The following is a 71881-nucleotide window of genomic DNA, read 5'->3' as shown; positions in this document are numbered from 1 at the left end:
GCACGTTTGGTTAAATATTAAAAAAAAAAAAATCATGAGATTTGTGCAATCTGTTTTAGAGAGACTATCAAAAATGATTTTGGAAAGTTGTTTGTTGAAATATTTACCCTGGCAATCAGCAAGTGCTGGGTTATTCTCAGCTCAATAGGATTTTTTTTAGTGCACTTGAAGTTAATTATTTTAAATCTATTACAAATATTGAATGAATTGACAATGACACCTTATTATTTTGGATTTTATTCAAATATGAGGTCTTTTGTGGCATCCCACTTTTCAGTTGGTTGCAATCCTTTTAATTAATTGAAGTTTGCACTTTTTGTTGTACTATGCAAAAATGTGGATTTGTCAGCCTGAGCGTTGGTTTATGTAATGTTCTGCATTCATCTGTGAGAATGACTGTCCCTTTGTGTACCATATGTGCCTTCGAATCACAAACAATGTCCTGATATGGGTACTAATAAAAGTTTACATTGAAAACAAAGGAAAAAAAAATCTGTCTTTTGAAATTTTATTTGAATAAAAACAAGAGGTAGAAAAAGGGTATTTAAAATTTACTGGAAACTTTCAGCACACAGCGTGGTTTTCCTCCATTATACTACAATACATCATTAGTATTGAATTTATAGTCCCTAAAAGATTGCTATTGTTAATTTACAATGCACTTTTTTTAAACATACGTATTCAAATGTTGTGGTGAAAAATGTCTGAAACCTGCATCACGTATATGCTTTATTCTTTGTAGTTGCACTGAGGGCAATCATTCATTCAGTAACCCTATCATTTTATTTTTTCTAAAGCTGAAAAAAAGGAGGTTATACTGAGCCTCCCTGTAAAGTAGAAATATTCAAATTTGTTTGCGCATTACATGAAAATCATATGTTACATAATCTTGAACAGCTATTTGGCACAACAGATGTCTGTACACTGGCATATATTGTCTGATGTGACAGATTAAAATAATGTACTTACTGTCAGCGTATTCAACAGGAGAAATAAAATCTTTATAATTTCACAGCTCAAAAAGAGAAGTCTTTTTTTTTTTTTTTTTTTTTACCCAGAAATCATTACATCCTACCTCTTTTCATTACCTCCTCGACTGCATTTATTTCTTCTTAATGCTGCTTTAAGTCAGCTCTGTGATAATAATAAAAATAGTGTTCCCTAGTGAGCCATATACTGGTCCAATTACATAATAATTAAGTATAATGGAAGGTATATATAAGTAAGCACAAGTAAGAACGTTCGTACTTGTGCAATAATCAACAGTCAAGCACCCTGTGTGACCCAAGCACTTTTAAGTATTGAGAAGCTAAACCTATTTGCTTTGGTGTTACATATTTCATTTTTGAACATACACTGGTGCCAGAATGGGAAATGAGGGAATAAAAAAAAAAGAGAAGAAATTTCATTTGGAAAGCTGAGTCTGATCTGTCTCACGGGTCAGGAACTGAATATTGAGTGAAAGCAAATGAAAAAAAAAAAGAAAGAAAGAAAAAAAGAGAAAAGAAAAAAGAAAGAAAAAAGGAGAAAAAGATCGTCTGTCTAATATTTGACTTTCAGAAAAATACTAGCGTAGCTGGACCACTCTTCAACACTCACCATTGATGGCTAAGCTTTTGATGAACTTCTACTTTTTTTGTGAAATATAGGTCCACATAAATGACTTAGTGAAAGCTTCCTAAGCTTCTAAAAGTTTTAAGAAGTCCAATGTTAACAGGAATAAATTCTAAATAAATAAATAAATAAATAAATAAATAAATAAAGCAAAAAAAAAAAAATCTGAAAAGGAAACAGAACTTGCCCCTGAGTTAGTATTGTATGCAGTTGGAGACAATACTGCTGCACCAGCAAACTCAATCATAGAATCATTAATTGAAAACAGATACAATTATTACTTTACAGTAGGGAGTTGTACATAATTACACTTCACTGATTTTTTTTTTTTCTCTCTTGAAACAGAAAATGAACTGTTCACTTACAACAGGGGTGTTTTGTAATCAGCGACAAACCAGGCAAGGTAACCGGTACACTCCCCTGTACACTTCATCTGACATTTCACTCTGGAAAAATTTTGTTGAACTAGTTCAACCCTCATTTGCGAGAATCGTACAATGCAACAAGAAAAAAAAAAAAAAGAGAGAGACAGAAGACAGAAAAGAAACAAAAAGAAGATGTGAAGCGTTTGCTATCGCTCATTGTTGACGGCCCTTCCCTCTCTAACCGTGGACACGGTGCCAATTTTTTTTTACAATGCGGCGTCGTTGTTCGTGCGGCCTCGTATATAAAAAGAAACGACTTGCCGTCTTAATTAACGTCCTCAGAGCTAATATTACAGCGATCTTGTAACCTGGAGCCAGTCAGCAGTTCCACTCCATCCCCTCCGTTAATGTGCTGTGTTTGAGCAGCTCTTTTGTGACATCGGCCCATCTCCTTGTGTTTCTTGGCTGTCTCTTGCATCCCTGTAATCTAATTCACTGTGCTGTCAACCTGCCAAGAGACAAGGTGCATTAGCTTACTGTAGGGCCTAATGAAGCTGATGTGAGGTGTATTTTGGACGACACCCGGGTCCGCTGGACCACCCATAGGGAGGAGTGGAATTAAATGCAGTGGGCTGTTCGACTCGGCGCCAGGTCACAGCCGGGTCACGGCCAATGAGTTCCAGGGTCCTCGGTTTTGCTCCATAATCATTTCTAATAAGATCGTTTTTTTAAAAGAAGGACCCAATTACAATGGAAAAAAAATATATATATATGAAGCGCATTAAAATAGAACAGCGTGACAGAACGGTTCGTTGAAGTCTTCTGATCTCCTCAGGTTTCTTTAGCTAAGGAGGACACACAATGTATGAACAAAAGAGTCACTACTGAAGACTGGCTTTCACTTATTGTGCAGGCAAACACTATGGATTCTTAAACATAATACATTACATGTTATTATATTTGCTGTTTTTAATAGAATGGTGGTTATTATGAATTGGTCACAGTTGTGTAACATGTCTCTGATTTCAATGTTAATTGTTTGTCTGAAAATGTAAATGAACGGAGATACACAGATGTATAGAAACCCTCAAAAAGTGTTCGCAGTCCAAGGCCTAAGGAGGCAGGTGCTGCAGTTTCTCCAGTCCTTTAGGATCATTGGCATTCCGTGTGTGTGTGTGTGTGTGTGTGTGTGTGTACGCATGGTACGCGTGCATGTGTGTATGGGTGTGTAGTTGGTGTGTGTGTGTGTGTGTGTGTGTGTGCGAGCGTGCACGCATGCGTGTGTGTGTGTGTGTGTGTGTATGTGTGTGTGTGTGTGGGAGAGTCCATTATGCAGAGTTCTGGAGGGAAGCACACTCTCCCCCTTGTTTACCAGTTGCCAGGACACTGGAAGAGCATCTACAGATCCAGCAGTGCCCACTGCCAAGAGAGAGCAATAGGGTTTTCTCCTCTTTTTTTTTGTCCTTCTTAAATCTATTTGAGAATCCAGTGGGTATCTCCCGTCATGGTGTGCCAGGCAGAAATGTATTGTTCCCTGTTAAAACAAATGAACATCGTGAATGATGCCGCCAAATCATTATGTAATGCGAAACATAGAGTCTACTGTAATCTTTCCTGTTGCATCTGATACCAGCGCGTGATTGGTTTATAACCTTTCAGTGGGTGTTGACAAATGGTGTTTATCAGATTTGTGTGATGCAAACATTCTGGAGATTGACTGAGTATTGCATTATCAGGGATGCAGTTCTTTTATTTGAATTTATTGCTTTTTCATGATGACAGAAACCTGAAATACTGTAACAGTATTATAATATCCCAATATATAAACAATACATTTTTCTTGGAAATGAAATATTGTTGCGTATTACTACATTTTAGCACTGAAGCATGTAGCTCAGGATCATCTATAGCCGGTAAGGATCTGCAAACAGAGCTCTCTCTCTCTCTCTTTTTTTTTTTTTTTTTTACCAAAGAACAAGAAGCCTTTCTTTCTAAATTTCTTTTCTCCATCTTTCTCCACACATTTTCAAAAGTGAGTCACTCCACGTAGTATCAATTTACCGTGTCATTTTACAATACGCAATCCCCTTTTTTGGCACATAGACTAAAACCATGAGGTATAAAAACCAACAGCAACCAACAAAACATGGTCAAGAGATTACACCACAGTTATCACACAAATACCCAGACGCAGAACATTGCACTAGGAGGCCTACGACTAGGACGTGTTGCAAAGCTGTACTTTTAACCCCATGCCTTGAGCATTCTGCTGGTGTTGCATCAATAGTACTGGCCCCAGTAAAGGAACAACAGAGTTGGGCAGAGCTGTGAGTTATGGATACCCCCAAACTGGCCACAGGTTCCCCCCCAAATCTAATGGAGATTCCATTCATATGTAAAATGGCCAAATGAATGAATGAGTGAGTGTATGTGTGAGAGAGAGTGAGAGAGAGGGAGAGAGAGAGAGAGAGAGAGAGAGAGAGAGAGAGAGAGAGAGAGAGAGTGTGTGTGTGTATGTGTGTGTGTGCATGCATACGTTACTCGAGTGGTTGATTCCATTACTTGAAGGACCATCACATTTGCCAGTCACCAGTCAAGAGACATGAGAAACATAGCCAGACAGAGCCCCTTCAAACCGACAGCTTCCATCCATCAACTCCCTCCATCCTCTCCTCCAACAACTCTTTGCTTTTCTACTTCACTCTGTGCTTCACCGTTAAGACTGATGGGACTTGAAAACCCCTACAAAAGAGATGTAGCACCAGTTCACTAGATACAAATGAATTTCACGATAGTAAAAAAAACACACACACACACACACACACACACACACACACACATACACACACACACACATACATATACATTTAACTAGCCAGAGAAATTATCTTTGAGAGGAGAATATAAACAGAGCAGTTTAATATGCGCAAAGTACAACAAAGCACTCCAATTAAAATATATCGCGTGAACTCTTCAAACTGTAAAGGCGATTTTCAGTGCCAAGGACACTGCTATACTGCAGCATTTAATTTGTTGTTAAGGACAAATTAATACATAATAACTCTCATTAAAATGTTAGCATGCATTTCAAACGATAACTGAAGTGCGGTTCAAAGAGGATACTGAGATTGTGTCCTTGCCGTTGTTACGGAGCAAAAAGCAAGAGAGCTGATTTTACGCTTTTATCGTGGCTGAAACAACGATAGTCATTCTGGCACCACATGCTAAGAGATCCATGATCTGGACTTCAATATTTCCCCACATTTCCGTTCCTTGCATTTCCGTTCGCATAAAGCTAGAACAATATCGCTTGGAATCGTACGTGTTTGGGTAACATTTATCACTAGGCCTATTCTGTCTTAACGAATCACGTTATCATTGTCTTACTGGGGGCTCCCATGGACTCGTGAGAAGCGTCTGAGCCTACGTCTGCTCACAGTGCTAATCTTATGACGACGACAGCAAAAGTCACTCAGGTAAAAAAGGAGGGGGGGGGGGGGGGGGCGCCTAAACTAAACAAAGGAATAAATCTGAGATTTCATGTGTGGGAATGGAATTCTCCTCTCCGTATTAGCATTCTGGGAAAACAGAATGTCCCACAGGGCGTTCACAGTCGCTAGACGGGCACCCCCTGGCCTGCCGCAGAGCCATGAAAGAGGAAGGCCCCGCTGGTAGGAGGGGAACAGGCGCGAAGAGTTAACGCCGACGGCTCAACAAAAGAATGCGCGGGCGACAGGGGGGAGGAGACGAGGCAGGCTGGAGGGCAGAGGTCAAGGAGGACCTGAGGGGGTTCAAGTTCAAGGCCATTGTCACGTCGTCTGGCCTCTTTAACACGGAATCATCCCCACGTCCGACTCTTCCCAACATTAAAAACGTACGAAACAAAACGAAACCAGACTTAACACATACAAACTCGCTTTTGTCTCACGCTCAATAAAATATAGCGGGGACAATGGCATTGTCTGGTCATTATCGACTCTCTTCTCAGAGTGATATGTGAGCCTGTCGTGACTTGTTGCTGGTGCTGTGAAAAAACCGTGGGATGTTTGAACCCTTTTTCTTTCAGTTGATTGGATGGAGCATTTGATTGGCATCATTGTGAGAGGTTCTTCTCATATACAATAATACCTCGTAGACATTTTTGTTACAGAGATTACACATACACAGACATTTATCCCACTGAAGTACTTATTGACTTCTGAAGTCAAGTCTGGCTGAACATGTCCCAGAGTAAATGTGCTGGGTGGTCTGTGTGTGTGTGTGTGTGTGTGTGTGTGTGTGTGTGTGTGTGTCTGTGTCTGTGTGTGTGTCAGAACTAAATTTCTTCTTTATAGCATTGTCTTATCCTGCTATTGTGATGTTCTAGCAGCCATGCTACCTTTCTGTGCCGTTTCTTTCCAAACCTTAAAAAACAACACATTGATGCACTGATGAGCATAAATTGATTGACTTTTTTAATCATATTGCAGAAATTATTTTGAAGCTGAAGATTTTTCTCAGCAACTATTTTCATTACAGCCTCCTATAAAAATGCTCAAAGCAGAACAAGTACATAAATGTAACTTCAACAGGAAAGAAGATAGCGTCTTGATGTTGTCTTGACACAGACCAGCTCAGTACAGAATGTGATCCATCTTCAACTTTGATCCAAAGCTCAGTGTGATTGTGTGTGTGTGCATGTGTTTATCTCTGTGTGTGTGTGTGTGCGTGTGCGCACTATAGCTATGTTAATCATACGATAGCATTCATCTCAAATATGTCTGTCATTACTGTGTTGACACCCTCTTTACTTATCGTTAATGGTGAGCACGACCTCGGTTTGCAAACACCGATTGGCCCAAGAGGACAGAGGAGCCAGTAATGAGCATTTTAATTGGCTCTTAGCTTGCTGCGACGATGAATTCCCTTAGAGATATGAGGATGTTAAATGCAACTATTGAGTAAATGCACCCCGCTAGATGACTGAGATAGCATACACTGAGAGAAGGCTTGTACCTTAATACACAGGATCTGTAGGCAGTATGTCTGATATTGGTGTTCTGATGTGCTAGCAGCCATGTTTATACACACATACACACATACACTTGTACACACGTACCCACACACAGACACAAACACAAAGTATACATCAGATGTGTGGGGAGGGAGAGAGAGAGAGAGAAAGAGAGAGAGAGAGAGAGAGAGAGAGAGGGAGGAAGGGGGAGATAAACAGGAACACAGTGGCCCAGTGGTGCTCTACAGCTGCTGCGTGTCGGACGAGTGCCATGCTCCACCTCTCTCTTCAGCTTTCCTGCTAGCTCCTGGTTGCCGTGGCAACTGGCTCTGTGTGTGTGTGTGTGTGTGTGTGTGTGTGTGCGTGTGTGTTTCTGTGCATGTGTGTGATGGCACTGAGTCGGTGGAGAGAGGGCTGCAGCACAGAGCAACACATACATGCACACGCACACACACACACACATCGAACACACACACACACATACACACACACACACGCACAGACAGCCTAGCACAGAAGCAGAGGCAATGCCACAGTTTAGTCATACAAAATAAATTGTCAGAAATACACAGACCTTTGCTGAACAGAGTAAATCAATTCTGAGCTCCATGCACAGGTTCAGTACCTATCAGACCAAAAAATATAGCAACATGCCAACATATATATATATATATATATAGGATGAAATTAGTTGAACGGTAGACGGTCAGTAATGAAATTAACAAGAACCGTTTTCTTTTTCCTGCAGTTCACACCTAAGTGACTAGGACTGTGTAGAAAATTGTAACATCATATGTACACGTGTGTGTTTGATTGTGGTGGTTCAGGTAACCTTTCACCCTAATAATTTTCCTCAGCACCCGCTGATTCTGTCAGAGCATCCCGTGAAGTATTCAGTCAAATCATGTTTCTATGCATTTCCCTGAGTTACAGAGAACTTTTAGACAACTACAAAAGCACATGTAGTGCCAAATACATTGTGTGTATGTGTATGTGTGTGTGTGTGTGTGTGTGTGTGTGTGTGTGTGTGTGTGTGTGTGTGTGTGTGTAACATAAAAGGCATTTTCTTTATGTTGGAACCCTTTGAGAGGACCAGAGGTCCCTGTCTACCTGATGTTAAGCAGAAGGATATCTCAGGGACCAGTGCTGTCACTTACCATTGCTCTGAGCCCCACAGCCGCAGTGTGAATGGAAGAGGGTCAAGGCCAAAACAAGCAGTACTTGACCTCTGTGTCAGGGGAGTGATTTGGCGATTGGTATGGGGTGGGGGTAGGGGTTTGAAGCGAGGAGGGTTGGTCAAACCCTTAAAATTAGAGCCACGCTCTAGGACGGGAGGATGGGGGTCGGTCACTTGACCTCTGCGTGTGACCGTCCTCCTGAGGTCGGAATAAAAGGGGGGGGGGGCAGTGGTCTGAATGGAGCCTTTTGCAGGACAATGCCTAATCAGAGGAAGTACCCATCATTAACAAGACCCTCAGTGGCCCTCTCTCCGCCACTGTCTGGCATCCTCCAACACCTTGGGCTGATGGAACACAGCTGGTCCACAGCTTGCAGGGCAATGGCCCAATCTTTAGGCCTTTCCCCTTGAGTTTGTACTGCTCGTATAAAGTGGAAGACACTCATTTTTCCCCAGTCAGGAAAATAAGACAGGGGGAATGGCACAGAGAGGCAGTGGAACAATAAGAACTGTTTTTTTGCTGTTTGTGGTGGTTTTGACTGAGAAGATTTTGGTGTGACTTGATTGTGTGATTAGTGATTTTTGGGGAAAAAAATAAAAAATCTTTTTGATGTAATTTAATTACACTTGCACATAGTGAGTCACTGAAAAACAAAGTGAATGACTTAGCAATTAAACAACAGACATGAAGATGGTACAGGTGAGAAAGAAAAAAAGGTACAATAAATTGTTACATCTCACCAACGCATGGACAGTACGCAAAACAAGGCATTAATTTATGAGTTGAGGAATAAATAATAAGGGTTTACTTAGATGAACTCAAATTTGAAATTACAAATTTACTCAAAGCAAGGTACAAAAAAGCAAAGTATGAAAATCGCAACATTTTACATTCTCTGAATTCATCTATAAATAAGCCACTGTCATGAAGTCAGTAACAAAGCATGTGTGGGCCATATTCCTTCTGTCAAACTGTTTAACAAGGGCAGGAATACAAAGTGAAACCCTCTAGAATAACACTGATTAGTGTTGTCAGCCCGGTTTCCAGAAAATATGACACTCTTGGTGTAAACTAGTTCTACACAACAAATTTGCCAAGGCTAGATTGACTGTAAACGTATTTACGCAATCCACGTAAACACCAGTTCAAAATTAGTATGAATCAACACTCGTCAGAGTCAATGCAATGACGAAAGCACTGTGAAACGGTGCCCTCTTGCTAGTAACTCTAACACTGCGGGAATATAAAATAACTCCGACACGAACTCCGTTCAACTCCGGGAGGTTTTACTCTGGTAAACAACATTTGTAAACGTACTGTACGTCAGAAGACCAATCTGAAAAACTTAAAAGGATATAGGTCTGCTTAGCATCGTCGCATTCCTCTCAGTAGTAATACGTCTCACTTTTCATCTGTTTGTTTGCAATGTCTCACATCAGCATTAACCAAGCAACAGTTAATGAAGGATTCTTGGATCAATTACCTAAAGAAACTTTGGCTTGAGGAACCGATGAAAGACAGTCCAGCTTCAGAGCACGGTAATTAACATCTATGAAATGGATGACAAAAATGAAAAGGCTGCATTCATCTCTTCAAAACTATCAGAAAACAATACTGAAAATGGTCCTTACTGATTTAATCTTAGTAGCAGACACACTCATTACCATATGTCAACATGTGACACTTTTTTTTTCTTTTTTTTTCAGTGTTTGCGATGAAACACTGAATTCCATCAAAGTAAAAAGAGAATATGACTGAAACTAGCCGGTAATAGCTGCTGTAATATATCACACATGGTTTTAGGATTAGCCCTATGAGAACGGCGGAAAAAAAACCCAGACACCAACACACATAAAACCAGGGGTACCCGAGAGTGAGGTCGGTCTCCACAATGACACTTTTAGTGGATTGAGCTCTTAATTAAAACACAGACAAGAGAAGAGGGTGCAGACAGAGAGAGTATAGCCAAAGAAAGGCAAATGAGATGGAGGTTCTCCAGACTGTCTAGGGAAGAGTGTGGGAGTGTGTCTCTCTATGTATGTGTATGTGTTTGATTGTCAGGCACTGGGGGTGGGGGGGGGGGGGGGGGGTCTGGGAATAGACTTTAGTATTAAAGATCATGATTGAGAGTCCACACACACACATGCACTCACACACACACACACACACACACACAGTAAATTCTGATGGGAAGACTGGGAAAGAGACTGGGAGAATGATGGTGGTAACGGGACCTGTCATGGCCTCCACAGCAATTTTCTGTCTGAGAGGCACAAAGAGCAGGGGTCAGGGGTCAAATAAGTGCCTAAAGATGGGCGGCTTTCTGATGCTAATGGCCGTGCTCATACACCCTAGAATTGCACTGAAAAGGAGCCTGGGGGACCCTCTGTCCAGAACCTGGGGTAGTGGATGATGGTATGTGAACATAACACTGTTTTCAGTACCAGCTTGAAGAGTGTTGGATACTTATCAGTCCCTAGGCATCATGTCATAATATGAGGGAAATTCATTCATAAAGTTCATTTGGGCTTATGGAATATCTGTCCTACCTTTGATACCATAAAGCATTAACTACCATGGTAACTGTGATGAATTTCTACACTAAAACTTGTTATGCAACCATGTAATCCACAGACACTGCTGTTCCATTACAAACACAAAAGAAGTTTCTGGAGGAAGAGCATGTATACACTGATTTACATATTAGATGCTGATTATTTTTTTTGACCATTCTTCTTCTTTTTTTTTTTTTTTTTTTTTTTACAGGTATTCACTCTTTAAGTCAGTTTTGAAGCAAGGGTTAAAAGTGAGTTTAAGAATGATCCTTGAAATGGTACTTAGTTTATTTAGCAACTGCTTTACTTGTGCTCTTCAACACAGTTCATTAAAAATAGAGTATGTGCCAAACATGTCTAGAGCCAAACGCTGAAGAGTTCATGGCATCCTCAAAGGCCTGGCTGCTGTAGATTACCAAGGCTAATCCAAGCATTTCTAGTCAGCTGCACTTCAGACTGGGAACTGCCTTCACCCCACCTGCCCCAGACTGCAGACACATAAAGACCACCACCACTACCCCCCTTCCCAACATACACACGCACACACACACACACACACACACACACGCACACTATTGTGGCTTGGCTGCATTAACACTCTTTTGAGTGTGTGTGAGTGTGTGTGTGTGTGTGTGTGTGTGTGTGTGTGTGTGTGTGTGTGTGTGTGTGTGTGTGTGAGTCCCTGGGGCAGGGCCACAGCCTCCAGCCCCTTGGCGTTCAATGAGAGCGTGTGTGAACGTCTCCTCACACAGACATGAAGAGTGGCATGATATGCATGAAGTCTAGTCTGCCATCAGCATGGGCTCTGCCCTGTTTGCTAAAGGCCCTTTCACAGGACGGGAAGCAGAAAACACACAGGTCCTTACCGTCCTTAATGGCATTCCCACCGAGAAAGTCAGGGCTAGTGACTTCAGTGGGGGCTTGTTTTGAGGAGTGTGTGCGTGTGTGTGTGTGTCTGTGTGTGTGTGTGTATGTGTGTGTGTGTTTCTGTGTACATACTGACTATCTATTGCTCAATACTCTTGAACTGCTATCATCAACATTAGGGTTTATTATTGTGAAAGCAATGAATTCTGTTGGCCAAAGAGGTCTGGATTACTGCGTAATATAATCTGGATTGCTGTAGCACATGGTGCTATAGCTAGAGGACATTAACAGAGCTCTGAAACTTTTCCTGATTTGCAATAAGAAGAGGAACAACAAAAAAACACAAATTTCACCTGATGGTAAAATCAGATAAAGCAATGTAGCCCAGCAGCAGGTGTATCCGCTGAAAAAAGGGTCAAAAAATCACATCTAAACCACGGTTCTTTTTTGATAAAGACCTGGGGCGTGACAGTCCGTGAAATTGACATGAATCGAAACCAAGCACAGCCGTAGGGCATGTCTGAGAGGCCACAATACCACGTTTATTTAAACCAAAGATTTGCGGCTTAGGTGTTCATAACCACACGCGGTTGCCTGTCGAAAGAATTCGCCCAGTACAAACCTTACTTGATGAGGATTACTGCCTCTCGCAGACAAGTTTCATAAGCATTATTTCTATATTACTGAAGTTAACAAAGATGTCATTAACTTTTTTGTGTGCTAGTTTAGCCTACACACCACTGGTTGTTAAGCACGCAAGCAAATGTTTAAGTTGTTTCTGTTTTGCAATGCCGTTGAATGTTGCAAAAAAAAAAAAAAAAAATCGCACATGTGATCAAGTAACTATATATAGCTGCATGAAAATGTTGTGCTAAAATGGTACAAAAAAGCTCACACGTTTCCCTCGTCTTTTTCGTTTTCCAATATTGCTGCCGTTATTTCCATACGCAAGTTCTCCTCAAGATGTTTCCATAATGATTAATAGTGATTTGTAATTGACAGAAGTGGGAGACATTCATTTTGGATTATTAATTTGCTGTTTATCAATACAAGTATGCCTTGAGAACAAACAATCAAAATAAATTATAGCGCAATTAAAAACACCGAGCGATTTAAGACTTTTAGACAGACTATCTCAAATACAGCAACTATAGTAATAACGCAGTAGCCTAAATACATAGCAATTAAGTTCTTCAAGAGGATTCGCCAGTGTAAAAATGCAAATGTTATAGCCAATAAAATCGAAGCGCTTTAACATATAGAAAGTAGTCCAGAGATATAATTTATTTCGTTTGAAGAAAAAGCTCCTCTTTATCCTGATTTGAAGAATTCAACGAAAATGAGGAGTATGCATTTTCCATTAGCTTGCACATCACCCGTTTCACTGAATAAGAGATGGTTTTCATATCAAAAAAGCTATTCAGGGTATTTTGGGGAAGAACAGTGGACATTTTCCCACATTTGATGTATTTTCTTTTTTAAGAAAAGAAGTTTCAACACCACTCATTTGCAATAATCAGAGCTGTTTCATTAATGAGCACCCATTGTCGGACATCTTTCCTGTTCACTGCAGTTCCTCAGTTAAACTAAATTATATGACGTCAGTTCCCATTAGCGACGCGCGGGGTTCACAGGGGTAAAATATGAGAGTGGTTCTCACATTTTTCCCCTTTCATCAAAGTAAAGTTCCTTTGTTTTAAGCCTTTCTATAGATGTGCATTTTAGAGGCCTTTCGGTCACCGTCCTGCACTGAGGCCCAATTAAAGCAGAGAAAAATGTAAAAGAACAGAGTGTGTTCATGTGCCGCATGCGCTCATTCAAGTCTGTGCCAACCTATCACGAGCCTAGAAAGGCATTTCTATTATAGCTGGAGCAATTAAGGATGACGATTACGTAGAGGGAGAAAATATGTGCCATTCGAGAACAGACAAGCACGATGACACGAATGGCGAGCGAAATTTGTTGCCAAAACATTTTAAGAATACGTTGTGTTCTGTTACAAGACAGGGCCCTGTTTCCATGATGTGCAGAACTATTAATTTGTTTGTTTGTTTGTTTGTATATTTGTTGTTTGAAACACTTGACAGACTTACTTAGGGTGTTAAATTTGAAACCGGTCACAACTTAAATGCTGTCATTAGGTAAGCATTGTCACCATCACATATAATCCGTTTTCGTTTTTATTTTACTTTGTTTCTTATTAAGTATTTTGATTCTGTCCTCCAATAACTGCCATTCACCATTACAGGTTGGTAAATAAAATAAACAAGCTGCGGAAACTAACAAATACTCCGCTCATGTTATGTCATTAAGCCACATAGCAAACAATATAAAAATATGACATGGTGTTTAAATAGTCTAAATTATTTTATGGATTTGCCATATTTAGATGTGAGGAAAAATAACAATAAATACTATACATTGCTGCTTACAATGTATAGTATTGATACGTGCATATCTGTAAAATGCCATCAGTTAGTAAACAGAGATGGGAAGTAGCTGCCCCTCCAAATAACCGGATAGATGTTGATGTTAATGACATAAACCAACGTGTATTCATAGGAGTGTGTTGTGTGTAGAACAATTGTTTGAAATATGCATATGTTGTGTCATACCTGAGCCTGTTCGTGCATTTCTTGCAGAAACCTCCCAGAAGTTTTCACTTACAAAATTTTATTTTGGGGGGAGCAAGAGTCCTTACATCAGAGGACAACTCAGGTGCAAATGCTCAAGCTATAACCTCTAATTTTCAACAATTCAACAATCAACAATTTCTAGATGAAACATCAAAAGAAGTAGTCATCAGATTCCATATGGAAAAATAGTATAATTTCATATATAATTTAAGTATATATTTTGCCTGTGTAACTATGAATCTGAATTTCTGTAAAAAAAAAAAATTCAGCATAGGGAAGCAACAATGGTTAGCATGCGTCACAGCCCTCGAGAGTACTGAAGTATTATCGCCAATATATTGAGCAGCGCTTTCGCGCCAAAGTGCCTCTGGAGTCAATCTTGAGCATAGTGTAGAGGTGGCGGCTGGATGCTCGAAGAAGGCTTCCAATGCGTGGGCTCGCCCATAGGCCCACTTTCCGGCGCTTGTCTGCTGAGGGGTGGCTAATGAGAGAAGACAAGCGGCCGACGGAGTGACGATAGGTAATTGGCATAGAGTCGTGGGAAACCGTAAACAAACAGCTGCCATTGGCATGTCGTTGTTTCTCATCCTTTTCTCATGAATAGACGAAGAAGTGGAGCAGCAAACTGGCAGCTGGTAGCGGGAAAATGTATAAGAGGCCCGCAGATTAGTGCTGCCATTAAGCTGTTTTTGAAGAGAAAAAAAAAACATATTCTTATTTTCAAAAGTGATGAGCCATAGGCAACGATTTTATACAGGAAATCACTTAGTTTTTGAGAAGTGGAGCTCGAGCGCATCGGCCATGTTTATGTTTATGTCAGAAATGTTGCCTGAAGCTTAGAAGTTAAAGAGTGAAATACGTATTTAAAACCGTTTAAATACTAAAACGAGACCACGGATCTGTGAATTATTTTAAGATATAGTCCAAAAGTTTGCATTCAATCCACGAATTTTTTAGCTGGTTGGGGAAAAAGTCAATTACATAGCCTCTGATGACTTAATGAATTTACTAGTCTAACCATTTTTTTCTGTCTCAAAAACTGACATCATTTTGGTTAATGTTTTCTCATGTTACAAGACTGATGATTGATATCTTCGGTTTGATGTAAAGTATTGCTCTGAAACGTCGCGATAATTCCCAAATAATTGAAAGACTTTTTTTTTTTTGAATGATGCTCACGGGCTAAATAACGAGTGAATGAACTGTTCAGTAGATCTTAGTTTAACCTTATGACAGCACGAGCTTGGCCGTAATTGGTCATAAGGTGGATGTCAACAAGGGGAGGGGTCCCACAGGGACACCCTCAGGGCAGTTCCCCCCCTGTCCTGCCTCCAGATTCGTATGACCTGCTTGTCCCTGTCTAACAAGGTCAAGCCCTTCAATTATTCAAAGACGAGGAGTCATGGCTTTTCTGTGAGCTCTGTTTTTTTTTTTTAAACAACAGGTCCCTATCGTTGAGTGTGAATATCATAATGCTCTTCATGCTTGTCCATTAACTTGATCTTATTCTGTTATCAATGAAATAACAAATTAAAATGTTGAAATGGGAATGGCAGAACAATGAAAAATGTTAGTTGTTAGGGATTGATTGACATGGTCACACAGGGATATATTTAAAGATTAGGGGATTTGTTGTTGAAGTTATGTACCAGGACCATGATCAGAAAAATGTATCAGCCAATGGCATTTGAGTTTCTTAAGCTGATGAAACACTACTGTGTGAATGAACACCTCAGATATTCAGTTGGCTTTGGTGTAGGCACAATCTCTGCATTTACTGTGTCTACGCCATAGAGAAATGAGACTTGCTGTAATGAGAGCTCACAGAAATTTGTCATTTAAACACACTGAGACAAAACAAACACTAATCGACACCGTCCATCTCAGCCTTCAGCATCCACATAGCTATATTTCACTCTTCCAACAGGAGAGTCTTTTTACCTCCTCCCCATGTCATTCCCTATTTTTTTTTTCCTTCTCTCAGATGTACATGAATGTATGACCAAGCCTTTATTTTGTTCTACATGGTCACAAAATTACATCATTTGGGGTGTATTTTAGCAATTTGAGGAAGGAGAAGAAAGCAAAAAAAAGGGGACACAATTGACCCAATGAAGCATATTACGCGCATTCACTTTGCGCTGGCGTCCTCCTTCAAGACTCTCCTCCTTTGATTTCTTTCAGGCGCCGCGGTGTTTCTCAGATGCTAATAATGGACGTGTCCATCAACTGTCCCCACCCCTGGAGTTAATTGGTGCCGTGCAAAGGGAGCGGCTCCTTGGGCCTTGGCTCAGAAGTTGGGTCGTCATTAGATCAGTGCATGTCGACACCCCCCCGACCCACCTCCTCCACCTGCTCTCAGAGAGCCCCCCCGCCATGCTGGGGCCTGCCCCACTCCGCCCTGCCGGACCCCCTTCGGGCTCTTGAGAAGGCCGGCCCGCACCTTTTCACACTGTCACGTCCCCTCAGTGCCAATCTGATTAGGGGAGCTGCCTCCAGCTCTGGGAGCTAACTATGGTTTATTTTCTTCTTCTTTGTTAGTGCAGTTGTTGTCACAGAGTTGGGCGAGCCAGCGTAACCTATGTGGATAACGGACCCAGTCATGTGCACAGCTGTGCCCGCGGTTGGGTCTGATTGTGAAAATATTCTATTTCTGTTCGTTGTGTCAGTCTAGAATTTTTTTGCTCTGAAAAAGTCAAGGGAAAAATGGATGGAGTGAGTGAATAGAGTGATATTAGAGCGAGGATTTTATGAGAAGAGAGGGTATTATTGAACTGGGATGATGAGTTTTTAAATAGTCATAGTTTTAATGAGAGCACTTAAGTCTCACTCACTGGAGAGATGTAGCGTCAGTTATAGGTTACAGTTAGCATCACGGAAACAGTCGACGGTATAAAGGATGTGGCATTGAATACGGTGCTGTGGGTTACTAATTATGTTGTGAGGAATGAGCTGAGCATTGCTAAATTCACATCAAGTTAGTGTCTATTGAGAACACCCTTCTAAATTATCCTCACAGTCAGCAATTTCATTCTCCTCTTTTTGTATTCTGTTGTTCTTCTGAATCTTTTATCACTCTGTAATGGGCTGTATCGACACGGGGCATGTTCAAACATTTGTTCTTTTGATTTTCAAAGACACATAAAATCACACTGAGATATTCATTTAGGTTTTACCTCAGAATTCAATTTATACACCATTTAGCCAATAAGCTAAACGATTCGTTCAACCAAACATGCTTTTTTACTTCACGGAAGACTTTCTTTATAAAGCTGTATTTTAAACCAGAGCCGTGTTAATGAAACACCGATTAGCATTCGTATCATAGCACCAAGTTATGTCATTTAAGAAAAGTAATAATAAGTATTTGTAGTTTAGTCTGGGTTTCTATGGAAAACTCAGATCAGAACCAGGAGCAGTTGCTAAATAGCGTAGGTACCAAAGACTAATACATGCATCCCCTCTTCCATCACCATACAGACCGATCTCAGCTAATAGGGTGAATGATTCTCTTTTCACGGAAGATGAATCGGACACTTCAACACATAAGAGTAAAAGACGGAAAAGGGACCACAAAGGACCAGGGCTAATGGGGCTTCGGTGGCATTGGCACAACGGTCGTTCCTGGCCAAACCTCCCCCTCCCATTCCCTCCTCTCCTCTCCTCCTCTCTCCTCTTGCCCCTTCCTTCAGCCCCCGGCTTCCTGGCTCTAATGGCCGTCTCTGCGTGCCACCTCGGGAAGACTCACATCCCCTCCAGAGTCAAAGGCCCCGCCGTTAATGGAGCCATTGACTGGGAAGAATGGGGTCTTTGTGGGGCCCAGGCTGGAGTGGGCGCCCGTTTGCTCACTCACAGGCCCTCACACGCAGAGCCTCCGAACCCCGGTGCCAACGGCGGACATCCAGCCTCACGCTGCCTCCAATGCCCCTCTGAGGAAACAACAGTGTGTGTGTGTGTGTGCATGTGTGTGTGTGTGTGTCTTTGTGTGTTCGTGAGAGAAAAGGGAGTGAGCATCTACTGCATGGCATCGTTGGGGGTTTTCATTACCTCGTAAAGAGATCAGTGATTTTTTTTTGGTGGTAGGTCGGAATAAAGGCCGCTGTACTGGCAAGTTGGACCGGAGTCTGACCAGTGTTCAGCTTTTAGTCTGTTGAATTTTTAAGGGTACCTGACTTGCTTTCAGTCAAAAATTTCGTTATTGTTGTGGGGTAAATGGCAATAGTGCTGATACAATAAAACAAATCCTAACTGTATTATTAATGGCGCTTTAAACAGTTTCTTAACAAAAAAAAAAACAAGAGCTTCTTAAACAGAACAATCTGAGCTCAGGCATACATCTTTTTCTTTAAGCATTTATATTCTCAGTGGCTTTATTCCAGTCTTAATGGGTAGACAGAGCTATCAATTAAGCCCAGTGAAGCACTGCTCTGAGGAGACAGTCCAGTCAAGATCCACTTCCAGCTCTATAATGCCACCTAATGGTTGATGACGGAAACTCTCCCTGCTTCTCTGTATGTGTTCACTGCGCAGTGACATTCACACACACTCACACGCATGGATGTGTCTATGCCACTTATCTATTCTAAGAATGCCTAGTGCTAATTTCCTACTGCTGGCAAACCCTACTGTGGCCGGAAGTCTCTTTGAACATGTGGTATCCTTACGCCAGCGTGGGAGAGGCGATAGAAAATAGTCCCATGTTTTTTCCACTGCTATGTCATCTGTTAAAACACCCCATTCATGGGCAGAAATCCTAATTAATATGCAGCGGCCCCTTCCTGATCTCTCTCTGCAGTGCCCTAAGACAAAAGAGTATTGTGAAGGGACCTCCTGTTTTAATTACGGTGAGAAGGTGTGTGTGTGTGTGGGTGTGGGTGGCTGCGTGTTCATCTGAGGGAGGGGGGCATAGTGGGAATGGTGTGTGTGTGAGCGAGTGAGAGATTGAGAGAGAGATAGATGTGTTTAAGAGGTCTAAACAGAAGGGCAATGGCCGTGTCTATGGTGAGGAGTTTGGAGGCTGGGATGGTGGTGTGTGTGTGTGTGTGTGTGTCGGTGTGGTGGTGGTGTGGGGGGGGGGGGGGTTGTGTGGAAGGGGTAAACGGTGCAGCTGCGGTTCCTTTTTTTGCAAATGTGTTGTTGCTTGTTGCCTTCATGCAAATTGGCATCCGATAAAGGTTTCCCGGCCACAAAGGCTGTTTGTGGTGCAGGGGTGGAGGAGAATAGGCAAGGTTGGGGAGGGGTTATGGGTAAAGGACAGGGACAGAATTCCCATCGGGACCGCGGGTGCCATCACACCACATTCTTGTCCATCTCTCTCTCTCGCTCTCTCTCTCTCTCTCGCTTTCTCTCCCTCTCTCTCTTCATCTTTTCATTTGTCTGTTTTTCACCCACCATTTCCTCACACCTCTGACCCTATTAGAAAACTGTGTTGGATTAGTTACTTGTTAATTGAGGCATTCCTTGACTCATTTATGCCCTTCGTTATATCTGCTTTGTTTTTTTTTTGTGGGTTTTTTTTTTCTCTTTTTCTTTAATCGTCCCTTTTTTTTTTTTGATGAAAATGATCCGAGTTTTGCATAGTCAATGGGGAGAAAAGGAGATTTGCTGAATTCTTTCTCATCACCCAGCAGAGTGTCCACGCAGGCGGTTATACTGTCTGTTAAAAACAGAAACAGTGCCTCACAATCAGTGCACAGGGCAAACCGAGAGCTAATATTGAAACCATGGAAACCACGTTAATCTCTGTGTTAAGCGCTTGTGAGACGATCTCCCCTTTCCCCTTTCCATCTACTTTTTTTATGAACTGTATGATTTTGGAGCTGACCTTTGGTTCGTTTAGGGGAGGGTGGGTGAGTGGCGAACCCAGTCTGGCCAACTGCAGATCAGATGCGTGTCACCTGACTGAGATACGCTTGGTACAGTAGCTTGCACAATGAACTCATGACCTGATGGGTGGATTGAATCCCTCTGTACAGTTGCTGCTGCTGTAATCCTAAAGTAAGCTCTAAAGTAAGAGTAGATTTTGGAAGTTTTTTTTTTTAGAACATGTAGGTGGCTTTTGAAACCTCTCGTGGCATCTGGCTGATGTAGTTACTTTTATTGAGCTGAAGAAAAAAAAAAAAAAAAAAAAAAAAAAGGAAATAATTTTAAACCTGTGAACCGGCGCACATACGTGAAAGAAAATAATTCACCAACAGTCAGGGATCAAGTTAGTGTCAGTAATCCAATAAAAGTTCTTACGTAGCCAGTAACGACGTTAACTAAATCGGGCGCTATTTTTTCAGGAATGTCTAAGTAAAGATAATGAGAACGGAGAGGAAAGAAGCAAAGCTTTGTCTTTAGTGTTAGATGGTGACCTTCATCTTTAACATTGCTTAATTTGTCTTCACGCTTCACACAGGAGCCAGAGGGGGCTCATCTCCCTCTTCTGATGTGTGTGTGATAAGACAACTGTGGGACTGGCACACACAAACGTACACACGCATAGACGCACACACTCTCACACGCTCACACACCCTCTCTCACATACTCCTGGCGTGACTTTTTAATGGTCCTTTCTATTAGCAGCCATATTTCCAGCTTTTCAGAGTCTGGATAGTCACAGCTTTTTTTTTCAATGGAGTGACTCAATTAAGAGTCCATAAGGGGCTCACCTCACTTGACCTCTTCTGACCCTAGGGTCACACGTCCCACAATGCCACCAGTCCCGCAGGGCGTGTGTGTAGATGTGTGGAGACCAGGCGGAGGGGGGCGGGGGGAGGGGGGGGGGTGGGCTTAGGTCAGTCTCTTTTGTTCCCCCCTCATGTCCAGCCTGCCTCTCTCTCATAAGGGGAGCGATAAATGCTTTTGTTGGTCTTCCTGTGTGATGGTCCCTGCGGGACTCCTTGTTAAGGACTGGTTTAAGCCAGAAGACCTTTCCAGACCCTAACCATATTAATATAATATTCCCTAGCCTGTCCTAGTATAGGTTTACCCATTTTTTTTTCAAGGCCTAATTTCATTAATATTTACAAACTTGTAAGATTCAGATTTTTTCAGTATTTTTTTTTTTGTTGTTGTTGCTGTTGTTGTCGTTTCCAAAATAATTCCAAATAATATTTCGTGGAATGTGACTCTCACATTGCTGTTTTCCATTGAGCACGTTTTTCTTTCCAAATGAGCCACTTGAACTTCATGTCTGAGGGACTTGGCGGAAGCAGGTGTAAGCCCACTTGTCAAGTGCGTGCGCACACACACACACACACAGACACACACATATATAAAAGCTGCTTTTCCATTGTGTAAAGTGACATTCACATTGCCAGGTCTTGGTTTTAGCTTGGCAAAAACCAACATGAAGAATTCCCAGCACCATTTACACAGTCTGACCAATTTCCTCATGTCAAGTACTTTGACCTCTCAACCCAAATGGGAGTATTCAGCATGTCAGCCAAACCTCCATATGCACAGGTTAGGCTGTACAAGTAACACCAGAGGTCTGCCAGAAAATAATGATATCATTTACATAATTAATTGTAAAAAAAATTTTCTTGCAGAAATATGCCTTAAACTGAAGTTTCTGTGTGTGTATCGAGCAGGATCACAGAGTGAATCCCCAGTTTCCCGCTCTTGTCGAAGCGTCGCCTTCCTCACCTCCTGCATCCCATGGTTCCTCTTCTTCTCCTCTGGATCCAGAGCAGAGATGGGCGTGTGAACGTAGCCCCGAGGTGAGCCGAAACCTGAATGGGTTTGCAGGCCCCTGAGCCCAGACCAGCCTCTAATCCTATTACTATGAGCTAAAGAGGGGGCGACTGTCTACGCAGGGAGCCATTGTGGTGCCACAGAGAGCAGCAGAAGGCGACCGCAACAGAAAACGTTCATCCTGTGCACGCTTCCACAGCCTCATTCATGCCATCCCCATGGCCTGGGGCACAGGCTACCTTAGACTGGCATTCACACAAAGGAGCAAGCTGGAGAGGGAGACAGAGAGAGAGAGAGAGAGAGAGAGAGAGAGAGAAAGAGAGGGAGAGAGAGAGAGAGAGAGAGAGAGAGAGAAAGAGAGAGAGAGAGAGAGAGAGAGAGAGAGAGAGAGAGAGGGAGAGGGAGAGCAAGAGCATCAGAGGCATCAGAGTTGATCAGACTGCCATGGTTCACTGGGGCTGACTTGGATCCTATAAACTAATAAAGGAATGTTACATTTTTATGTAAAAAAAAAAAAAGCATGCCGTCACAAAAAAAAAAAAAAAATTCTGTGTTGCTTAGACCAGAGTCTGACAACGAGCTTTTGTGGACGTATCTCGTTTCATTTTACATCTTAATTTGTGCCGTTATATATGCGTAAATGTGGAAAAAATGTTTGTCTTAAAACATTTTAATATCTTTGCAGAGGAACATGTGCTCCTAAGGGCATCTAATTACTGCTCTCCAATATTAACAGTTAAATATGTGATGTAGTATAATTTTATCAAGAACATTTTTTTTTAATTCAGACAGACAATGCTGAAACCTCACTTAATATGATACCCCCAAAAAACAGACAAAAAAGAAATACACACACACACACATACAATTTATTCAATCAGCTATCACATTGTTACACTTTTTTTTTCTTTTTTTTTTAATTGAGAACATAAAGCACTATTAAGTACTTCATCATTAGCGCCTATTCAAAAAACAGCTGTCCACCTGTCTTCATCATGGGAAAAGCCCAAAGTGCTGGTTCACGCCACGTTTGCCGTCACCAACTAAGATGCACAGACAGAATTAAAAGAGCCGCAAAGCTTTCTCACTAACATGTATGTGCTCCAGACGTCCTTAATAACGCCGTATCAAAATAAGGACCCCGCGTTCTCTCGCTCGTTTGATCCCAGAAAGTGAAACTGTGCTAATTACGCGGTGGAAACCATCTGGGCTCACGCATTAACCCCTTCCGCAGTGATTGTAGGCGTCATTAAGTATTCATGGAGGGATTAGAGAAGTCGCTTTCATCAAGAATCGATGCAATTTCATGTCATTGTCTATTGCCGAACACAGTGCTATATTAATGCGGGTGTTTCAGAAAGCTGCCAATCCCACATAACCATAATTTAAATGTTGAGTTTGTCATATTTTGAACACATGCACACACACACACACACACACACACACATTTGTGATTTAAGAGACTGGCTTGATGATTTACAGAAGACCAGAATGAGCAAAATTACATTTCCCTCAAAATGATTTCCTAAGAATAAGAACATAGCAATAAATGACCAAATACTACTTGTTAAAAATATACACATTCTTTACTGAATTTAAGCTAAATCATGTAGTATCCAATTTATTTTGTAATTTCAGTGTGTGGTGAAACAAAAGACAGCAGATAAGTACATTTGATAATTCATTTGCAAAATAATTGTAAAGTAATGGATCAGATTTATTTACGAAGACATCAAATAACATATTCCAGTTTTAAAAAAAGGAAAAAAAAAGGTTCAATTACTCTTACTCAAGATGCCAAATGCTGTTTGCCATCTGTGAATTCATTCGCTTTTATATGTACATATGCTGTCATAAACATATACATGAAGGAAACCAATGAGGCCACACACGATGAAAAACTACAGTTTCAAACCACTACGACATACGAACAAAATATAAAACACCAAAACATCACTTTTTTTGCATCACATGAGGTGACTCTCCTGATAAATCATAATGATACATTTGTATGCTATATAATTGTAGAAATATAGATTTTTTTTTCTTTTTTATCCCTCTCTATACGAATGAATGAATGTTGAGAATGTTCTTTTCCAAAAGCGGAGAATCTTCATTACATCGGTTTGAGCTTTTAATGTAACATAACAGACGAGAAGAGTAGACAGTAAAACTGTGACACATAATTTGTCTTCATTAAATTAAACACTATCGGCTGCTGAACCTTTACTAAGCTAATAATCAAACAGGTAGTGTCCTATTGTTAATCATGGCATAATGAAATAATTTGTTACTTAGCTCAGACGAACTATCTTTGGTTGAGACGTAGTCCTGAGATTTATTTTCAGGGGTGGTGGGGCACTTATGAACCTCATTCATATGGCACATGGCTGTTTAACAATATCAAGGGTGTAGATGGGAATCTCCAAATTGAATATTATGATTGGCAGGGCAAAAAAACAAGAAAAACAAACAAACAAACAAAAAAACATTTTTTTAATAAAATGTATCTTGCGTGTGTGTTTGTGTGTGTTTGTGTGTGTGTGTGTGTGTGTGTGTGTGTGTGCACGCACTCCAGGTTTAACAGAACACTAGGAAACTACATGTTTCCACAGGGCAATGAAGATCTTAGAAAATATGACCTAATGGGGGACATGTAATGTAATTGTTCAAATATTTTAACCTTATGAGGACTTGAAAATGGTCCCACAAAATTAAGCTTTAAAAAAACAAAACAAAACAAAACAAAAATATTAAAAACAAACAAAAAAACAAAAACACATCTGGCATCAGCAGAAAAATGATGTGACTGTGGTTAGGGTTAAGCATATGAATCCTACATTGAGGCGATTTGAAAGTACCCAACAGTGTGGTAAGACAAGCTAGTGTGTGTGCGTGTGTGTGCGTGTATGTGTGTGTGTGTGTGTGTGTGTGTGTTGTAATGTGTGCATAGGTCTCTGTCCATGTCTCTGGTTGCATAGCTGCTACGTTCTTATTCAGTTTATTTCTCTAAGCAGGTCGTTTAGCTGTTGAGCTTCTCTGTCTCCTCTGTCTTCACTGCAGTCAGCTCCTCATGAGCAGCCTCCTCCCCAGGCACCTGAGCCACGAGCAGACGAGGGATTAAGTTGTGGTTAAGGATATTTTTAAAAAAATTCTATCGCAGATCATGAACAACAATAATTATCTGTGTGCACACCATGAAGACTGTCATCGCCTGCGAGTTAGGGGAGGATTAGACGGATTAGATAACACGCTTACTTTCACATCTATTACAATGACTTGTCTGCCCTCTTGTGGACAGAGATAACACTGCACTTTGTTATCAGATTAAGGCCCCTCCACACTTATGGTTGCCATTCGTCTAGTTAAGGCAGTAATAAGAGCTTTTTTTCAATAGCTTCATGCATTCAAATACACATCATTGCATATATTATGCAGAAGATTAAACCGAAGTTTAAATGTACCATCATTTTAGAATTGTTTTAGTTTTAAAATGATCTGTATAGTTGTTTTTTGTTTGTTTTGTTTTTTTACCTCCCAGTACACTGCATCCTCAAAGCAGTGGGTATCAGGTGGAGCTCCATAGACCGGCAGTTTCAGAATGAAGCCTATGAAGGATTCACACAATTTACAATGCATACGACATACCAGTACACAAACAAATACAGCCCGTTAAAGCTCACTGAAATGTATTGTCAGTACCAAGTTTACTGAAATTTAAAAATGTGGTCTTGGAACTCAAAGGTAATTTGATAGTGAACAAAAAGAAAAAATAGCACATAGTTTGAGTGAAATTAAATGTTAGCCTGAAAATTCAATGGTTTTGCTTGAAATGGCCTTGTCCCCTGTACATTCTACATACCAACGATCAAGCCTCCAAAGAGAGCAATGCCCAGGGTGACCGCCAGAGAAATGATCTGCCTCACACCCTGCTGTGAGGCATCGATTGCACCAGAGTGGATATCAGGGAACACATCTGCCATCCTGAAACCCAAACAAACGGTCAAGGGAGGATGTCTTAGCTGTCTAAACCGCAAATGTACACATCCAGCATTCGGGATTTACTGAGAGACAGTGAAACAGATGAGAATAGTAGAATTAGGGAAATAAAAGGGTGAAAATAGTTCTCTATCGTTGGAGTGTTAAAAAAAAGAGGGAGAGAAAGAGTTACAGAGAGAGAGAGAGTCTATGAAAGAGTGAGCATGGAGGAGTGGGGAAGGGGTGAGAGCAAAAGCACTTACCCTTCACCATAGACATCCATGGTTGCTAGAGCAGCAGTAATAGATCCCACAATGGCTCCCAGGACCCCAGGCATGCCATGCAGGTTGTGCACGCCACACGTGTCCTGAATCTTTAACTTCTCCTCCAGTATGGGCTGGACACACACGAGGAGAGTATACATGTTGTAATGTTTTTATTAGTCATCACGATTACTGTGCGTGTGAGTGTTTGGGCTATGTGTGCGTGGTATAGACATAGACGGACAGAGGTGGTGTGATCTATTTATGACATATTGGTGTTGTAGCATAACTTCTCTCATCCCTTCTTGGTCCAGTAGAAAATCCGCACTTCGTCCTGTGAATTTTGAACATTTGAGGAGTTGTATCGCTCACCGAGAGGTATCTGAAGCCGAACACCGAGACGGTTCCTGCCAGGAAGCCCACAATCATGGAGCCAAAAGGAGTCAGCATCATCTCACCTGCCGTTCCTACGGCAACACCCCCAGCCAAGGCAGCATTCTGAATATGCACCTGGAAGAGAGAAGGACGTATTCACAACATGACGTTAAAAAAAAAAAAAAATAAAATAAAAAAAAGGATAGATCTTACTCATGGTTTTGATAGACAGAGGTAAGATCCAGCTGTTATGATTAATTGGATCGCTGTAGGCTTGTATTACTGTCTGTATATGTTTTTTCAATATATTTTAATGTACTCAGCACTTCCTCAGTCTCTTTCAGTTCTTTTAGTATATGAGAATACTATTCTTTTTTTTTCTTTCAGTAATACACACAGGACTGATGACAGCTGTGTTTGTGCGGCTTGTTGGTATGTGGATTAACTTCTTGAACTGCTCCGGTGTGTACGGAGGGCGCATTGTACGCCACAATGAGCACAGGAATGCTCCGCTCATGGTTCTCGACTGTCAACCACCTCCACTCACTGAGCTATGCATTCTTTGACAGTAAGACATTTCATATTACAGTTATCAAGAGCAGCAGGTGTTGGACACTCCAGACACAACCATACAAGAGGACTATGTTTTTTTTTTTTTGCTGTTTTTTTTTCTGAAAGATTTCAGTACTTTTACAGAGCTCTTTTTAGGAGCACTGTTACTTTGCTAAATTAGACTTAGTAATAACCAGTGAGGATGAGTGAGACTGTTGTACACATCATCACAGTGTAAGGGCTGGTACGCACTGAGTGATGTTAACCAACCAATACATTTTGTTTTGCCTACGATTTTATGATTAAAATTCACATCTCTGACGAATGATAATTATATAATGTCACTTCCTCTAGGATACACACGCTCAGAAGTATTTCGTTAAATACTTCATTTTGAAAATATGTAAATTGTTCAGATTTCTTAAGCTCTGTGGAATCATAGCAGGTCATTGCTAGTGGTACATAATAACCGTTCCGGCACATAATAACCGTTCGTCGTTCATTTCATATTCCTGTTACTCACCATGTCTAACTTGCCCTCATGGCATAGCAGGGCAGAGAAGGCATAGGTGGCCAGTGTACAGGCAGCGAGGGAGTAGTATGTGTTCATAACAGTGCGATGCTGGTCATCTCCATGGGCAGTGATGGCTGAGTTAAAACTAGGCCAGAACATCCAGAGGTAGAGGGTTCCTGACGGACACACAAACACAACAGAGAAACAGAGAGAGAACAATGTTGGGGGGGGGGGGGGGGGGGGGGGGGGGTGAGTGAGAGAGAAAGAGAGAGAGATTAAATATAAGATTTAAACATCTTGATATTAATGACTATCTCTGTTACCATGAACAACCATGTTTTTATAAAAAAAAAAAGCTCTATTCTCTCCAGAGAAAAGATTGACTCACACATTGTATTTTGAAACTCTCCAAAGTGGACGGCAGCGGTACATTCTCACAGGCTTACGTAAAACACTTGTAAATTTGTCTTCACTTCATGGCTTTTTCTCCACATTTCCAAACACAGAACTGGCATTTTCTTTTACAGCGTTCACATGAAGTCACGAAAAATATTTTCATTTTAGGCAAGACGAGTACCGCCTCTCAAGAGGTTTTATAGCATTTATAATCACAAATCATCCTTTTTTTGAGAGCTGGATCATTCTACCAGATGCACAATGATTGTTGCAGAGAATGGAATTCTACAGTATTGCAAACAAAATCAACACAAACAGACGAGCAGCTGAATGAACATTATTCTGCGTCTCATACCAATCATGGCAAACAAGTCTGAGTGGTAGACGGAGGAGTTCCTGTGCTTGCTCTTGTCCAGATTAGGGCGATAGAGCACTCTGGCCACCACCAGGCCAAAATAAGCCCCAAACGTGTGGATGGTCATGGAGCCACCAGCATCCTTAGCCTGCAGGACAACAACCATTTACACATCTTTGTGAAAAGTCACACGAAAAGGTCCTAAGTGATCTATACACTAAGCAAAGAATGCAAGTACAATCTGAAACTTGAATTAGTTATACTGTGCAAGAGACTGAATCTTCATCGTACACCACTGCCAGTATGCTTGAAGACCTCTAGTCATTTCTGTTCATTAACGGTCAAACAGAGATGCTATGAACACACAAGGTGAATCGCAGGCCAATGGGATGTTACTGTTGCCTTGTTTTGACAGAGACAGATGTGTGGGCTGCTGTGCTGCTCACAACACTCACCCCCAGGATACTGAGGACGATAAACTCATTGATAGCGAACAGCGTGACCTCAAACACGGCCATGACAAGCAGCTGGACCGGGCTGGTTTTCCCCAGCACAGCCCCGAATGAGATGAGCACAGAGCCGGTGCAGAAGTCTGCATTGATCATGCTGTAGGCAGAGCAGAGAGGCACAAATCCCATTCATTTGCCAGGTAACGTGAACCGGGTCACTAGTTATTAGCTAGACATTTTGATGAGTCGTGGTAGACTAATTCATAAGTGATTCAGGTACAATCAAAATGTATCAAAAATAAATTCATACATACATACATACATATATACATACATACATGCATATATACATACATACATATATGCATACTTCCACAGAACAATAAAAATGGACTCAAAAGTATTTTACTCATGAAAAGGTTCATTAGTAGTATATCCAAAAAAACCCAGAATCAATAGCAGCTTCTTCACAAAAAGGACAATAAGTAGAATTACCACATTCGCGATTACCTATTCATTTTTTCACGCTGTGGCAGATTTTATGAATTATAAGATGTGGTGATTAAAGAATTTTGAGCAATATTGAAGGCTCTTTCAGAATGATGTAAGTAAACATGCTAGTGTATGCATTCGTGCATGTGTGCACATCTGGCTTTCTGCTATTCCATGTTTTGTTTGCATGTTTGTCTCCATACGTGCCTGTGCACATGCAAATGTGCATTCAAGCATGTGCATGGATGTAGGTATACATAAGGGTGTTTCTACATGTGTGCATGCATATCTGTGTGTGTGTGTGTGTGTGTGTGTGTGGGTGCATGTGGGTGCATGCATGCGTGCATGAATGCATGTGTGTGTGTGTGTGTGTGTGTGTCTGTGTGTGTGTGTGTGTGTGTGTGTGTGTGTGTGTGTGTGTATGTGTGTGTGTGTGTGTTTGTGTGTATTTAAGCCTCACCTCTCCACACCAATGTGGATCTTGCCGTGATGCATGCCGTGGAAAAAGCCCTGCATGAGAGTGGCCCATTGCAGGGACATGGCAGCGATGAGAAAATTAAAGCCCACGCTGCTGAAGCCATAACGCTGCAGGAATGTCATGAGGAACCCGAAACCGACGAAGATCATCACATGGACGTCCTGGAAACCTGATAAACAAACACAGACGGACCACATTTAACCTCTGCCTCTCCATGAGAGTTCATTTCAAAATGCAAAACTCATAATCAGAGCTACGGAGGAAAAAAAAAGTTGCCTGCCAATAGAATATATATCTTAGTTCTCAACAACAAATCACTGAACTTCCCTAAATGTCACTGATTTGCTTTACAGTGGGTCTGACATACAGGTATCTCTAATATGTATTTCAGATACTTGACGGATCCATCCCCATATTGAACGTTGAACAGTTTGAACTGACTGGCGTCCTTAAAGAGGCCGTGTACGAGGGGAGAGGAGGTTTGGCTGCTCCATTAGAGAGGGCACGGAAGTATGTTCTGTCTTTCTAAGTTCATTCATTCTGCCCGCTGACCCCTGTTTTCTCTTGTGCCAGTTTACGGAGACTCATCACTGTCCTCATTACAACCATTTATCTACTCCCTGTCCAAACAGTGTCCGGACAATTCTGCTCTGTGCTGTTACTAGGCAACCAGCCATGGGCATAGGGGCAGTAATGCTGACAGATTCCCAAAGGGTAAACTGTCCCACATAGCCACAGATAACTCTCTGTGAACCACACCTGAAGAATGATTGAGACAACTTGAGGGCACACACACACACACACACACACACACACACACACACACACACACCCTTATACTAGGATATTTGTTGTATAACCAGCTCTGAGAAACCTGTGTTGCTGTTACATGTATATTGGGACAACAGTGCAGAGAAATATAAGGTAACAAATCGTCTAACCTCTTCAGAAACCATAAAAATATGAGTCCTCGTGCTTACCTACGCAGACAAGGTCAAACTACAACCTGATAAGCAAACCTGTAAATTATAACCCACAAATACAACCTGCACCTATACATGTTGCATGTGGAGAAGTGTAGCTTATATAAACATGATGTACATAGATGTCTTTTAATTTGCTGTGTGTAAATATGTTTGTGTGTTGTTGGTTATTCATTTTTAGCTCATAAATGTTTTGGTTAAATATCAAAAGTTACATCTGCCAATAGACCTCTATTCTGCTTTCCACTCAGTGGGAAACCGTGTGTCTTTTTGTGGGTCCAGGCTTACATATATTTTTCTTTGTAAACGGGTTTTACTTGTGGTTACACAGACAAACCCTGAGCCTGCAGGAGTGATGACATTATGCATTTACACTGACATGTAGTAACCTCGTTCAAGAGAGAAAAGTGCAACTGGTTAGTGTAGACTCAGTTTGCTAAATGTTCTCATCTTTCAGTTATCAAATTTCTCCAAACTAAGCTCTCTCCCTCTATTTTCTTGTCATTGGACAGTGACGGAGTAAGTCATTAGTGTACACATTCCTCTCTCTTATTCCCATAGAAAAAAAACACAGAGGTCTCCCAGGCTTCTATCTCAGTTACCTGCAGGTGTAGCACACATGGGTGCACGGAACCTGCAGGCGCAGGGCAACAGGTGAAGACTCACATAACTGAACTTCTCATAGTACTGCCTGTTCAGACACGTCCATCATATCTGGCTCCTCCCACCGACACTCCCACTCTCACGCATGTGATTACTATTACCGATAACGTTTTCAAGCCGGCAACTGGAACTGGAAAGAGAACGCTGAGAGACGGCATTACATAACAAGCTGCCGAAGAGTCTCGTCTTTGTGAAGTCACCTTACGATATCTCTGATAGCCTAGCACACGTGGCACAACTTCTTAGTCACTGAAATCACTGGGGTTTTTTTTTTTTTCAGTTTTAGTCAATGTCTGTGTAAAAATGCAATAGTGAAAAATGGAAATTGTTTTCATTTCTGCTACTTTGCTCTTTCTCCAGAGCCTGTCTTGCTCTGTGCAAAGTGTTGTGTCGTTGTTGAAATGCTTATGGTGAATGTTCTCACCGGGTTGTCGAACAGCTGCACCTCCCGCAGAGGGCTCAGAGAGGAGGTGGACTATGTGTACTACACTCCATTTACACGCAAGGAGTTTTTACACCAAAGGAACTGAGGACGAACAGCACCGTGAACGTGGAGAATGTGCTGGTGAATCTGTGTGACTCTTCTAAATCCGAGTGGAACTCTCTCTCTCTGGAACATTTATCTGCAGCCTTAACTGCCCTAGAGATGAAACATCAAGTCATGCATGGCCCTGCCCCTGTTTTAATGTTAAAAGTTTGAACAAACATCCTGCTCCTCGTCCTGCTAAGGTACCAGTGTCTCTGTGAGTGCAGTGAGTGTAAAGAGGGTGTGTGGGTAATGCACCTGTGCCCACAGGAGGGGAGAACACTCTTTGCATTATTACGGCGCTCTGCCGTTACATATAGTAGTGAAACGATTAACGCATTAGGAAAATTTATGAAAGGTCACCGGGCAACACTGTAATTATGCATTAATGTTTGACATGCAGAATAAAGGGCATATGAGACACACTCAGGTGACCTGTTGTGTAAAACAGAGGAGTTATCATTACTCTCAACTGCCCGAGGGTCTTAAAGAAGAGGGGTGCGTAGACAGTCAGCATCATAAATACCATTTTCAAAGTGATATGATCTATTTGAATTTCTGTTATGTCATCGCAACAGCAACTTACAATAACAACCTCTCAGCAATACCGTGTCTGTACATCATTAATTTACAGAGAAAATATTTTTTTAGCAACATCTTTGATGAGCTTTTCTTTTTTTCTCTCTCTCTCTCTCTTTTCTTTTTTCTTTTTTTTCTTTACTCAGATCACAAACATTAAATTTAGATCAATCTCACAATCCAAGCAGATCTATAGTGCACTAGTAAACAAACAGACAAACAAACAAAAAAAACCAAAACAAATAAAGGCAGAGGGAATGATCCTGAAGAGGTGATTTGCTCACAGTGACTGAAAGGCTCAAACAGATGCACTTCAACAAGAGTGTAGCAGATGAACCTTTTTGCAGACTCACAGTTGAGGAGTTTTCTTATCCACCACTCTCTCTCAGGCCAATCAGTGCAAAACAAGCACGACCAGTTAAAATCCAATGAGCTCCATTCAGTGATGGACCTCTCTTTCTGTATGTGCACCTTTACACATCACACAAACACCTTTGTAATTTTCTTGATCTCTTTCTCGCTTCCCATATATTGGTCGAGATTATGACATTCCAGCTCTTTCACACACACTTTCACACTCAATCAGCTCCTCTCTCTCTCTCTCTCTCTCTCTTTCACTCATTCACTCTCTCTTTCTCTCTCTCTCTCTCTCTCTCTCTCTCTCTCTCTCTGTCAAGAATAACTTACTTGGGTAGCGGTAATAGAAGTCATTGTCATAGTTTTGGGCGTGGGAGTCGTTTTTGGCCAGCTCTTTGTGCCAGAGTTTGGCGTCTGTCTCATGGTCGTACTGCACCAGGACACCAAACAGGATGATGAGGATGATCTCCAGGATGATGCAGGCCAAGGGGAGCCGTATCCGCATTTGGGTGCCAAAGTCAGTCATGGTTCTGGTCCTTTTGCTCTTTCTCTCTCTCCTTCTTTCTTTCTTTCCCTTTTTCTTTCTCTCTCTTTCTCACTCTCCCTCTCTCTCTCTCTCTCTCTCTCTCTCTCTCTTTCCAGGGAGCAGAGGCCACACTTGTCTCAGCTTAGGGATGAGAGTGTCGGAGAAGATCTGATGACACACGAGTTTTACTAGTTGTTTTGGACCCTTGATCTTGTTCACGCCCACAAACATCCCAGCTCCAGTAACTGGTTGATGTAGCCAATCTCAGCTCCTCCCCCTCATACCTTGTCAGTTTTAAGGTGGTCTGAAAATCAATGAACTTGAATGACTGACAGGAGTGGTAATGGCTGATCTGTAATTCATCAAGGAAGACAAATAGCTTGTGGTGACGGGGGACACTAGTTGTTGACTGTGATTGACCTCATTCATTCATTCATCCATCCATCCATTCATTCATTCATTCATTCATTCATTCATTCATTCATTCATTCATTCATGAAGCCCAAATCTGTGAGAGGTACCGTCCCAGTGACACAGTATTTTTTAATATGCATTTAATATACACCATATACAGTATTAAATATGTATCCTCACTAAAATAAAAAAGAAAAAGAAATTCCTGTGTCACATGTGCACTGACAAACACACACACACACACACACACACACACACACACACACGCACTTCTTTTAGTTATCAATGACACCCCAGTTCAAAAGGCATCCCAAGCATTTAAAACTTGTTTAAGTGTTTAAAGTCTGGCTGACAATCTTTCTCAAATCACAATCCTGCACATGTCCACCTTTGGGCTATGTTCACAGTCCACTAAACATTAACTAACAAGGGGGGGCGGGGGCAGGGGGGAGACAATTCATACCTCTTCATTGTCACACACCAAAACCTTTTCTCTCTTTTATATGTGTGTGTAAAGAACACAGTCCTAACAGATCATAACAACGTATAAATCTAACAACTTATACAACAGGTGAGTTTTTTTTCTTTCTTTTTTTTTTTTTTTTGCCTGTATTTACATAAAATCACATAAAGCAGGAAGGCACGCCTAAAGTCACGGTGCTGGACGGAGATGGATAGGAACAGGTTCTTACACATCCAACCTCTTGTGAAGAGAGACCACGGCTATCTCTCTTTACTGCTATCAGTTCTATCTGAGCTGTCTCCCAGCCATCAGCGGGCTGCACCTCTCAAGAATGCTGTTATGGTTCGGAGAATCTAAACTATTGACACTTTCAGAGCGCAGGCGTGGGATGTGTTTGCCGTCCCTGTCTCCAGAGGCCTCGATGTCTAAACAACAGGTGGTTTGTTTGTCTTAAACAAGCATCGAAAAAGGAACAGAATGCATATAAAAGGAGAGGGGGGGGGGGAGAACAGAATGACAGGGAGCGAGAGAATTTATTTTTCTATATAAGGAGAATAGGGTGAGACAACCACTACTACGTAAAGATCCTTAGGCTTCTCCAAATCTTGCCAAATTCAATGTGAGTGTAACGAGATCACCAGGTAGCCGGACGCAAGTGCAGAGTTGGATGAAATTTTAATCCAAAAACAAGCGAGTACACGAATCTCAAACAAGACAGAAGACGAACGGGTTACAACACAGAATAATACTGATGGTATCAAAAACAGATGCTAGATGCTCAGAGTACACATATGGTGCGTGTAGACTTCGCAAAGAAAGAGTGAAACAGGGAGCTTAATAAAGAGGGGGAAATCAGGGAAAACAAAAGTGAAAACAGGTGTAGGTGATGAAGGGACAAGCCGATGATTAGTAAACCGGCGACGCCGATCGCTGAATGGCTGGAGTCGGTGCGGGAGGAGACGAGGTCGTTACAGTGAGGACACTTGAGCCAAACTGAAATTCATCTGTTTTTCATCATCGTCAAAATCATCTGTTTTTACAGTCAGCATAGCATTACCATGGGTATATGAACAGGAGAGTGGATGGCACATGTTTAAAATCTTAAAAGGTTAAAAAAAATTTAAAAAAACAAAAAGAAAAACTGGAACATGTCACTGGTGATCATCAACGGACATCAAATCTCCCTTCAGACGTGGAGATTTCAAGCCTCTGTAGCGAAACAAAGTACATATTCGCTCTAAGGGTACGCAGACCATATCCATAGATCTACGGTGCACTTTCTCGCAATTCAGCCGCACAGTAGTGGTCTTATCACACCGGCTCAGAAGTAATAGAGGAATAGATGTTTACCACAGCTGTTGCATTAAAGTGAAAACTGTACTAATCTTAGCATACATCACAGCCTTCTGCTGCTGATACTTTCACTAATAGAGATGAATACTGACAGATGGATATAAGGCAGAGCAGGGACATATAGCCAGTCATTTTTTTTTTGTTTGTTTGTTTTCAAGTAGGACACTGAACAGGTCCATCAGAACAAAGTGTGGAAAAAATGAACTTTTGATAGGCCCAAAAGCGGGATTGAAACTCCCACTTAGAAATTCCTGAGAGGAACCCTCTGTTAGCTGGATCGATTCATTCCTTTCGGGCAGTAAGCATTGCCCAAGGAAACTGTTAAAAGATTGAGACCGGAGTCAAGTTGCTAAGAATTCCCAGCGACGAGTCCCATCACGCTCCAGCATCTATCATTCCTCCATACATAACCGGGACATGGGGGACTCGGAGATGCTTCGCGATAAGGAGCCAATGAAAAACAGCTTCTTTTTCACGCATGCAATCGATCCCCCCCCTCCCTCCCCCCTCCCTCCATTATACAACCAAAGCATTCTAACCAGCTCTATACCTGGCCCTTATGTGTACCTCTCCTCCTTCTCCTGACAGTTAGGGAGGAAAGTTTGTTACACCTGTACAGTAGTTATTTAAAGCGTTGTCGTAAGGCCAGAGGGCTAGATCAGATAGAGAGTGTACTGTCTGTATTTGTGGCACCGAGGGAGCCATCGCAATACTTTCACATGATTAATGAGACTTTTGAACTGAAAAAACAACTTCTAGAGTTCTCTGTGCGTTGGCAATGATAAGAAAAAATATACTGCACGCTGTCATGTTACAATCACAAAGCCAGTAGCAGAACTGAACTGTCTGATGTAAAGTAAAAAAAAAAAAATAGAAAAGACAAGAAAAGTAAAAAAGAAAGAAAAAGAACTAAGAATAAAGGACTATTTGGGAGACATGTAAGATAATATTAATGTAGGATGACACAATGAAGGCTATGCTTCCGAAATGACGTTTCTTTATCAAGTACGGAGAGTTCAAAAATAGCAAGAACCCAAATGTTTAAAAAAATGCAAACAAACAAACTCACTCTCTTTTGCATCAATATCTTAATGACAATGTGTTCATTTGTTTCATACTCATTGCCATTTTTTTTGTGGCCCAAGAAATTTTGAAATTTTGGACAATCTTCTCTGATTGGATGGTGTCTTCTGACGTTAAGAGATAGCTGCTGAGAAGATGACGTTTAGCAGTTTGTGTAAAAGGTACCAAATCGTTATGCCAGGTTATTACATAACAACCTGGTGTTCCCACAATGCAGATACACTTAGAGAAGATCGTATGTCAGATAACCTGTAAGCAAACCTTAACTAGGCATATTAAGCATATTGGGCATATGTCCTTTACATACTCTCAATCTTTCTTCTTTTCTCTCTCTTACTTAGGGGATGCCAGAAATTGTGCTGATTTGCCAGCACACATGAATGTCAAAATCACTTTTTGATTGTTTCAATCATCATTGCTTTTCATTCAATAACTAAAGAATTTTTTTTATTTGTTTGTTTGTTTACACTTGCTCCCAAACCTGTGGAATCAACTGAATTAAAACAGATTTCTCAATAACTAAAAATTGCCTTTGAATGTCTCGAGATAATGGCAGATGCGTTTCCTTGGCTACGGAATGACAGAAGATAAACTAAAAGTGATGCTCAGCTGGGATTATAGATTCTACAAGTAACATTTAGTTGACATAAAGTTTATCCATTACATTATCTAGGAAACATGCGTGAAACCATAATCCCCTGAACACTAACTGTGGTTTTCTGTATTGCGTAATGCATCACAAGGGATACGAGATTAGAGCAGCACCATGCTTGGGATGCCTGATGAAGTTGTGATGTACAGATTACTGCAACCCAGTGAGATGCCATGAGTCCCTGTCATTCCAGCAGTCAGGTGTCGCACTGACACACGTGCTAATCACGAGTGACCCGGGCCCTTGGCCAATCTCAGAAAGCAGTCATCTCTCTTTCATTCTATCCTCCTTTATCTATCTTCCTCTTTCTTTCTTTCTCTCTCTCTCTTTCTAGCTCTCTCTTTGGGTCTTTTTCTCTTTTTTTCTCTCTGCTTCTGCTCTCATCATCCAGATCAGCTGCTTCTAAAAGACCTCTAAGCAGGGCCTATGTAGATATCTAAATCAGTTTACCTCACAGGGGTTTACAGTCGTAAATGAAAGCTGACTATGTCGTTTATAGCACTTTTTTGAGTCAGAAACTTCGCGTAACTTTGAGGCTTCCTTTTCTCCTTCAACCCACCTACCTCATCCACCCCCCACTTTACATACGGCCCCAGCAGAAATTCCTTACCCACAAATATGCGTGCAATGGTTTGCTGTTAAGTGTGTTCCTGTCATATTATCTCCACATTGGCTCCTGGGGCCCACAGATAAGACAATCTGGTGATCAGACAGAGCAGACTGGACAAGCAGAGATGGGGTTCATCTTGGGGACACTTTTATGAAAGAAAAAAGAGAAAAGAGCCGCTACCAGAGATGCCAAAATAGAGACTGTATGTGATAAGCGCGTTGGGACCTGCCAGTTAAGTAACAGCCCAGTCCTCTATGCTTAAACATCTAACATACAAAACATGCAAACATTCCTCTGTGTGTGTGTGGGTGTGTGTGTGTGTGTGTGTGTCTGTGTGTGTGTGAGTGTGTGTGTATGTGTGTGTGTGTGTGTGTGTGTGTGTGTGTGTGTGTGTGTGTGTGTATGTGTGTCTGTGTGTGTGTGTGTGAGTGTATGTGAGAGACAGAGAAACCGTGAAAAACACTGAAACCCCCTTATAGCTTTGTCCGTGATTAAAGGTCCAGAGCAACATAATGAGCACAGCAGAACCACTGTCTGGGAGGGTGGAACACATGATGATGTGTTAATGGGTTTCTTCACTGGCTTGTGAGTCTTTGAATAAGGCAGGGTATTACTACACAAGTCATGGGCTTTCTAGTAAGATCCCTTCTTTTCAATGCAACTACCCCCCCCCCCCCCCCCCCAATCCCCACCCCCACCAGTCAGACAACGTTTGAGAGCCTAAGGCATACAGAGTAACCGTGTATTGCTGTAGGGAGAGAGATAAGAACTCATTCCTGTGTGAAAAAAGATTTCTATCTACCTGGGTGACTATCACCTGAGTAAGACATGTGATTCAAAATCAAACTGACATTTGTCCCTTTAACCTCTATTGTAAGAGAAAAAAATAATTGACAAAACCAGAAACTGACATGATGTGACCCCCCCCCCCCCACACACACACACACACACACACAAATCTGTGCTGTGAATTTACTCAAGCAGTTGATGGTGTTTATAAGGTTGCAGTCTGGTAAAACTGAGAGTGAAGCTAAGGATATGAAGCATTAATATGAAACCTGGGCTTTCTCATGTCACTTGCAGTGCTAAGCACATTGTGAAAATAAGAAGTGAAAAAGATTGTATTACTGTGAATCCAAAAGGACAGATTCATGGCGTATATTCTCAGAGTTCAGTAAGCAGTTAACACTGTTTTAGGTGTAAGTTGAAACATGTGGGCCAAACAGGATAACTGTGCGTAAAAACAGGAGAGATCTAAACTTGAACTTATGCTTGACCTATGGGTGTTACTTTAAATGGGTTTAAATGAAGTCTCAGAGGTGGGTGATTTTAGACACTATGTATAAACAAGTTATTCAACTCTTAAATTTTGAAATTTATCTTTTTCTACTGTCACGAACAATCAAAGTTCAGATCTTAATCAACAACTACCAAATCATAGGCCATGAGCATTCACAACTGAAAAATGAAAAACAGCCACTCACTTTGGAATGTGAGCTGATATTGTGCTTCACCAGTAGACCTTACAAAGGACCCCCAGTTTTCCAAGAGGTCATAGTGGAATTCTACACCGCTGTACAGTGAGTAAAATACCTGATGCTGAGAGGGTAAAATGATTCTAAAGAACACGTCTTTCAAGGGTCATGCCAAACAGTCATTCAAACAAACTGTTTCAGTGTTTGTGTGGTGACAGACCTTAATTCAGCAGAGAGACACCCACATGCCCACTCACACACCTGACCTGATATATTGTGTGTGGGACTGCAAGGATGGAGAGGTTATTTAAAAAGAAAGAAAAAAGAAAAATAAACACAGAAAAAATTTCAGAAAAATTTGTCCATTGCCATTCAAGAATTCAAAATTCCATAAATGCACAGTGGCACAAAGAACACTCTACAGAGAGGTTAGCTACAAAACAAAAGGGAGAAAAAGAATCACGCTCAGCTCTGTGATTTCTCCTCGTTAATGACTTTTTTTCTGTATTTGCTTCATGCACCTCCTACATCAAACACTCAGGAGCCAGATCATTAGACATTGTTTAAATTGATTACGATTCCATGACAGCGGGACGTATCACGTAAGTGTAGCTGCACAAAAGAATGAGCTTCATCAAAACGGACTGCTAAGACAAAGACAAGGAAGAAGTTAACATTCTTCACTCTTTTTTTTTCTTAAAGAAGTTCGCTGTAAAGAGACTACAGATTTGAGAATGTATGTTTGATACCGGATTACGACGGGCCCATTTTGGTTTGTGCTATCGGTTTTAAGCCATTATGTAAAGAATATAACAAATGTGTTCATATGGAGGTAGACTAGTAGTACACGCTTAACTCGACATAGGAGCGGAAACTCCGTTGTGTATTATAAACAGTCATCAATGACTGACCGTGGTACAACAAGCCAACATCAACCCGCATCAGCCAAGCAGACAAACTGACACCTCACAGAGGGCTGCCGGGACAGCCACCGCCCAACAAAACCAGCTTTTGAGACAATACGGCTCTGTAAATTAGCATAAAATGCCAGCCGAAGTCACATGTTTCTGATCATCGACAGTCAGGGTTGTCACGCTGTGACTGTTCGATTAAGTGATTTTCATTCGACATTTCGGCTCACGTCACCAAAATACAAGCGATAGAAATGTCTTTCAAATAGTCCTTATGTATTTCTTCCAGTTTGGTTATTTTTTTCTTGTACAAGTAATGCACTGTACAGTACTGCTGTAATTTTACTGTATTACCGTATGGTAAATGTGTATCTCATAGGAAAATAAAAATAAATGAGTTGATTATTGGTTGCTAAAAAAAGAAAGAAAAGAAATTTGGTTCAGTGTCAAATATTCATCAATAATGAGAAAAAAATGTGGAAAAAAGGCACAAACAGGTTAGTTTGGCATCTGTGCAGGCTTTAACTTGAACTTGAGGTTTTGAATGACGGTTTACCTCAAGGGGCTAGTCAGTCATCTCTCTTTGACTGTATTTGACAGATATAGGAGCAACAGTCGGGCATGATCCCCATTGACTCAAACCATGTTCAACCCTGAACGAAGAGAGAGAGAGAGAGTGTGTCTGATGTTGCCGCGGGCCACTGTGGATGACTGACAGAGACCCTTTGGCCCTTTGTGAGTGGCGAAAGCCATCCTTCAGCAACAAGCTGGCAGCTCCATGGCACACGGTGCAGATCAATAGCAGATTAAATGGAATGCTTCAGGTAGGCTTCACTCAGTTAGGTGACCCAAGGGCCACAAAACAAATGTTCAGATACTATCTACAACAGTAAATTATGGTCAACTAAACTATATACAACCATAACTTTGTAAAAACTACATAAATGACTGATGTTCCATTCCACTGTTAAGGAACAAGGAAAAACTCTTCCTCTTTTTACCCTGGTTCTAAACCCACATCCTACTGTGTTCACATTAATGTTGTGCAATACTGCGGTAAGTAGGGTACAGTCTGAGCTTTAATTTCATCATTGTAAGAAAAGCTACATCATTGTCAGAGGCTCACACTAATGAAAGAAATATCTTGAGAGTGAAAATGTGATTTGACTGCTTAATGCTTTAGAGAAGTTTCAGTGTTTTCTCTTTGATTAAAATGACCACTAGAGGGCACTCTTGCAGAACTTTGTGAGGCTGGAAGTTATCTCTTGTCGAGCATTCATTGAAAACATATAAAAATAAATGTCTCAAGACTTACTTTTTCTTGCCCCTATAACGCATTATAGTTCTATGGAGAATTTAATGTTTTGATATGTTTTTGTAGTAGTCCTTCATGTAGCATGTGAAAAACAAAGCTTAATTACTATGTCAGTGAGGGAGGAGTCCTTTATGTTCAACTAAGTGTCTGCCAGACATTACTTGCATTTTGAAAAACAAAGCTTGGTTAGTCTTTAAAGTGGTTTCTGTGTCTTAAAGCCAGCATTTCCAGACATTTCCCCTATGGAACAGACAGTTGTAAATCAATAAAACCAGAAGATTATTAGGTCTGACACAGGCACGAAACAGTGCTTTAAAATGTATTGCAGTCGCAAACGATCACAAAATGCTCTGTGTTATATATTTAACGTAGACGGGTCATGAAAATGGGTTCACAAATTCCTGACTTGGTACCTTCATAGTAAACCTGCAGGACATATTTCATGCCAAATGTATTCATAACTGTTACACAGCCACTCCTGCACTGTCATGTTATTCTTGCAGCAATCAAGGAGAAAACTATGAGAAAAAAAAGGGGGGGGGGCACGCCCTCTTTCACGGTCACACACCAAAGGAAAGACATTCTTTATTAATTACACAGCCCTGGAAATCCTCCCACACACAACTGCATCGTTTTTCTTAGAAGCAGCCACCAGTTCACTGTACAGGAAAAATCTACAACCTGGAGAGAATCTGACCTCTGTTCAAACAGTAGTTTCTCAAAAAAAAAAAAAAAAAACTGGATGTGGTCTACTGATATCAGTGCAACAAAACCACAAAACCATGACACACAGAGAGAGAGAGAGAGAGAGAGAGAGAGCTATCTGTCACCTAAATGTGCTTTTATGAATACTAATTGCTGTTCGGCCAAGGCCCAGAAAGAGTCCTATTGATAGAGGAGCACAATGAAGAAGGGACACAGGGGAAGCAGTGGAATCCCATTATTTCATTTTTCCTTCCAACCTTTTTTTTTTCCGCTTTCAGAGTGTTTATGCTCTTGCTGTTGTCTTTGGGATTAGGTCCGGTGGGGGCAGCTTGGTGACAAAGCAGCCGTTGTCTCACGAGGTCGCACAGAGAGAGGAAGATGAGGCTCACGCTGCTTCCTCCTTGACTGGCACTGTGTCTGCCTGAGCACAGCAACGATGCCTCTGTTAGCACGGCCAACAGATGGTGAATACAGCTCCCCCTCACACCCCTGTGCAAACAGCTAAAATTATTCAGGGCCTTTGTCTCATATATGGGGGTATAGTAAAGAGCATTCGAGAATTTTCTAGAATCACGGAGAGCTCTGAGTCCAGCTTTCTCTTTTAAAATGACTGGACTCAGTAAAATGAATGGAATTAACATCAATAATATTGAAACACAATGGTATGTGAGAGCACCAGTGAGTAAAAAAAATATATATATAGGAGAAGTTTCATGGTCTGCAGTAGAGCTTGTGAACTGAAAGTCAGACATACTGGGCTTGAATCGACCCTATCAGTGATTTGCTGATATGGTTGATTAAAGCACAGTAGTTGTCAATCATGGGGTGTTAATGTTTGCCCAGCGTTTCCAAGCCGCATTCCAGATTCAGCCAGCGGCTCTTGGCAGCTCTCTTTCATCATTAGAATGCGGTTCATTATACTTTGCAGCATACGTCACCTCTTATTGCTGAATTAGTATCTCCACAGAGACAATGGAGATACGAAAACCATCACTGGCGCATGGTCCAAGTGGCTGTTCTTTGTTCTAAAATTAGTATGTTCAAGAGACTAACAGTCCGCTTGCCAAATAAAGAAATACACAAGAATTGCATATAACAGGAAATATAACCTAAAGCTTTTTTTTCTAATTGCTCTGTATTTCCTGCTTGTTCCCATAATGAACAGCAGCATAAGAGGAGCTATGAGGGGTACAATGGCAGTTTGTCTCATCCTTATTAACATCTGGAACAGAAGAGAGAAAAAGCCTGTTTACTCTATCCATGGCCCAGGACATAAGACAGCTGACCTAGTCCAGCCCACAGAGAAAGAAAGAGAGAGAGAGAAACAGAAACAGAGAGAGAGAGAGAGAGAGAGAGAGAGAGAGAGGGAGAGAGCGAGAGAGAGAGAGAGAGAGAGAGAGAGAGAAACAGGGAGATGGTGATTACAGTTCTAATGAATATTTCAGTCTTGGTGTTGCAGAGAACCAACAAATGTCTTGATGTCTGTTATTCAGATATCATATTATTAATTTTTTTTTTTTTTTTTTTTTACAGAAGACCAGCACCCTTTGTGAAACAAAAGCAAGCCCAAACACACAAACAGGTATGTTTTTGAACATTTATTGATTTAGCCATGCTTACAAAACAGTTTTGGTAACTGAATTTTTTTTTTATGAATAGCCTTACATTTTCTGTCAGAATATTGGCTGATGAGACTTATGTAAGATGGGCAGGTGATTTTTTTGTTTAAAATGAGACAAAATCCCACTTGTCTTGTTTGCTGTATATCACAGGGATAAACTGTGAGTCCTGGCCCACTATGAAGTTTGCAGCAGTCTTGATACTGACTATCAGCTATTTCTCTGGGATCTGTGAAGCATACCATGAGGACAAGCATGGTATCAGGTTTCAAAATATTTTTAATGTTTCCAGCCTAGTAAATGCCACACAGATTGTTACTGTTTTGACAGAAATGAAACTGCATAGAACATTTGGAATATGGAACTCAGATTCTGATACTGTCTCAGATTGTCCTTGGTTTAATTTGTTGCCATGACAACTTTACCCCAGTTAAAAAATTACCCACATTTTTTCAGACCTCAAGAAACTACATTACCTCCTGGAACCGCTGGTTTGCGATGAAGTTACAGCTCGTCGAGGAGAAAACGTCACCTTGCCATGTGTTTTACGGACCAAACCTTCCCACTTCAAAGTGAAATGGACAAAACTGGAGCCCACTCCCCGAGGAGTGGAAAACATCATTTTAATAACGAATGGTCATGCACAAAAACAATATGGAGTCTTGGGACCCAGAGCTCACCTCAGGCAAAAACACGAATTGGATGTTTCGCTTCGTCTCACCGATCTCGAGCTGGAAGATGACGGCAGGTATCGCTGTGAGCTAATCAATGGAATTGATGACGAAAGCGTTGAGATCACCTTGAGGATTGAGGGTAAGGGTTCACAGTTGTTGTTTAAGTTTATCATGCACACTGTTTGAGTTTTTAGTTAAGTTTTGACAAGAAATTTATTTTAGAAGCAATTCTGACATCCCCAGACAGGAACTGGCCTACAATATATGGGCTGGGCTCCATACATAGCCTTTATTATGCATAGGTTATTACCTCATTCTATATGTTAAGTGATTTGCATTTGTAAGGGCATGTTTCTTTAAGAGGGAAAGGTTTGCATTATCCAGGGCACATAGATTCATTTTAGCATAACTGACTTATATTCAACCGTGAAAAGTTACATAAGAAATGTCTGGGCAGTTTGACTGTTCCAGCTCTTTTAACTATGTAACTGACATTCAGTTGTGCTGTTACACCCATTAGGGGCCTGGTATATTTAGTACCAGGAAAAACTGTGCACAGGAAAACAGACCCAACCCTTGTCCTTACTGTACACATATAGGTTGAGGAGATACAGTGAGTTTTCAATTTTTGTGTTAGACCACTGATAACCTCACCGTAGATCTTATGGTGTGATTAAATATTTGAGGTAATGAGACTCAGCTAGATGTCAGTGATATCTTGAGATTTTTACAACCTCAAAATGCCTTCATTTAAACACTAACACTCAGGAGGATGTTGCAGTTGGCTACTCCGCTAATGGAAAATGCTATATTGAACTAAATGAGTTAGCACAGACTTTAGCAAACATGGTGCGACAGGGTAGGTTTTTAATCATGAGTGCCACACTTTCGCAAAAATTTATGATTATATTTTGAGGGATTTGTGACTTGATGCTGCAGTAGATCAAGTGTTAATTCCATGTTCATATCGACCCCTTTAGGGATCCCTTCATTTATTGATTATGGGTTAGCCTGTGAGATAATCCTCTTGGCATTTCAGGGGTGGTGTTTCCTTACCAGAGTAAACATGGCAGGTACAAATTAACCCATGCAGAGGCTAAACAGGCTTGCGCTGAGCAGGATGCTACGCTAGCAACATACAGACAGCTTTACAGAGGTGAGTGTGTTAGCTTGTATGCTAGCTGGCTCCACGTGCACATCTTTAAGCGAACAGCTGAAGACATATTGAAGAATAACACAGGCTATAGTTGTATGTGTCCTCTCCAAAAGTTGTGCTCAGTCTTTGCATGTTACGTACAATGTGGAATAGAGTGCTAAAATGAATTTGCTGTTATTCTGTTGATTGCTGCTTGTTCACTTTGGAAGCCTGGACAGAAGGTCTGGACTGGTGTAATGCAGGATGGCTGATTGATGGAACGGTGCATTACCCCATCCTGAAACCTCGGGCCGTCTGCGGAGGGGACCTTGAACCAGGCATCCGCAGCTATGGTCCAAAGCATAGGACCAAAGACCACTTCGATGCCTTCTGCTTCACCTCAGCCACCACAGGTTAGCGAGACCAGTGCTTCTCAATGCCAGTTCTGTGGACCCGTGTGACAGCACAGTTTTTGCCCCAGCCTAGCACAGTCATAATTGACTCAACTCATCAGCTGACTGCAGAGCCCATAGCCTCTTGAACAAGATGCGCTAGTTCTTGGTATTAGCTAAGAAACCTAGTCTAGTGGGTTCACATGATTGGAAATGAGAACCATCAAGCGAGAGGATGTTTACTGACCACTGTAGCATGAGGGAGACTAGGATAACACACAACAGAATGACCAGCATGGGTCTGTATATGGTCTCAGTTGCTTGTTACCGTTCCCAGAATTATTTGCCCACTTTATAACAGGAATTACAAATAGGGGATACAGGTAATATGCAAAGTCAGACATGTTTAGAGTACTCTTGGACAAGTGCCCCTTCCATTAGACAGACATACGAGTAATGGGTCCCCCAGTGAACTGGAGGGGAGAGTCACAATAAGCACTGTTGTTTAGGCATGCAGAGGAGACTTCAGCTGTGGGAAACTGTGTTTCTGGAGTGACATTTCGGCTCCCACCATGTCCATTCGTGTCTGGTGAAGGAAATGTCAAAGTCATCGGAAAACTGCATATCAATGAGTCATGCAGTTTTATGAAGAAAAACTAAGGGGAACATGGACCAGTGTTAGAGTTTAAATCATCCAACATCCACTCATTATTACTGCATGCGACCAAAATTCAAATACTGAGTCTAAAAATCTGTTTGCTGCCATTAACATTTGCATGCCCTCACATGATAGTATGCTTTTTAACTCAACACGTTAGTCAAGTTTGGAAACCATTGTATAGGACAGAAGTAGGCCCAATATGCATCTCAGAATAGACATGTATTCCAAATCCTTCTTTTGTGTTCTGTGCACTCCCCAGGTTCAGTGTTCTTTATTGATAGGCATCTAAATTTCGCTGAGGCGGTACAGGCCTGTAAGGAGGAAGGGGCCAGCCTTGCCCGTGTTGGGCAGCTCTACTCTGCGTGGCATTTTCAGCGTCTGGATCGCTGTGATGGTGGTTGGCTCCAGGATGGCAGCGTGCGCTTCCCCATCACCAGCCCTAGGAAGAATTGTGGAGGTCTGACAGAGCCGAGTGTCCGCAGCTTTGGCTACCCCAACAAGCACCATCGACTGTATGGAGCGTACTGCTACAGGTAGTGCTTAAGAAGGACCGAGTGTGTCTTTGATCAGTTAAATCTGAGACACACCGAGCCTTGAAATACAAAGAAACCATCTGGTATTTAATCCTGAAAGGGAAATTTTACAAAAATCCCACTGTCTGTACCTGGAGAGCTAATATATATACGTATTGGTTTGTGGTTGTTTGTAGATTGTTTGGCTGCAGTCTTTTGATATCTCTTACATCTTGTAGAGTTGTTTAAACAAGATCTTGTTTGTAATATATCACAAAGAAACATTCAGTTTGATTGCCTGAAAAGTGTTTGGAAGTGTTGATATCTTGTTTTCGATATATTTCAAAAACAAATTCTGACATGCAAATCTGAGAGTGAGATATGTAATGTTTTGCTTGACAGATTTGTGTTCAGTCCAGGTGTTTGGTTATAGACTTATGTCCTCGTATTTAAAACTCAAAGGACACTGAGGAACTACTGTATAACTGAATTACATCCAGACAAAGAGAAAGGACGTTAGTAGCAGGAGTAAGCCAACAGTGTTTGGTAATCAGTGTTCTAATAGTCAAGTGCTTGGTAACTTCAGTTAACATGTTTATTTGATGGATTTATTGAATAGCCCTGTGGCTTCTCTAAACATCCTAATTTGTTTAATAAAGTTAAAGTTTAATTTAAGATATGCAATAATTTAGTATTAAAGTAGACATTATCACTACATTTGCGCATATAAATGCTATATCCTCTGTAGTGTCTCTCTCCGTTTCACGTTTTGTTTGTGAATGAGTTGTCTTTGTTTTTGTACAATGATATTTCATGTAGAAACCTATTTGTAAAAATACACAGTAAATGACCTTCATACATTGCATTTGGGGATGCAACTGAACTTTCCTTTGTTTGCTTCCAGTGATGTTTGTGTATTCTACTGTGACATTGATGAGATCATATAGACAGCTGTTTAAAAATGCAAAGTCATAATTAATACTGTTAGTAAAAGAGGCTTTTATTTCTTTATGAAACCCTGGACCAAGTACAGAATGCTGTATGTTGAAACTCTTGGGCAGGTACCATATACCAGACAGTACCTTATGGCCTGATTTTTTTCACTCAGATCTGAAAAAACATAACATGATGTGGTGAGTATATTCTGGATTAAAATGCAATCTAACACAAATTATCACAACTGGATTGCAGTGGGATGAATTAATATCTTCTTTTAAAGGTCAGTTTGAGCACCGCTCAGTTCTGGCTGATTTTTCACACACCGTTATTTCTTATGGAATTTTGTGCTTTTTCGCATTTACAAATGATTCAGATCTGATCAGAAAAGTGAAAAAGACAAGCCATGAAAATAAATTACCAAGGTAAGAAGGATTTGTTTACAAAATCAGTAAAGTGCTTCACAAATTTTTGATATCACATCTGGTGATAATGGTTAGCAAATTAGACACAAATATCTATATTTTAATCATCATCAAATTCAAGTTCATACATATCATTACAAAACAACTTAATTTTGTTTTGTTTTGAATCAAAACATTCTTATGCTTTTTTTTTTCTTGAATTGTCTCCCATGTTTAGTGATGCTACAGGATTTCAATGAAAGCAACTGAAAAAAAAAATTAATACCCTTCTCATATTCACATACTGAATTAATAAGATGTGTCCATTAGGAGATGATTGATCTCACAATTTTCTCAAATTATTACTAGAACAATAACACAGTAAATCTCATCAAAATGTGCCCAAAAATCCTTTCGTTGCAATGTGGAATATATCAGAGATTCAACTGATTAATCTGTTTTTTTTGTTGAAGAGAAGTAATAAGCCCTGGGTGTGCTGATAGACAGAGAATGTCACAGACCTGAATAGCAAAGCACCATATAGGAGGACGAATACAAGTCAAAGAGTATGGGCAATGCTGGAGGTGAGAGGAGAAGAGATAGTAATGACAGATTGGCTTCAGTTTGTCAGACCAGCTGAAGATAAGGAGCAATTGCTCCTTCACACTGTTTGGAAATATGACTTCCACAACAGGATGAGATTGTGTCTTACAACTTTGAGCCATCTCTTCTTTTTTGCGTGTGTGTGTGTCTGTGTGGAAGTTATGCTGTTCTGGCCAAACTATCTGTTCCATAAATGGAATGCAATGCTTTTGATCTTAGAATTACATTTTTTTTTTAAAAAAAAGTGTAATTCAGTGTCAAATTATACATACACAGATATTACCTTACAGGAGCTGGTGAAAGAACAATGATGACCGAATGATACTTGTGCACAAATCTGTCTGTAGATGGAATCTCTTTGATTTATGGAGGTGGCCTTTTAAGCTGGAACGAGTGATGGGAAGCAAAGGAGGTGATGAAGGGAAGGATGGAAGTAGTGATTGTGTGTTTAAAAGTTCCACTTAATGTCCCAGAATTCCGGTGTCGCTTTTTCCGTGGTGGTGTCCGCCACGAGTACCTCCTCATTCTGAGAACGGAGTTGTGTAAGCTCATTTCCATATGCGGGCTGAACTGATCCTACTGAAGACAGCAACAACACATCAACATTCATCAGAGTCAGTTGTATACACGGTGGAACAAATTCCTAAAGGACCAGCAGTTGTGGATTCAGTTTCTTAGACAGATTCTTACAGAAAGAAGAGTGATTACATAAAAACAATTCTGTGCTGCATGGATAAAGAGATTGTCGTATTAATGCTGTCATTTTGCTACAGTCCTATGATTAACTAACTCTACTGAAAATGTACAGAGGAGAAGAGTTTGTTCCTTAGGAAACATTAAAATCTTTCAGTGTCGGACTGGCATCTTGAAAATCTGAAAAGGTAAATGCACCCATCTTACCTGGCGTACAGGTGATCTGTGGCTCCTCCCACTGTCCATTGTTGAGGCACTTAATGACAGGATTGTGTCTCTGAATGAAGCCCTCATCACAATAGTATCGCACCTTTGAGTTGGTTTCATATCGCAGTCGTCGCCTTCCAAACATCTTAGCGTTCAGTACTAATGGGGGTTGCCCACAGAAAGCTAACAGATAAAAAGAGATAGGACCACACAGAGAGAGGGAAATCGTTATTATTACTGGCGCCAAACTAACGTTCTTAACCATAACTGAAAGTCACATAATCACCTCTCTCACCTCTCTTAACTGAAGAATTGTTATTTATGTTGTGTATTTTTGCAAGTAGCCGATTCACTTTGAAGCAAATTCTACAATTTGAAAGGATGGAGAGTTGGCTGGGTAGGGGATTTGCTACTGACCAAAAGCAGGTGGCATACTCACCAATGCCCTTCTTACAGGTGTAGGACAGATGGTAGTTACAGGGCACATCACTCCAGCGACCATCGTCATGCCACACCATCACCACACAGTCCTCTCCAGAAAGAAAGTAGCTGTCAGGTTGTCCTCGGTACCAGTTCTCATATAGCTGATGGGAAGAGAAAGAAAAAAATGAGTGTTGGTAGGGGTTTGGAGTGTTTCTAAATTCAAAGAGGTAATTACTAGGGTAATTCTTACCAGAGGGTTGCCATCGGACCAGCGGAAATCACCCTCAATGGTTCTGTCGTTCAGGCCTGTCCACTGGTACTCCCTGTATTTGTCTGAGGAGAGAGAGCTCATTGTGACACTATCTAGAACTAGGAATTCCTAGGAATGTTCTAGATAACAATCTCACTCTGACTCCTAGACACAATACTGACTCAGACAACACATTCAAAGAGTGATAAAACCTGGCTAACATAAACAGAGTGAGACCCTCATAAAGAGCACTCACTGTTTGGTCAGAAATAGGATATTGCAAATGTATTTTTGCACAGGCTGAAAATGAAAAAGAAATACGATGAAAAGTTCTCTTTACAGTTCTTTCAAAATGCAATTCTGTGGTTTAGTGCTTACTCGTTTTGTGAGCTTAAGTAACATGGAACAATAAATATGCATGCAACTAAATACATCCTCTGTGAACTCCACCAAAAACAACAAAAAAGACCACCCAAAAACAACTGCACAACATCAGTCACTAATGTAGGCCTACTGTTTATGAATTCCTGCTCCTCTGGAGTCATAATGGACACGAGGTGACCTCCACACATGCGGCAGTGCTGCTCAGCCACTTCCCAGCCTTGTCGTTTGGTGAAGTGCCTGTAGCAGAAGCCCTGGAATTTCTCCCAGCCAGGCTCACAGTGTTCCAGGTCTTGGAAAAGAGATGGGAATGACACACAAAAGAGTGTTTTGTCAAAAGGGATAAGCCAAATTATTTGTGAGGCGGTCAGTAATGATGTGTCATTGATGACTCAGGGTTGTGGTGTGGCTGACTCACCTATCTGGCAAAAGTCTCCCCCATAGGTGGGCAGGCAGAGGCATTTGGTGGTGGAATCACTGTCTACACATGTGCCACCATTGGCACAAGGGTTCTCCATGCAGGCATCTGAAACGAAAACCATGTGTGGTTTCTCCACAGAATGTTTATTTTTAAAAAGATGAGTCTTTGCTCTGTAAATTTCAGATGTTTTGAATGTCACTGTCAATTATTTATTTTCAACCGCATGTGGACCTACGGTACAGCCAAATGCATTTTTTTTTTTTTGACCACTGGATGGCGCTATTGGAATATGGTAAAAGCTGCCATGTGGGACTCTTGAAATAATCTGTGGCTCATTGTGCTGCAGGAGCAGTAGGAACAGAGTGCGCAACTGTTTCAGATATCACCTTTCCCTTGAACAATATGAGATAGCGTGAAATGACGTGCTTTTCCCACATCATCCAGGACAGTGGAAATCATCTGTCCTTTACGATTTGTTTACCCATAGTGATTTAAAAAAAAGAATAAGAAAGCTAAGAGTGCTTTGTGGGATTGTTCTCTTGTGTGTAAAAAGAAAAAAAACAACTTTTTTTTGTGTTTTTAATTAGTTGATTAATTGATGTGTTGTGAAGTGTTAAATGATGTTTATGTGATGACAGTCCTGATCATACATTACCAGAAATGTTGCCTGTCCTGACAAGCACTCTCTGGGTTGGTCGGGGTGGGAGAGTTGTGGCCTTGGCTGTAGTGGTCTCATCCTGTTCATTCTCCTCAGGTTCTTCCGTCGTGGTGAGGTCATAGTCCTGATCTTCCTCTGAGATTGATGACTGGGTGGTGGACAGGCTTTGGGCTTCTTCTGGTTCCATTGTAGTCACAGTTGTGGTGGGAGATTCCTCATCTATAGAATCTGGCTCTTCTGTAGTCAGAGGAGCGTCACCACTGTATTCAAGATCTGCCCGTGACTCCTGGGGTGGAGTAGGGGAAGCTAGGGTTTCCCATCTGGGTGTTTGGGTCATATCGGGGATCAGAGTGACATCTAGGGTAGTTGGAGGCACAACTGTACTGCTTTCATTCTCTTCATCTTCTTCAGCTTCACTCTCTTCCAAGTCTTCAGCATGTGTGACATTAAGCTCTAGTGAGTCAGTAAAATTGAGAGGAGTGATGGAGGTAGCATTGGGGTACGGGAGGTCTGGGTATCCCCTGACTGTAGGCTCCTCCCCAGATGACAGCTCCTCCAAATGGTCATCTCCAGATGATGTGTCATCATGGTCACTGCCCTCCTGGCTATGAGCTCCTCCCAGCTCCTCCTGTTCTACCTGCTCCAGCTCTTCCTCAGTGGTACTTAATCCGGACTGAGTACTGCTCTCCGGAATATGAATATCCGCATCTCTTGAAGAGCTGGCTTCAACCTCCACTGGATATCGAGTGGTAGGTGTGGCAAAAGTATAGGGCATAGGTGATGTCAATAGCGTGACTGAAAGGATGTCAGCATCATGGTCCCCAGATCCATCAGGAAACTCTGTCTCTTCTGAATCAACAACTGTTGTGGACGTAGTCTGGACTGTTTCTGCATCAACATCTGCTGTGGACGTAGCCTGGCCTGTTTCTGCATCAACAACTGCTGTGGACGTAGCCTGGCCTGTTTCTGCATCAACAGCTGCTGTGGATGTAGCCTGGCCTGTTTCTGCATCTACAGCTGCTGTGGATGTAGCCTGGGCTCTTTCTACATCCTCATGATCATGATCTGCTGATCCAAGGGGGATGACCAGTGACTCAGCTGAGGTGCCACCTGCCTCCTGTTCTACATGATCTAATGGGCTTGGAGAAGACCTCGTAGGTGTGACCTCTGTTAAACGGACATCTGCGCCTACAGGGCTAACGGTAATCAGGCCTCCAGAGCCAACACTAGTCTCTTCAGGTTGGACCTCTAGAGTTTCATGGGGACTGGTGAATTCAGGAAGGGATGAGCTGGTACTGTCCTCTACAGCCTCTTCCACAGTGCCAGTGGACATGGTGTCCTCCGTATGTGGTGAGGGGGTGGACAGGGTTGTCAGTTGGGTGTCCTCATCATATTGAGGAGGGGTTTCTGAGGAGGAAATGAAAGCCTCCTCAATTTCTCCTGCCTTTGCCTCTGCTGTTGTGCTCCCACTTTCTGTAGGATCAGAAGAGGCACTTGGGTGGACAGGGTCTGCACTTGTTTCCTGTTCCACCAGAACAGCTTGCGTAGAATCCTCAGGCTCATCGATGACCCCATGTGTAGTAAGGCCCTCCAAAGTTGTGGTGAGCTCACTGAAATTGTATGTTGTAGTGGTGTGAACCCCTGAACCATCGAATACCTTTGTTGGCACGACTGTCTGAGTTGTCAAATTATCCTCGTTACTCCCCTCTGAAGTGTCAAGATTGGTCTCAGGCATGGGCTGGTGATGTTTAGATCCACCCAGCTCTGTATACTCTGAGGAAGCAATCAAGACTTCCACAGCAGTGTCTGCTTTCTCTGTTGGAAAGCTGAAATCCACTGGCTCCCCTGGTTCAACGTTGGTGTCTGGCATAGGCTGATAGTGTCCATGATTGCTTCTTTTTTCCTCAGTTATGGAATCCTCAGATTCAGGGGTAGCAGGTGGCAGAGTGTGATTGTGCGTAGGCTCCCGGAATATCTCAGGCACAGATTCAAAGTCAATGGGATTGGTAAGCACTTCTTGCCAGGAGTTAGGAGTTGAATGAATTTCCTGGAAAGTGAATGTTGGGTTAGTGAGGGTCTGGGTGTAACTGGTGGTGGTAGGGTGGCTGTACTCTTCCTCTTCATCCCCAGGGATGTGCTCACTGTGAATGGAGAATGTCTCCACGACCCCTTGAGCCTCATTCTCAGTCTGTTGAGTCACTAGGCCTGGGCTGAACTCTGACTGTGGGTCAGTCAAGGTAACAATGTCTCGGACAATATCCTCCGGTTCAGTAGCCATGTAGTCCTTAGGGGAGTCTGTGCGAGGGTTGCTGCTGCCTGTGAAGGACAGGGCAAAACAATTCAGTGTGAACTGCAATGGAACCATTTAACCAAGTCTGTGCATCTGTCTTCTTTACCTCTAAAGCAGTAGACATCATGGCGAGAGTGGGGCTCAGGAAAGCCAGTCTGGTTACTAAAGCGGTAGATGGTCTTAACTCCAGGTTCAGAGCCACCACAACGTTCTCTAGGAGTGACAATAGGGTAACGCACGCTGCCATCAGCTAGCCAGCCAGGACTGCAGTGGTGGAGGCCATCATTCCAGGCAGCATAAAGCTGACTGGTGGTAGCCAGCTCTGCCCCTTGACCCTTACAGTAAACCTTGGCCTCAGCCAGTGTAAGCTTCTGAGGAGTAGAGCCATGGAACACCTCCCCTTCAAGAAGAACAGTCAGTTTAATTGATTCAGGCCACAATTATTAAGTTATGAAAGTATATAATGGTTATTGTTTGCGGTATGAATGTGACATCAGGGAACAATGAGTAAATGAAAATGTTACCATTGATGTTCTCAACATAGCAGTACACATCATACAGCTCATCGGGATCTATCATGCCATAGTTCCGAACTCCTGGCAGCCCATCCATGTCTCCAAAACAACCCTCTCGTGGCATTTGGATTGGGTACCTGGATGATTCACAATAGGAAAACATGCAATGAGAACATGGGATTATACAAATGCAAAATACTCAAGGACAGATAATGAATCTTAGGTGCAATACAAAACTAACCATAATTGTGAAATCTAATCATGTTTTGCATTAAACAGACACACACACACAAAACAAACAAATCACAAAATGGTGATTCAACATATGTTTCTCTCTCAGTAAAAAGTTGCACTGATGATGCCTCACCATCATGACTAAAATGACTGCCATACTGTCTGACCACTCTTTCTGAGGTTGTTGTTTATGTGGTACTGACCTGACAGAGCCATCAGATAACCAGCCAGCATCACACTGCTCATAGCCACTGTTGTAGGCAGCCAAAAGCTGCTCTGGAGTTGCTATCTGAGCTCCAATATCCTCGCAGGCATCTTGCGCTTCATCGAAGGAGAATGCATAACGACTGGAGGCATGTCGGTAGTGGAATACCACACCTGTTGACAATACCAATACCACATGTTACCATACACTTAATATACCATTCTGCTTCTATCTCAGTGCATTTCTATGCTATCCATTTTGTCTTGGTGACAACCTGTTTAATTCAAACTTGATGATATTCAGATTGTTCACATGTGCATTAATGTCAAACAGTATTTTAGATAAGATGTGTAAAGCTTTGCTTCTGTGCATCATTTTGATACAGAAATTACCTTTAACTTTAACCTTAACAAGGTCATGAGCATCCTCCAGACCCTGCTGAACCTCGCAGCGGTAGAAACCTGTGTCATTGTGCCTTAAGTCATCCAGCCGTAGTGTTAGGTCAGTTGGTGAGGAGTCATAGTTGAGCAGGGAGGCCCGACCTTTGTAAGCTTCACTGACCTTTACCCGTTCACCGCGGGCCACCAATATCTCCGTCTCACGCTCTGAGGACAACATGCTCCACTTGACCCGTGGCTGTGAGAGAACAGCATGTTTGCCCACTGTGGAGAAGGTTGTGGGAGGCTGAGACATTGACACAAGACAGGGGAGAGTAAGGGAACCGCCCAGGATAGCAGACACGGGCGGAGATTTGGGGATGGTCACTTGTAGAAGTCTGGATTCATCTATGGAGAGCAGAATTATGGGGAAAACACAATGAACATGAAAAAGGCTACACAATCAGACTTCTCAGAGATGTCCTGAAATGACATTTCTCACAGAGACAGATAAATATTGCTAAGGAAATGATAAAACAGCATCGAAAACACTGATTTCACTGAAGCTTACTTAAGCCACTAATTTGAATCTGGAAGTCATTTCATGTCTAGCCTTTAACAGTAGCAGTAGCATCAGCCCTCAACAACCGGATAAGACTTTGCCCTTGAGCTGGATATACAGTCCTCCGCAGCTGCTGCTTAACTCTTAATGGGTAAAATGGTCTTCAGAACAAATGCATCAGCAGGGAGAGGCCCCCTTGCCTTAATGTGCTGACGGTCATTAATCATCTCCTAACCATGAGAGACTGGAGGTGACCCACCTGAGGCATGGCCGGCAATGGCTGGCGACAGCAGGATGAAAGAACAGATGGTGCACAGCAGTAGAGACAGGACCATTTCTGATTTGCACCACAACAGGCTGAGGGCACAGAAGAAAATAGAGACAGTGATTTAGGCTCGAAAGGGAAGGTGAATGGTGTTGCTTCAGAATGTGGCAGAAAGTCGTTTTGTTCAACAAATTGGGAGGATTGAGGAAAAAGGATAATAGATACAATGTGACATTTCAAAGTGAGACAAAGTATCTCATATATAGCTGAAAGATGTAACCATATTGATTCTTCGTGTAGTCATTTATCAGGATCTGTATACCCTGTGATCATTCTATTTAAAAAAAAAAAAAAGTTGCCTTACAAGGAACTTTAAGGCAGAAACAAGGAGAGTCAGAGACAGACAGAGTCGGGGGGTGGGGGGGTGGGGGTCCTGTTTGAATTGCCTGTGTTGCCAGATTGTGACTGAATTCCCTTGTATGCCACTGAGCTATTCGATCACTGCTGCAAATACATTACATCTCGAAATGCAATTAGCTTCATGTTAAATAATCAGTATTAGTTTTTATTTTCTGTTAGTTTTTATTATTCTATTCTATCAGTTTTTAGAATTCTATTATTCTATTAGTTTTTATTATTCTATTGTAATTCAACATGGAGCAGACATTTAATGTATTTAAACAAGAAATTTGCTCTTCGGTAGTTGACTCTCTGATTGTATGTGCTCCATCTGTCAAACAAACACCAAACAACTTAGTTATCAATCTGGTATTATTTTGGTTAGATTTAAAAAGAATCAAAGAAAAGAACCGAGCTAAATGTGTCTTATGCTTTGATACAGATTTGGCAATTTGCATTTACTTGTTAATTTGCTTTGCTCACTTCCTTGTCCATATTTACTGCATGCTAATCTTCAATGATAAGGAAACAAATGTAATTAAATGAGATTTGTGATAGTCTTGCAAGTGATCAAAGAGACGACTTAAGTAGAGCAGCAGCCTTACTGGTTTCAAGTGGATATTTGTCAACCAGAGTTAGATGCATGGGAGACTATCCATGAAAATAGACAGGGCAGGGTATTTTAGGCTCAACTGTGGACTTTTGGACTGACCAAACACATTTTCTGAGACAGGGATTTTTAAGAAAGGCATCTGGCAACCCTGTGTGTAATCCAGCTGGCATGAGTCATGCATTAGCAGACTTTGGGAGCTCCGTTGTGTGAGCAGAATCCTGATGACTCACTAAACTGATTAACCATAAACATCTTGAACCAAAAACCTACTCGTTGATCACTTTATATCTCTCCTGCGCCTAACTGAAGAATTGTCTCTGATTCCTCATGTCTGACAGAAATAAATGTAAACTTTGTTGTATATCACTTAACAGTCTGGTGGAAAAGGACACGTTTCAAGTGCTACTCAGATTCTAAGGGACAAAGTTGAAAAATAAATAAATAATTAAGTGACCACCTGCTGCATTCGTTGCAATGCTATTTGTGTAGAGAGAATGAACTGCCTAGTCACGCTGCCATAAAAGCACACAGTGAGACCAAAAAACATGACTGTGAATTACACGCAATTCAGTACGACATTCTGGATGTTCAGTGCAACATCCATGTGATGCAAGCACCACTGATAGGCGAAAAAGAAGATCAAAACCCTGAAAAATAGTAATTTCCCAACAAATGCACCACTGAAACAGACATATTCCACTCTTCCTTGTCTCATATGTGCTTAAAAAATATATAATTCACAGAATACTAAGCAATTTTTCTGTAAGTGCGTGGCAGGAGACACTGGTGTATCTCAGTTTTCTTCTGTAGCGCTAAAAGAAAGGTAATGCACTAGACAGATAAAGGAAACCGTCGACAGTGATTACGTCTGAAATTGAGAGTTCCTGTAATTACTTCTAGGATCAAGACTCTGGTGCTTGCATGCAACATTTTATGATCAACCAGATGTGAAATTAAAGACAGACCAACTCAGGGAATGAGACTATCGTGTAGTTTAGGATGCTGTTGTTTCAGGGACTATAAAACAAGACAGAAATTCACTGGTGCTTAGAGTGCTTCAATCTATCAAACGGCCACAGAACTGCAGAATTAAAGTTACCCTAAATAATTTATTAGACAGTCTAAGGCTGTATGAGTCTGGTTTGCAGCACGCCAGCAGGTTGCAGCAGCACCCATAGCAATTAAGACTTCATTCATATGGTCAAGCTGTCAAAGAGAAAATATAGAATAGAGAAAACTTCTGTCCCACTTAAGGATTGAATTCTGCAACCATTGTTTGTTTTTTTGTGTGTATGTGTATGTGTGTGTGTGTGTGTGTGTGTGTGTGTGTGTGTGTGTGTGTGTATGTGAGTGTGAGTGTGTGTGCGTGTGTGCATTTGTGCGCGTGCATGCGTGCGTGCATTCGTGTGTCTGTGCCATTGTCTGTTTGGCATTTAGGTGTATCGCCTGATTTTGTATGTTTTTTGTACCTCTTGTATTCAGCTTTCTCCAGCTGAGACTGTCAGCCTAGCTTGGCATCACCTTTCCCTCCCTTCTTTCAAAAGACAAGCAACATCACTGTGATTAAACCGTGGACGTTTCGAGGCGGAGGAAGAACTTTTTGTCCCTCTGTTTTAAAAGGCCAAGGTTCCTAAACCACACATCCTTTGGTGTGTCTGACTTTTTCGGCTGCTTTCAATTACACCATGTGTCTCACTACACCAAAGACATGGACCATTAGGACCTATGAGGTTAAGCTTTGATTCATGTGGTTTCCTGTAACTATATAGCAAAGAATTTAAAAAGGAGGGGGCAGCAGCATCCATATTCAAAACACAAAACCCCGACATATCCAAATGCAGGAATTTACTGCTGGTGAGAGATGCAAAGAAGGGCATGGGAAAAGGGTGTGATGGGAAAAAAATGCTGGATGGAAACTTGGACTGAACGAGTGCAATGGAGTCGGCTCCACGTCACTCTAAGAATGCTGTGCTGAGCAGAAAATCACTGGGTGTATTGTGGGCATCCCTTCTACGGTGAGGCTTGGAATCTAATGGCCAGTTCTAAGGGATCGTACAAGGGGAAATTAGAGAGACGCTAGTCATTTTTGGGAACAGTTTCCAGAATTTCTGGGTTAAGTGAAGGAAAACCAGGCAATAGAGAGATATCCAGAATCAACGGCACAAGCTAACAATCAACTTGCCAACCACCTCTCCCTCTCATTCATCATTGCTGCATTTTTTCGGGAATTGCTAAGCTCTGTTTCTTTGGCCTGCCTCGCAATTATCAACCAGTTAGGTCTGCATGGGCCATTACTGGGAGTATGTAAGCAGTCGGTTCTGGTCCGCATTTCCCGTCATCCGGAAACCCGTTCTTCTTTGTTGGTGGCCACTACTGCATTTCCATAAGTTATGGGTAAAAAGGAGCTGGCTCATTCTGATGTAGACCTACAAGGACAAAGCTCAAGCAACCTCAGAAGTGCTTAGACAAATACCATCACAGATGCCTAATGTCTGGAATACCAAATAACTTCACCTTGAGAAGGACTGGGAGGACAGACCGGTGCATCCGCAGGGATGCCAAAGTCGGGTCATTTCAGGCTGCCTAACTGCTGAGAGGGAGGAGAGGACTAAGGGAGGAGAGGAGTCAGGGAGGGGAAGGTTTTCTTTACCACAGCACCAGATCTCATGCAACCATTCCCTAGTAACAGAGCCTTTCCATTTGATGCTGTTTTTTTTTTTTTCTCCTTTCCAAGATTTGTTTTTACCATTTTTTTTTTTTTTTTTTTACAATTTTTTCTTCATCTTCTTCTTCTTCTTCTTCTTTTTTCCTTTTAAATGTGAGAATTTTCTGTAATGGAGAAGAATAGAGGCACATAAAGCTTTCCCACACACCTCCCCTTTCACTCAATTTTTTTTTTTTTTTGGTTTCTTCTTCTTTCTTTTCTCTGCGTCCTCAACACCAGTGTGGAGGTGGCCACTGCCATCTTTTCGTCTCTTCTCAGAGTACCGCCCATCCTCCAATCCCGCCTCTCCTAACCTCGAACGACTCTGTCTGCCCATCGCCAGGGGCAACCAGTGCCCCCTTACAAGCACAGGCTAACCGGAACCCAGGAAAGAGCGAGGGTAGTGCAAAGGAGGCATGCTGAAAGTAAGGGGGGGGGGGGGGGGGGGGGGGGGGGGGCGGCCAGTAGTCCTCATTCAATGATTTAACAGCCATCCCCACAGTAATGGACCCCAGAACATGTAGTTAGCTGAGACTAAGACTTTGGCAGATTTGACCTATTTGAAGTCCCTTGAAAGTGCTGATTTTGCAAAAATCTAGAACAATACTGAGCTCTTTATTGGTTTGTGGGGACTGTGACTGTTGTGACTCATATCAAAAAAAAAAATAAAAGACTATGTTGAGGGAGCTGCTAAGTGGGGGGGGGGGAGGTAAAAAAAAAAAAAAGGTGCAAGCAAACATTAAAAACGCAAAACTGCATCTGTTTCCTGCACAACTTCACATGAAGAGATTTAGCAAGAAAGCTGATTATAAAAAGGATTTCATCATCACCGAGCGGCCAATCATCTTTGATTTTAATTCACATAATCCCCACATGCTTTGCCGTATTACAACTGTACAAGTCCACACAGCCTTAAGGAGCAGTGATATTTGCTGGTCAAACATACTGTACATGAACTTTGAAGACTGGGCTTAGACATACATTCCAGTTCACAGATCTACAATATCTGCATGACCCAGATTTCATATTCCCATGTATTTACATGCAAAGGTAAGAAAAGTACATATGCAGTATGTAATGTGTTTGAGCACTATTGTCTAGTTTCACATTCACATTTTCTCTGTGGGACGCCATGGACAGTAGCATCCTGTTCACATGAGAATGATTAAGAGACAAGATTAAGTACCGCCAAACTGGGTCACAGATACGCTGTTGACATTGCTCTGAATGTGTGAAGTAAAGACTATGCCACACCATTAATGTGTGAAAACATACATGTCGAGTATAGGTGATAGGACATGTTACACAAGGCTTTTGCTAACATTATGGTGAAGACATTTAACTGGAAACAATATTCCATCAGACTGACTCATAAGGAAAGGTGGAGTTGAGAAGTCTGCAGACTAGGTATCCAACTGTTATATTAGGCAGTGGAATCGCCAATAGCTGGGTTCCAGACTACAACAGTCTGGTACTTGGGCTACAAAGACTTTAAATATTCTGGTCAGATTATGGAAAAGTAGAGCTGGAAAACTTTGGAGGACCATACATTGGCAGCCAAGAAACAACTCCAGGAAAGAATTCATCAGCACCCGTCGCTTGCTGACAAGATACATGAATTAACATGCGTTAACGGGAAGAATACGATTTATAGTGCGAGCCAAAAAGTTCCTTTTGATGCTTTGGAAATGCTTACTGTGTACACTCATTACGTTTTTAGACTGGGGTACAGTGCTCTTGGAGCTGAACTGACAGTGTGAACAAAGCTGCACAGAATCCTAAAGAGCAGTCTGTCTCTGTGGATTCAGCTCATCTATAAGACAATCGTCTCTATTGGACAATGGCTCAGAAAACTCAGAGTTTGCTTAAAAGACACGAAAGCTCAAATAAACAAAAGCAAATAAATGAAGTAAACATCAAAACTGATGTTTGATGAACCGTTAATTACCGAATGACATTTATATATTCGTATCTTGGAGACAGAACACGCCCTACCAATGCTGCATGGCACTTCATGCAAATCAAAGCCAAACATGCAGAATTTTAGGATTCTTCTGTCTGTGCATGGTGGATACTGGATGGATGATGGATTGATACTCTCTAAACTCGCACAACTTTAACTTTCAAGCATTTTTTCACAATCCCTCTACAGAAAGAGCAGCTCACAAACTTGAACTTGTCAGCAAATCAAAACGAGAGAGTTTAGTATGACGAAATAAATAGATATAGAATTTAATTAAAGTGACCCTGTAGTTTATATTTATCACATTAATTGTGATAAACTGCATCATAACACTATAAAGCGTTGATACTACATCGAAATGAGTATGTTGGATGATGCATCCAATTTTGTGACGAACTTCCTTTTAATGTCTTACAGCAAAACACACAAAGTGGTGCGCACAATTACCATAGTGTGGAATGAAACACAGCCCTGTTAAACAGAAGGTCTGATGAATGGGCCATGCCACTGCCGTTACAATGATGTGGTATTCTTAATGACAAACTGTGTTCCACTCAATCATGATTGAAACATTAGTTAGCTATCAAATGTAATACAAGCTTCCATTTTAATATTCTATGTGGAACTCTTGAGCATGGACTTCTGGAACAATTTCTTGTAATCTGAACTCTTGTTATTACCGGATAACAAGACTGAGAAAGTAATACTGTCCATCTCATTTGAATATCTGCACTGCTATGCCAACTACCACTGTTCTAAAAGGAGCCTGATTAATGTATAAAGATTATGGGATGAGTCAGCAGTCCTTACCCACTGCGTGGTCAGAGCGCATGCAATTGATGACTGGGACGAATTTTGGGCAGCTGAAATTCACAAAACATCTGGAAAACCAGGTCTAACAGAACACAAACTAGGATATCTGCCTTCCTTCAAACAGATACCAAGAGACAAGTCTAACTGATTGCAGCCATGCTAAAGGACCTGTACTCATGCTATCCAAAGTTGCATTCAAAACCCACTCATTTTTATTTATCAAACTATCTACTGTCTGCCCTACCTCTTTTTTGTCTGCAACTGGACAGTTGTACAGTGTTTGAATGTGTACAGGTATATTAAGGACAATTCTAAACATCAATGAAAATTTTAAAAATTTATCAACTGCTTTGGATTAATGCAAACTGCAACTGGTCATTTGATAGTAAACATTAATGTAACAACCTAAGACATTTAAAAGGGTTATAAAAACATAATTTTAACTATATAGATCTCAAGACTTAGAGATGCGTCACACATACACACACACACACACACACACACACATGGCCACAACTTGATTCGCCCATCATAGACAATATGGTCTTGAGCAGCTTTAACGTGGCTAAAGGTCACCGCAGATTACTGAAACGTATCAGGGATTTCGTGCCCCCTACATTATTCGCGATCATGGATCAACTTTATAATCCGCGAAAATAAATGATCACAGGATATTTTCTAAACTAAGTTAATTTTTTTTTCACTTGTCACTTATTTGATCAATATTGAGCACAATTTGAATGTAAATGTAATGAATGAATTTTTAGTCTACATACCCCATTCCTCAATCAAATTTAGTTAAAACGGTATCCTTTTGTGAATCTGATTCTTCGAGGATGTCTTCACAGCCTCACCTCGGACGAGACAGTCAGATGTAAAGGAAAGAGATGTCAAAAGATGAAAAAGAACCTGTGCTCCGTCCGCCAGAGAAGGAGACAGGGGAGAGAGAGAGAAATTAACAGAGGAGAGGCGGAGAGGGTGCGCAGGAGCGATTTTGAACAGCCCACTTTCTCCGACAGACAGCACTTTCTTATTTGTCCCTTGAGGTGATGAGGAGAAAAGTGGGACGGGATCTTGAGTGAGAGTATAATTGGAGTAATAGACGCTACGATAAGTAACATATTTACGTCGCGAGACCGCAACGAAAATACCTGAGATATTACACACACACAAGGTGTGTCATTTGAAAGTCGGCTGGATAATCACTGTTGTATTTAATTTTCTGAGTAAGGGAGAAAGTATAGTGGTACTTCAGATGCTTAAGCAACACGCCAACGTATCTGCTTCTAGGTGGCACTGTCATTGTTCAGGGTAAAGCTCGCATGCTTCATTGAATAAAGAGACCGTCACTTTCCATTTATTATGCAGGCTACTAAGAATAGTGATTGTATTTGTGCAAATAAAATTCAATAAGACGGACTGCAGGCTATGGCCTAATTAACATGCAAACTGTCCGGGCGTGGAGCGCACGTGTCATGAAACTTCGTTATCTTTCATTGGGTTATTCTGGCGTTAATACAGGGCTATAAAAACACCCCTTTGAAGATTCTATCACCACGTTTTGTACTCGTACTTTTGGTTTTCAACAATAACTTCAGTGCACACAACAACCAACTGTTTTGGATTAGGATTGATAGAAAAGATTATCGGCAGTCAGATGTAAATTCTTAAAATGTCTTTATAGCTGCAAGTAACAAACCAACCTTGTTTATTTCCATGCACAAATCGGGATAGGGAGTTAGCTTTGCTAATCCACCTTGCAGCATAAATAACTATGATTTGGCTGCACAGGTTTCATATAGAGGCAAACAAGCACAGCAAAACCTGTCTACTTTAATAATAAGAAACTTTATACAGGATCATTCTCACACTGGGCTGATGAAAGAGATCAGCATTACACGGTTTGTATTAGCCTACTTCCTCTGAAAACGTGAGAGACCTTCATTATTTCATGAAAAAGCCCTGTCATTTAAAAATGAGATGTTGCAAGCCTCTGATCTTTAGCCAAACTACTGAATCTGGAGCCAATTACAGAAAATAATCTGAAATTAACCGCTAAGAAAGGTCATTCACCAAAACGTTAAACAAAGAAGAAGTAATCTTGGATAATAACGATTTATTTACAGATTTTTGTCACAGCTGTGAGAATGACAGCAGATGCCTTGTTCAACCAATCAGAACCTACATTAAGGGCCTAGGTTCGGTCAAGAGTCCAGGAATAACAACCTTGACACATTTTCATGTAGATGTTCGAAAAACCCCATGGCCTCATGTAAACACACAAGAAATGGGTCAGCCCGTGCATGGCACATGAACACCCATGATCACGTTCGTATGGGAAGAACATGGAGTACAATCTCACAGCCATCTCTCGCTCTCAAACTTCAGCAGCTTATGAAGTGTGAGCAAACAACCTATGGGTCAAAGATGGACAACCACAGGCCAAAAGAGACATCAGGAGATGTAAAAAAAAAAAAAAAAACCCTCTCATTCAGGAGACTGACCAATGTATGATTCATGTCTGTGAGGTTAAATGCTTGTGGACTAGCTGTTTCATTGTGCAGTACGTGGAAAATGAAGTCAGTGAATGAAGCAGGAGTAGCTCTGTGGTGAAGATGATGAACACAGTGCTCTGAGGGAGAGGGAGGGTGAATACTGCTTTGTACAAATCCTGTCCTCTCTGACAGCCCTGAGTTGAGTGTCGGGCTCTGGAGGAATTTAACATATAGGCACAGGTAGGAGGGTCAGCACCAGCGCTGGGAAGTTTACTCAGCAGCTTAGGGTGCTTACATAGACAGACAGCTCGAGGTAAGCGTTACGCCCGTTATCTCCCATTAAAATTGCTCACAGACTCAAAAAGCTGATTTACTGATTTACTACCGAAGACTTTGTCCTCATGGATTTGTTTTGGTCTTATTAAAATTTGAGTCATTCGATATATTCAAGATATGATGCCTTTTGTTGGCATCAAGTCACCCATTAAAAGGGCTGCGTGTATGTTTCCTACAAAACTTGATAGCCCATGGTCTTTTCCAACATGGTGGTTCAAAAACGTAAATGCACTCAATGTGACGGCTAAGCGAAAAAAACAAAAAACAAAAACACAGAAGTAAAGGCTTACTGAATGACTTCCACCATAATGTAATGAAAATCTATTCTGTTGACTTTGCAAGAAATAATTTGTTGGCCTGGCTGTCACCTCATTCAAATTCACCAGCTCCGAAGCATCACCATTTTTATCAGGTCATGGATACTGTAGGGAATAGCCGGCAATGATTTACGCATGGTAAAATAGACCTGTACATACGGCTTGATTTTGATGGATTATCTCGATCAGTTCTAAGATGGATTGTGGAGAATAAGCTCAGATCTGTTTCTCCCATTAATTTAGCAAGGGGCCAAGGAGATTTACAGCAGTAAACAGAGCTGTTGCTGTTGCTGTCACAAATGCATCGGTTCTGACCACTTTTTTGGACCACTTTTTATCTAATTTCCCCTACATATTCCCTACATAAATGCAGAGTTATCCCTAAAAGAATCTTGGATACATCTTACAAGTCAGTCAGTTCACGATTGAGTTGTGAGAATGCCTGCCAGACATCAAGACCATGGTTGGCACCTTGGCAAAGTTGGCACATAGCAGTATGGTGTGGCTCGCTGGTGCAGAGTAGCCAATTCTCGATGGCAGGTTGGTGCTATGTTCCGGTTTTAGTCACTAGACAACAGTGACTCAGTGGTTTGAACTCTGGACAGTAGAAGGTGACTCAGAGGTGCAGAGGTACAGAGAGATACTGTATGAGAACCTGGTTCACCCAGGTGACTCAGTGAGGAGCTAGAAATCCAGTGTCTTAGAGAGAGTCTCTGAGCATGATTCTCACATATAAAGTCAACTGTACATCAGTGTCCTGTGTCTGAAAATACATAACCTGCTCAAAGATTCATATCCAACACTTAAGGCCGATTTATAGTTCTGCACTGAATGTACGCTGTAGGTACAGCGTAGGTCCTGCGAAACGCAACGACACGTCGTGGCAAGGCCGACTGCAACAACTGTGATCGGACCAAATCGAGGAGAGGTTAACTGAGGAAGTCCGTAAATATATACATTTGTACGACTCTTCTTCACCACATTACAAAGACTGCCAGATGGCAGCAAATTCATGGAAAGCGATTTCTGCAAACATCAGTTTGGATGTCATGGAATGTACAAAGAGATGGAAGAACTTGAGGGACAAGTACACTCACCTCTGAAAAAGAGTTACTGCGTGGCAGTAATTTTCAGTAAAAGTAACTATAAGAAATGTAACAACATTTATTAGCTCCAACTCCAACACAATCCACTCAGTTTCAGTTGCCATGGTTTGAAGTACACGAAGAAACGCAACACAGTGACATATCATTTTGGCTGTGTGATTGCAGAGTGATGCAAACACACCAGCACACAAGTATAAATGCTCACAACGGCAAAGGCCACTTGCGTAGCCTACGGCATGGGCTCTGCGTAGAGCTTACGCAGAAGTATAAATCAGCCTTGAGGGTTTCCAACGCATTCACTCTGAGCAGTATGTGATGATTACTAGCACAGAATGGTTTTGTACTATATCACAGACAGTGCCTTAATGCTCGTATGTTCAGATAATCTCTTCTAATTGTTATATGAGAAAACTGAGGCGTGCCTGTGATGGGTTTTTGGTAAACTTATAATGCCTGTACCACAAAATATCTAAACCCAATCAGCTGTGGTGCACTGGGATTAAGTGAAAATAAAAGTGATGTCCAATGAAGTCATAACATGAGTCACGGCCTCTGAAACTGCCCACAAGATGACATCTGCTGACCATCCGTGATCTTTTTAAAAATAGACCCTTTTTTACAGACATAACCAGCCATCCAAACCACAGCAAGGAAACGATGAAGTCACATTCGGTGCTGCCTACCGCACTGCATTGCTCCATCATGTCCTCAGTTACCTCTAATACTACATTTTCCGACGGCTAAACCAATGCCGTCTGGATTTCACATGAAGAAAAATGGAGCAAAGAGGAAAAAAGATGACTAAGCATGTTTTCATTTCACAAAGAAAGGATATACGGACATGAAATGAATCGGCAAAAAAAAAAAAAAAGATTTGGACAACACATCATTAAATTTATTGACTTTCTGTTAAATGCCATCTTTGTGCTAAACCCTAGCACATGCTGCTTTCTTCTCAAACAGATGCTGCTTTCTTTTCATAGTTTTTGCTGTCAGTGTCCTCCTTTAACTCATCTGGATCCATCTGCAAGTCCAAACTCACACCTTCTTGCATCCAGCCCCCGGCAATAACTACCTGGACATTTCATCCATATCAGTGTGCACATCATGAATTACCTAACAGCTCCAAGAGTCATACTAAAGGTTATACTATGGTGCACTATTAAAGTCTTGTCACAAGCTTGAGGAGGCAACTTTCACTGAGGCACAGGAATATTTTACTAGGTACTACTTTCATTTCAAAAAGAAAAAAAAAAACGACAAGATTTCTAGGTATGACGATGATGATGATGCATTATTTGCTGAAGGATGTCGTGTTTCTTTTTCCTTTTTCGGTCGTCTTCATTTTGCCACGTAGAAGGGCAACTCTGACGAAGAGGCGAGCTTCTATGGTTCAACATTTTGGCAAAGGTCTGGCATCACCAAATGCATAATGAATGAATGGATAAATGAGGAAAGTGAATAGTGGTACAGAGTCACAGCTGTGGGGGGAAAAAAAACCCCTCATTTGATCAGCTGCATGGCAGCGTTTGAAAGGGCTGTGCTGGAGTTTGGTTTTTGGGGGTGGGAAGTGGTGTAATTAATGTTGTGGTGTTGAATTCACAGCAGAGGAAGAACGCTGACTAGCCGGGTTTGGCAGTCACTTTGCCAGAGGCTTTAATAAGGGGAGCAGTGTGAGCAGAAGAGGAGGTGCCATTAGCTCTCAGCTCCTTCTCAGACGCACTGCAATCTGCCATGCTTATCACAGAGAGCTGATTAACCACAACCGTATCCGTTTACATAGTATTCTTGGGTAGGACTTGCATGATGTAGCGTCCTGCGCACAAGCGTACTGTCCTGAGAGCATAACTCAAAAGTTAAGTATAAAATTAAAGGCTGTGTAGTAAATTTAGATTCAACCATTGCTCTAGTGTGCACACTTCTGCCTCCTAGACTTAAAAAGATATGGTAAGGTTCACAAGTGAGCAAGCAAATTTACAAAATGTTGATATTCTGGAGGGTGAAAAAGCATCAAAACTGACACACTGGTGTAAGAGTGTAATGCTGTAAAAAAAGGTTTCTTTAATCAACAGTTGCTACCCTGCCTGTGTTAAAAGTTATCAAGAGTACATTATGGTTCAGAATCCTTTGAACAAATGCTCTTATTTGGTGTGCTTGGATTCTGAGCAAGGACTATTTTTTTCCGAAAGAAAGTTTCCAAATCTGTCAGCAGTGTTTATATGGTCAAAACCCATGGCAGTTTGGCTCAAATATAACTCAAGCATCAACAAATACACCCATGGCAGTGCGTAAATCATTCTCTGGATGAATATCAAATCCATTTAACACAAGTGAAAAGGATGGAGAACACACATAAAATTGGCATAAAATAGGAGTCTTATTGTTGTTAAAATTGCAAACCAGTGCTAAAAAAATTGGTTAATTATCCATGAAAAATCATTACAAAATCATTCATTGCTTTAAGAACAATATTCTTGAGAGCTTCTCAGACCCCAGAGTGAAAATACAGAAGTTTGAGAGCCCCCTTGTGGCACCAGAAGGTTATCAGTTCATCCACAGAAGAAACAATATTAAACATGTTTAAAAGATGGGAGATTCTTCTCACTCCCCATCACCCTGCATTGACAAGCGGGCCAGAAACCCTCCACAATCTCTCGTTATTGTCTTCATCACTGCCGTTGTTGCCTCTGTTGTGTCTGGGAAACGGAATTTGAGGCCAGTATTCCCTCCCACTCCACCTCTACTAGTTTGTAGAGTTCCATGGTGGCCTTGGCATCTTCCACAGAGGAGTGACCTTTCCTCCCCACCTAACAACACAACATAGAATTTTTAAAATACATCGTATCAAAGCCTTGCTATAATACCAACGTTAGCACGAAACTCAAAACATAATACAGAAAATTATTTGAAAGTAGAGCAATTATTAAACAAATACTGACTATAAGCAGATACTAACAGATAATGAACTGTTTTATAAATAGCTTGACCATTTCACTTTCGAAAATTTAATTTGGTCTAGTTTTAACTGTACAGGTAACATGACAATAACTGGTTAGTATGTTTGGACAGCGATGCTAACCTGGATGTCCTTATTAAAGAGGGCTTTAGTGAGTTTCTTTAAGGAGGCTGGTTGATCCTCTGAAAGACCCGCCTTCGTATTGAGAATGGGGATGTGCGACGTGTCTCGAACAAGTGAAGGGGGGTGAGAGTAAGACAGGACTTTGAAGTCATTGTAGATGGCATGTCCGATTATTACCTTCCCTGACAGGATCTTCAAGATCTGTGGGCATATTACGGGCAAGAAAGTACTTTAGCAATTAAAAATTCATTATTTCACAGCAAGGCCTCGCAACCAGGTTTTGATCTCAGAAACTTTTATAGCTACAGCGTAATATGTAGGTCAGACGGTGCCCTTGGTGTCCTCTGAAACACTGGATTCTTTTTCTTCTTTCTTTTTCTGCTGACATACATTACAAACAGGCAAACAACGCTATGAGTGCTTTCATACTCCCTTACCTCCTTTTTGGCTTGCGGAAAAGGTGTAGCATTGCGTAGGTGGTGCCAACGGATACCACTAAACCGTGTGCGAAGGTCAGTGACTGGATTGACGGGCTTAATATACTTATCATACACGACATCTCCACTGTAAGACACAATGCTACAGCGAGCCAATTCGCTGTGTCTTCCCTTTTCGCCGGTTCCCACCATCTCACAGTCCATTGCTACGTATTTTAGGGGGTTGCCAAAAAGCGAAGACGCTTTGAGAGATGGCAGAGCGGGCAAGGTTTGACTCTGAGAGGCGGAACACACTGCGCTTCCTTGAGCAGAGGTCAAAGCGGCTGAAGAAGGGCGAGAACTGAGTATCTTGGCGTTGCCTGAGCCGAGGTTATTTTTCACTGAGGATGTGTGTGCGGAGGTAGAACTCGTCACGGACAGTCCAGGCTGAGCGGAGACGAATTTGGGAAAAACCGGGCAAGGTTGTGAGGAGCATTCACCCTGTTTTGGCTGTGGCTGTTTCCATGGTTTGGGGGATTTTTTGAAATTCTGCTGATTTTGCCGATTCTTGAAAGAGTTTTGTTTATCCCGTAAAAGTCCTTTCTGCTCCAGGAACCGTCTTTTTTTGAGGAAACGTCTGTGTTTGGCATTGCCAGCTGGTCTGTCTTTGGTCCTGTCATGGCTGGGCTCATCACTGTGAGACAGGTTAAGCATGACTCCTGACATCCTTGGCTAAATGTACACTGCAAAAAAAAGAATCTGAAGAAAAAAAACAATCCCAGGGTGACTTGGAATCTCTCCTAAAAGTTTTCACAAATGACACTACGGGATTCAAATATTCTATGAAGTTTAATTTTTTTTTCTTTCA

At 41.5% G+C, this 71881-nt stretch overlaps 4 protein-coding genes across 4 annotated transcripts in view; 1 reads left to right on the top strand and 3 right to left on the bottom strand.

The window, feature by feature from the left end:
* Positions 1 to 24910: 24910 nt before the first annotated feature.
* On the bottom strand, positions 24911 to 33374 carry rhbg (Rh family B glycoprotein). Its single transcript, XM_030781054.1, has 10 exons — positions 33179 to 33374; positions 29723 to 29909; positions 28777 to 28927; positions 28322 to 28469; positions 27580 to 27746; positions 26502 to 26639; positions 26130 to 26263; positions 25751 to 25872; positions 25423 to 25496; positions 24911 to 24985 (listed from the first exon to the last, which is right to left on the bottom strand). The coding sequence occupies exons 1-10, from the start codon at positions 33372 to 33374 to the stop codon at positions 24911 to 24913; spliced, it is 1392 nt and encodes a 463-aa protein (XP_030636914.1).
* Positions 33375 to 44153: 10779 nt separating this feature from the next.
* Positions 44154 to 47373, top strand: hapln2 (hyaluronan and proteoglycan link protein 2). Its single transcript, XM_030783214.1, has 5 exons — positions 44154 to 44232; positions 44431 to 44787; positions 45688 to 45804; positions 46014 to 46196; positions 47096 to 47373. The coding sequence occupies exons 1-5, from the start codon at positions 44154 to 44156 to the stop codon at positions 47371 to 47373; spliced, it is 1014 nt and encodes a 337-aa protein (XP_030639074.1).
* Positions 47374 to 49739: 2366 nt separating this feature from the next.
* On the bottom strand, positions 49740 to 56842 carry bcan (brevican). The gene is made up of 12 exons (XM_030783213.1): positions 56767 to 56842; positions 55961 to 56353; positions 55567 to 55741; positions 55139 to 55266; positions 54721 to 55014; positions 52322 to 54640; positions 51664 to 51771; positions 51379 to 51537; positions 50865 to 50947; positions 50631 to 50775; positions 50192 to 50374; positions 49740 to 49861 (listed from the first exon to the last, which is right to left on the bottom strand). The coding sequence occupies exons 1-12, from the start codon at positions 56840 to 56842 to the stop codon at positions 49740 to 49742; spliced, it is 4185 nt and encodes a 1394-aa protein (XP_030639073.1).
* Positions 56843 to 70023: 13181 nt separating this feature from the next.
* isg20l2 (interferon stimulated exonuclease gene 20-like 2) overlaps positions 70024 to 71881 on the bottom strand; it is a 2368-nt gene continuing 510 nt past the window's right edge. Inside the window, exons 2-4 of the mRNA XM_030782510.1 lie at positions 71035 to 71772; positions 70598 to 70798; positions 70024 to 70325 (exon numbers count right to left, since the gene is read on the bottom strand). Coding sequence (XP_030638370.1) covers positions 70188 to 70325; positions 70598 to 70798; positions 71035 to 71739 — 1044 coding nt within the window. The 5' untranslated portion in view covers positions 71740 to 71772 and the 3' untranslated portion in view covers positions 70024 to 70187. The remainder of the gene's footprint in view (positions 70326 to 70597; positions 70799 to 71034; positions 71773 to 71881) is intronic.

Source organism: Chanos chanos, chromosome 8 (assembly GCF_902362185.1).
Source record: "Chanos chanos chromosome 8, fChaCha1.1, whole genome shotgun sequence".
NCBI classification, from domain to species: Eukaryota; Metazoa; Chordata; class Actinopteri; order Gonorynchiformes; family Chanidae; genus Chanos; species Chanos chanos.
This window is presented reverse-complemented; position numbering and strand designations above follow the sequence as displayed.

Coding starts and splice junctions, on each gene's coding strand:
- rhbg (XM_030781054.1), bottom strand. CDS start 33,374: ATGACTGACTTTGGCACCCAAATGCGGATACGGCTCCCCTTGGCCTGC. Junction 29,910..33,178: donor CTTCTATTACCGCTACCCAA/GTAAGTTATTCT, acceptor TTTGTTTATCAG/GTTTCCAGGACGTCCATGTG. Junction 25,497..25,750: donor CTTTGGAGGCTTGATCGTTG/GTATGTAGAATG, acceptor AATCCTTCATAG/GCTTCATTCTGAAACTGCCG.
- hapln2 (XM_030783214.1), top strand. CDS start 44,154: ATGAAGTTTGCAGCAGTCTTGATACTGACTATCAGCTATTTCTCTGGG. Junction 44,788..45,687: donor GATCACCTTGAGGATTGAGG/GTAAGGGTTCAC, acceptor TTGGCATTTCAG/GGGTGGTGTTTCCTTACCAG. Junction 46,197..47,095: donor CTTCACCTCAGCCACCACAG/GTTAGCGAGACC, acceptor TGCACTCCCCAG/GTTCAGTGTTCTTTATTGAT.
- bcan (XM_030783213.1), bottom strand. CDS start 56,842: ATGGTCCTGTCTCTACTGCTGTGCACCATCTGTTCTTTCATCCTGCTG. Junction 55,015..55,138: donor CTATGTTGAGAACATCAATG/GTAACATTTTCA, acceptor TTCTTCTTGAAG/GGGAGGTGTTCCATGGCTCT. Junction 50,375..50,630: donor CACCTGTAAGAAGGGCATTG/GTGAGTATGCCA, acceptor TTTATCTGTTAG/CTTTCTGTGGGCAACCCCCA.